At 35.7% G+C, this 72,089-nt stretch overlaps 1 long non-coding RNA gene and 1 other non-coding gene across 2 annotated transcripts; both read left to right on the plus strand.

Annotated features, from left to right (window-relative positions):
* Positions 1-31,259: 31,259 nt before the first annotated feature.
* Positions 31,260-31,336, plus strand: Trnaq-cug (transfer RNA glutamine (anticodon CUG)). The gene has a single exon. It is a non-coding gene; the product is annotated as a tRNA-Gln (tRNA).
* A 20,162-nt stretch (positions 31,337-51,498) lies between these two features.
* Positions 51,499-52,160, plus strand: LOC128209981 (uncharacterized). Its single transcript, XR_008257090.1, has 3 exons — positions 51,499-51,528; positions 51,630-51,745; positions 52,009-52,160. It is a non-coding gene; the product is annotated as an uncharacterized LOC128209981 (long non-coding RNA).
* The last annotated feature ends 19,929 nt before the right edge of the window (positions 52,161-72,089 follow it).

Here is a 72,089-nt window from a genome sequence, read left to right on the forward strand (position 1 = left end):
TGTAACATTCTGTCTCTGCATTATTCTCCACAACCTTTTATAAACGAGGTTGATTCCCTGGGACCGACGCCAATAGATAATCCGGTGTCGTAGTAAAATAAACGTACACTTCTCCGGTCAACATTTCTTTTTTGATCCTACAAAACGATGCATGATCTGTTTGATCATTCAGTATCTGCATATAGTAATGCAACACACTTGAAAAATATATCATGTTTGTAACTAACACACAATTATGCCACTCATTGAACAAAGTGTAAAGATTGATGTATATTTATATGTCAATTTTACAAATATAAAATCATATTAATCTGTAGGAGCTTAATGTGTGATGTTTGGGCTCGCCTTTTTGCATACTTATTTTGATTTGTTTTCTGGTATCGGATAAGATATAAGTTAATATGTAATCTCGTTCAATCATAACAATACAGAACAGTTATTTAAGCAAAATAAATTTAAAAAAAACACACGCGAATATTTTATTATTTTTTCAACATTTTCGGACTTATATCGTTGCCTCGTTGCGTCTCTTGTTAAGATTTAGATTGGGTACACATTCATTAGAAATAGAAACTTGAAGGTACAACAACATTGTTGGAGAGAACAAAAAATGTAAAATAAGTAATAACAATACAGTCATATCAGATTTTCATTTTTTTGCGCATTTGTCCTCTGTACACTGACCTTAGAGTTAAGTATAACCTGAATCCATATTTTAACACTATTAACAAATTTGTATCCATCTTGTCTAGTTCCAACAGTCGGATTATTAGAAATCTTTCAAATTTGTATTTAATGCTATGACAAACCGTACTGATGCTCTCGTTGTCCAATGTACTGCTTCATTTATTTGGTATATATGTAAGTTGTCAGATAATAATATGTTGTTTTGTTTTTCTTTTTTGTGGCCATCTGTGTATATATCGTGATGTTTGTGTTAGGCCAAAGGCATGGATTTGCCGATATTGCCATAAATTGAAACAAACTGTTATCCTTGATTTAATGCAACTGGGCCTGTCACTGTAGTTTCCATTATTTTAATAAACACGTAATATAATAGGATTTTAGACATTAAATGGTTTTAAAAACCCTCTCTTAGTTTTAAAAACCATTTCTTAGTTATTTTGATTTAATGTTTTCCCAACAATTATTTTGTTCTGTATACGATTTCTAATAATATGATTTCCATTTCTCGTCTACTGACAATAGCATAAAATAAGTTGCTTATGTTTGTTCGTGTTTTCATTAGCATCATATATGTAGATATATTCAGTCATCTTGAGATGATATTATTATTATTATTATATTGTCATTAAAGAGAGCAATATAATATAATATAATATAATATAAATATATATAATATAATATAATAATATATATAATATAAATATAAATATAAACATAATATAATATAAACATAATCTAATATAAATATAATATAATATACTCTTAGATCTATGTATACATGAATACATATATTTATGTATATGTTTTCCGAAGTAGAATGTAACACCCCCCCCCCCTCCACGCATATTTTAAAAAAAAGTAATAATATTAATAAAATAAAATAAAAATAGACTTTGTGATTATTTGTATGATATGGTATGTTTTATTTCACAAACGCCTTCAAAATTTTCTCATGCCAAAATAGTTTACTCAAGAGAAGTCCGGATCGAGGAATGATTACGGTTGTTCTCCTGCATTTAAAACAAGGAAGACAAACGTTTCCATTACATTAATAAACTTTCCAATATGGAGGAAACAGTCTAACTAGAAATATAAATATTTTTTTTAAATCATTTGTAATCTGTATTTGAACTTATGATGAGCAAAAAAAAAAAACTGTAAGAGACTCCAAGCATAATGAACTTCACTGAATAGTCATTTTCCTATAGACGTGTTTTTTTTTGTTTGCGACTGTCAACTCATTAAGGTTATATTAAGATGGTAATTAAATGGGAACACGTCGATGTATCACTCCATTCGCGGCAATTAAGTAAACTTGAAGTCGCTTGATTACCAATTTAATTCACAAAAACATTTTTGAGGAATCTTAATTACAGAGAAACAACGAGCTTATTTTTCTTGCTTTCTCGACCCTGAGTCGAAACACTGTAGCGTTAACGTACCGTAACGTAAGCGTAGCGTAAATATACCAACGTCTTTTGTTTTATATCGTTTTATTTCGCCTTTTCCTCATAAAACACAGGTAAAACCGCCGGAGGGAAATTTTATGCTCCTCATCAAAATCGTAGATTGAGGATTTAGGAGTGACAGATATATAAATTTTGTGGACGAAATGGACAGTACGTCAGCGGTTGATGGATTGTAATGACGGGACTTACGAAGCACACCTGTTAATTTGAGTGTACATTTGAAAACAGCTTTGTTTTCCTCACTTGAGCTTTGTAAAGAAATATGCTAGTTTTTTGAAGTAGACATTTGCCGTGATAGGGCCGAGAAAATCGAAGAAAATACAATTCAATGATTGGATAAATATGAACCGCTATTTTCAAAAAAAACACTTGAATGGTATTTCGGAGTAATAGAAGCGGAATAACTCCTACAAACATTTCGTGCCAATCCGTTTTTATATCAACACGCGAGTTTTACAAGTCGTCTATTTAAAAAAAAGTTAAATGAGACACTGTGTTGCGTTAGCATTAAAACTATATTTAATTTAATTCTGTCTTTATATGGAAAGTTATACTTCGCAAGTTTTGCAGTAGAAATCTACTGTATAATTATATTTAAATGTAACGAATAAATACTATGAATAAATGGCAAGAATACGTAAATTATTGTTACTTCCTTTTCTTCGATCAATTAAACAAGACTCTGAATTATCTTCACATGGTTTTAAAATTTTATGTTTCGTGTCTTTGTTTATAATGAATTTGTTTTTGATTAATAATTAAGTTACACATGTTGAAGTTTTCCGCGAATGTTTGTCAATGAATGAAATGCTTAGAAACGCATATATTCGTGATCTATTTTAAACATGCTTAACAATATTTGATTAATTGCGCTTTTTGTTTCAAGATTTGATTGTACGCTAAAGAATGTGTGCAGTTATCAAGCCTGTTCACTAATTGAGTTTCGCTTAGATCTTAAGAAATCCTTATCACATTCTAACAGTTTCAGGACGTCACGATGTTTACACGTATAGCCGCTTTAATAAACTCGTTTTTTAAAAGAATCGTTTTCTGCGATGGAAGAAATGTGGAATGCTATTTACGCGCGCTAAGTCCATACTGAAATGATAATTGAAAACAGAAAGCATATCCATTCTTTCGCGTTTTATGTTTGTATGATGTGTCGCCGCGTTTATTGAAATTTGTCTTGTTTGATGTGTCCGTGGTTCGACCTATCAGATGGGATAAATCAACGTTTATTACAGTTACCCATCCACCCGAGTGCGTCAAAGAAGACGTTGCGAAGACTACCACCAAGTAGAATTGTTATTCACTATGAATCCTTTTAGGAAGAGAAGACAAATTCGGTCCTTTCGGGACAGCTGACAACACGGATAAATGACTAACACCTTCGAATGTCCAAATCAATTTTGGCAATCGAAAACAAATGAGTGATCAGACGATAACCATCATATCCAATAAATCTAGGGCACATTGCTTATTGATATGAATAAGTTATGGCGAAAACTGTAAACCATTCATTAAGCAATCTGTTCTGAAATGTAGTGATTCATTTTGATCCAATCAGACGCACGATGTCGAGAAATAACTTACTCCATTACATAATCCCGTGATGAAATCGATGATTTTTTCTTAATAAGTGACAAATGTTAGTATTTATTTCAATTCAAACATATTGAAATGCACATACCTTGTATGGGAGAGACAGATGATCTCAGACAACAAAGATGGATGGACCTGCAAATATATCCGTATTGAAAGTCTCTGTAACGTACAAGTTAAAATTTAGCAATGTGTCAAAGAGCTGGATGACATTCCGCTAGAGAAGCTGTCACAGTAAACCTCAGCTAGTTTACGACATACACAAAGCTATCTGATGGATTCTGTCACAGTTTACCGTTCCTCTTCCACATAATGTATCTGTCTATACGAAGCTAACAGACGGGTGGGCGGGACTCCGCTCCGGGCAGCTTATCAATATTCATTAGCTCCGTTCTCTGTGTGGAAGTCCTATTTTTTGTTCAAGCTTTTATTGAGTCTTTTTGGAAAGGTACCGTCTTATTTCGGGAACAGTCGCAGTTCGGATCAAAATCGAAACGTCGGAGTACGTACAATTAGTGACGGTAAAATAGATCAAAATAAAACGGAAAGAACTAGAAATGTTTATTACAATGGGTTTGCGTTTTTCTCGTTTTCTAATGGCTTCAGACTGGGTGACGTGTCATTAGGACGCGGGGAAATTGTCTAGAATTTCAGAACCTGTTTTCTTATTAAGGTAAATAGACGACATACTTTGGGAGGCAAATATAATTATATTTTCTCGGGAAAAGTATTCTCGTCTGCTAACTGTAATTTCTCATTTGTCTGGGAATCAAAACGCGTCTGCTGTGAGTTTTATTTCTGGAAGGAGCTATTTTCTAAACTCTTAAGGCGGAGAATATAGCATTCAAAATTGGAAGAAATGCTATACATTTGCGTGATACTATTTAGTCATAACATCATAAGACACCGCCGATGATATAAATTCGCAAAAGTTCTGCTATAAAACTCATTTCAATCGATTCGAAGAGAACGTATTATATCATAACTGATTTCGGAAAATAGTTCCATTAGAATCTTTATTGATCTATGATATGAAATGCCATTTGATTCCCCTACCCATTTACTGTGGAAACTTCTGTAACGCTATTTCACCTTTCAGTAATAGAGAGTAATGTTTATGATTCGTTGTTTTTTTTCATAATTATATTTCATTGGTTAATTGCTGAATACTTCTCTACGATGATACAAGGGCATAGCGTATTATATGACATTTTTTCGAGATTATTTGTTTTCTTTTACCGAAACTAGCGCCAACTTCTGGAGTATGTACATTTCTATGAACATCGCCTAGTTTTTTGGACAAATGCATATTTTATCTCACTTGTTTAAATAATATCCGCAACAAGTCCATTTTAAGCAAGCCTTAAACGTTCGTCTTACAGACCATTTTAAAAGAATTTCCACAAGTATTTCTAATTAAATATCCTTTATCCATTAAAAAAGAATTGTAGTGTGATTCTATTTCTCAGAAAATGCCACGTGTTGCCTTTTTTATGGAATAACTATGATATTTTATTCAATTAAGGTAACTTTAGAGATGGATAATATATCGTATCACTACCGAGTAACGATCATTAGTGATGTGATTAAATATTAGTCTACCGTGAGGATACACCGCGATGCCATTATTAGCAGAGATCTTTCCCAAATGTAAAATTCATTAAATTCTAAAAATGGAAATAACTTTTTAATTAACGAAGGCTCAAGATCAAAACACTTATTAGTTTTGATTTATATCTACCTTCATTCTGGTTGATACTATGTATTTGAGTATGACTTTATGAAAGAAATTAAGATAAATGTCAGTAAAGGTCTAAAAGTGAAAATACAATTTAAGATTTATATTGCCTCGCAAAACCCCTTTTTCTCACTTGTAGCAACAGTTATGATGAATGTTAAATATTTTATTTTATTTATAATATGTTTGATTTAACATCTAATATGTGTTATTGCGCTGAGAAAAATTGGATTTCTTAAAAGTTACAGTGATAAATAATGTTTTAATGATATTAATTTTATCTTGTTTTAGGTATGAAAATATTGGAACATTTCATGAAATCATAGTTTGCATTGTAAGACGGAAACAAAATTCTATTAACATTTTTATAGTACATTATTTAATCAACATTCTTTTCAGTCATTTTTTATATATTAACTTATTTCATTTAAGGTATACATACATAATTATATATATATATATATATATATATATATATATATATATATATATATATATATATATATATATATATATATATATATATGTATATATATTTTTTTTCGCTTGATTTATTGCTCTGATTAATTAAGTTTGCTGCCATTTTTCTTTCTCGATGGAGCTTTTCGGGACATTTGTTATATGTTCAATTATGATAATGGTTTTGCTTTTCAAGAAATTCAATACAATTCAACGAGCATGTCATTTATTAGGGCCGTATATTTCGACGGCAATTAATAGATAAATATCACTTTTAGGTGCTTTTAAAAGCCCTAGGTGCGCTTTAATCTTTCTAATACGATTTTGCGTTTATGTCGAAGAAATTGGACACCTCATGTAGAGTGGTACGTATATGGACACTGCCATGAAGAATTCAAAAGGTCGAGTTTGTCGGAGCTCAAGTTTCAGGGACGGGAGGCGGGAGCCTACATCCCGGGGTGCTACAAGGATTAGTTGATCCGCTAATAGCTGCTTGGAATGCCGCGGAAAAGCCGAATGTGTCATTAAAAATATTTTGCCGACTAAGACGTTGGATTTAGGTCAAACGATGAATTTGATAAAATAATTCATATATAAAATATACTATTAAAGATATGTTGGAATATTGTTTTACTACTAATGCAAGAATTTCGAAAACAATATATTGGTACCACGATCATAATTATGAATGTTCATGTCTTATGCACCAGTCAATTGTAACAACGCCCTCCCCCCCCCCCCCCCCCCCCCCCCAGGTTCGGTGGTATACCGGGGATAGCCGGGGAAATGGGCCGTGTTTTTACCTTTCAGGTGGCCCCGGGTGAATGCGGTGGTTTTGTCGTCGCTTTAAATATAGCTGGGAATGGGCCTTACCTAGGGTCCCTGGGGTGCGGGGGCATTTGGCGGCGTTTTTACCATTTGTTCGTTCCCCGCAGGGTGGGGATTTTAGCTTGGGTTGGCTGGACCGAAAGTCAAAGTCCCCGCTTTTCCCCGGACCTGGGGGGTGGGGGGCCTAGGTTACAATTGACTTGTGCATTAACCAGTGACAAACGATTGTTTTGTGCAAAATCCAACGCATTCCACATAATGTAATTTTAATCTGATTAAAAGAACGTGCGTGTTAATTGAAAAAAAAACAGTGTCGCAATTATTTTGGATTATAACAATTAATAAAAAAGAAGACTAAAACTATTTTAGCAGTGTGTCCATCTTGGAAATAAATGTGTGTATCGTTAAGAAATGATATCACACACTATCATCGGCGATCTCATATGCAATCCTTTGTGTTCCTTTAATGTTGTATTTACCAAGACACAATTCTATGATTTGATTAAAAGTCTCCATTCAGTGCTCCCTTGGCCCAACTTTTGTTTGGATTTGTCAATTTGAACGAGGAAACGAGTCTAGATTTACTGTTCGCCCTCGTTCTCATATAACCTAATGCAATTTCGCTAAAGACCTAAGTGACCAAGTCTTTAGATATTAATATTTGTCTAGTCTCCATTTTTGTTTACTTTTTCGGCGCGTGTACAATATGAGGGAAGCTCATTTATCGCCCTTATATATTATGTATAGCCGAGGTTAAATGTCGGAAAGGAAGGGAAATATTCGAATTATCGACCATATCAGAAACGTAATCAATAGGATAATAATTTTTATACAGCCTCTTCTAAATATTGAAATTCAGGCAATGTGGCGGCAAAACCCAGCTTCAAAAGAAGTGGTAAAATGTTCATGCAGTTTTAAAAGACTTCTATACAACGTTCATGGTAAAATGATGTTCCAATGATCTCCATATAGCTATGAAATAGGTAATTGAACACCTAATTATTATCACGGATGCTGCCGCTGTTACCAACAACACCTTGTGATTGTAGTTTCTGAATATTATGGTCTATAAAGTGTTGCAGTAAAAGGACTATGGACAGAAGTTGCCCTACTTCTGACGTCAAATGTTTCCTATGCACAGTTATATTGCACTTTAATCAGATAGCCAATTATATATTCATGAAGACATCTTGAAAACATAACAAGGCGCCCTTATGTTCTATGGTACGAGTATATGTGTTTATTTCACTGCAAGGCCATTATAACTGTTATATTTCTATGTAAAGGCAGAATGTACTTTTTACATCTTATTAATATGTTGATGTTACTTGTAAATCTACCTTATTTAATCGTCAATGAATCGTTGTGGTTCGATTGAGTGTCGAGTCCAAGGCTAAAACTGTTTGTTTTATTGAATAGGTAGCTAAGCGTCGAACAATGGAGTTGACGATAGACATAACAATACAACGATGTGGCTTAATTACGCATGAAAGAGAGCGGTTTTGATCATTGTTTTGACTTATTTCACAGAAAGACCTCCAGTAAAAAATCTTTAAAAATATATCAAAATCTACATAACGGACAATTAATTAATAGCAACATAATATGAAAATGTTTCTCATTAAAACACATGTATTCTGTGTACAGAGACCAACGCTATAACCAAAATGAATCACTTCCACACATAGTTTGGTTTGTCTAATCACATCAAAGCGTCACAGAAAAACTAGAAATAGGAAAAGCATGAAACTTGGAACAAGTGTTGATGAAGCTGTAAGCGATACTTATTCTGATTATGTCAATGTGACCCAACATTAAGCCATATTTCAATTCTGAATTTTTAAAGTGTGTTATATAGTCTGCACTTACATACGTTAATATTCTTTTGCCAAGAAAAAGGTATCATCATAACATTGAATATATCGTGATGCTGTGCAAATCATTGAACATATAGTGATGATGTGCGAATCATTGAATATATCGTGATGCTGTGCGAAATATTGAATGCGAACCATTGAATATATCGTGATGCTGTGCAAAATATTGAATGCGAACCATTGAATATATCGTGATGCTGTGCGAACCATTGAATGCGAACCATTGAATATATCGTGATGCTGTGCGAACTATAGAATATATCGTGATGCTTTGCTAACCATTGAATATATCGTGATGCTGTGCAAACCATTGAATATATCGTGATGCTGTGCGAACCATTGAATATATCGTGATGCTGTACGAACCATTGAATATATCGTGATGCTATGCGAACCATTGAATATATCGTGATGCTATGCGAACCATTGAATATATCGTGATGTTGTGCGAACCATTGAATGTATCGTGATGCTGTACGAACCATTGAATATATCGTGATGCTATGCGAACCATTAAATATATCGTGATGCTATGCGAACCATTGAATATATCGTGATGCTATGCGAACCATTGAATATATCGTGATGCTATGCGAACCATTGAATATATCGTGATGCTGTGCGAACCATTGAATATATCGTGATGCTATGCGAATCATTGAATATATCGTGATGCTGTGCGAACCATTGAATGCGAACCATTGAATATATCGTGATGCTGTGCGAAATATTGAATGCGAACCATTGAATATATCGTGATGCTGTGCGAACCATTGAATGCGAACCATTGAATATATCGTGATGCTATGCGAACCATTGAATATATCGTGATGCTTTGCGAACCATTGAATATATTGTGATGCTATGCGAACCATTGAATTTATCGTGATGCTGTGCGAACCATTGAATATATCGTGATGCTGTGCGAACCATTGAATTTATCGTGATGCTGTGCGAACCATTGAATATATCGTGATGCTGTGCGAACCATTGAATATATCGTGATGCTGTGCGAACCATTGAATGCGAACCATTGAATATATCGTGATGCTGTGCGAACCATTGAATGCGAACCATTGAATATATCGTGATGCTGTGCAAACCATTGAATTTATCGTGATGCTGTGCGAACCATTGAATATATCGTGATGCTGTGCGAACCATTGAATATATCGTGATGCTGTGCGAACCATTGAATGCGAACCATTGAATATATCGTGATGCTGTGCGAACCATTGAATGCGAACCATTGAATATATCGTGATGCTATGCGAACCATTGAATATATCGTGATGCTGTGCGAACCATTGAATATATCGTGATGCTATGCGAACCATTGAATATATCGTGATGCTATGCGAACCATTGAATATATCGTGATGCTATGCGAACCATTGAATATATCGTGATGCTGTGCGAACCATTGAATGCGAAAAACATTGAATATATCGTGATGCTATGCGAACCATTGAATATATCGTGATGCTGTGCGAACCATTGAATATATCGTGATGCTGTGCGAACCATTGAATATATCGTGATGCTATGCGAACCATTGAATATATCGTGATGCTATGCGAACCATTGAATATATCGTGATGCTATGCGAACCATTTATATATAATTATAGAATGTTAACCATTTAGCCAAATTGAAAAGTGAGCCATAACATAACATGGACATAACATCAGTCATTCAAAATAAGGCTTATGATCATGGACACAACACCAGTCATTCAAAATAAGACTTGTGATCATGGACACAACACCAGTCATTCAAAATAAGACTTGTGATCATGGACACAACACCAGTCATTCAAAATAAGGCTTATGATCATGGACACAACACCAGTCATTCAAAATAAGGCTTGTGACCCTATCTTATCAACTACCGTACGATCGCCTTTTCGAATCGTTATTTCTATGTAGTGATAATATTTATTTCTAAAGTAATAGGTGTTTTTGACAGTTCAAACATAAGTTTATGCATTTCGCAAGTTCGACATTAATTTCGACATGATATCTAACGAAAATTCTTTATCTTGCGATACAGACATTGTTAAGATGGCTCCTGTGTGGCATTTTATGAGTGGATGTAAATGAATTTTGATTACATTACATGTTTATTATGAGGGTTCAAAATGGTCGGTAAACAATACAAAGAAAATGCATAAAACATTGGCATTGTTACTACATGAGTTATACCGGTAAAGCAACTAATCAGTTATCTGCAGCCACACATTCAAATATGGCCATATACTTATATCGGATCCAAACAAAATTTCATTGCGTTTTGTGACTGACTTCTTTTATTAATGTGTTAAACAAAAACAACATTAATTTGTTGCTGTACCCGTTTTAGGAAGTAGACTTTAAATAGGAATCCGGAAGTGGTGCCTTTTATAATAAAACATCTCAAGTCTGTCACTGGAATGGATAGTACTTAATTAAGAAACCATTCAACCATGACTTTGTTACGGCTTATTGTTACACGAAATGGAGGGTTCGATTTTACAGGACCCTTATGGCCGTTTACGATGATATAATGGAACCCTGTATCGCACCCTCTCAAAAATGTCCTTATAAACCAACCCCAAAACATTCCCAACAACAAAACCTGACACCGGCATGATGCCCGGCGTTTTACCCACTCTTTTACATTAATGAAAATATGCAAATGTGTTTTGTAATGCAGTAAAGACCATAATAGTTTTGATTGGTCATTTTGCAATGTAATTATAGTCATTTATCCCAATAGCCCGTCTCGGGGACAATTATTTCGATGTGTGTACAAGTTTCCTTGTCAAATTTAAGATGATGTATCTTTTAAAGGAACTTGATATTGCCTGTGAAAACCCATCTATGGAATGCTCATTATTCGCCCCAGTCTGCTATTTGTTCGTCTTGTTCTATGAACATTTAGACTCGCAGGTGAAAAAACACTGACATGACGTTTAACGCCGTGAGAATCGCGATTCTATTTCCTAATGTCACATTTTTAACAGAAGAGGGAGGAATTTTCATCAGTTCGCTTGCATACAAATGTCCCAAACTATAGAAAACAAAAAGCTGGCCTAAATGTTGATTGTCCCCAAAACTGTAATGAAGCCATCTCATGTTTCCTGTAAGTTCAGCTTCAAGACTTTTTCTCTTTTACAACCTCATCATTCAAACGCGGGGACGTCTGAAGAAAAAGGCGTCAACGACAAATGTTTTTATTCCAGACTCATTGTTTGACGGAGATTGATATTCTTGTCGCTTTTTATCAGGTTACAGCAAAGCCACACTTTTCAAGTAAGATGAGTTTTTTTTCAACTTCAAAAGAGTGTTCTTAACGAATGGATATGTTTACGTGTATGCATGCATGGTCATTGTGTAAACGTGTATTCCAGTGTTGGATGAATAGAAGATTCTGGGGCATTTCGATATACACGCATACAGAGGTTTGGTGTAAATTTGTCCTGGGAAAGTTATGCCAAGCTGTAGGTTCTCAGAGTCACTATCAGGAAGGTAATCACGGGGAGATCGGTTTCATATTTTGGCTCAATCGTCACGAATTCTCGCCAAGCTTCGTGATATTTTTCGAGATTTATTGTTTACGTTATCTGAAGCTTGGGTGCCGAAAAGGCCAGTCTCACCGAAACATTACCGTTCCATCTCATTTACTATCTTGTAAACACCAACATTTGTCGAGAAGGAAACATTAAAAAAGATTTAGGGCAAGGCTTTCGTTTCCCTGACTTGATAAGGTTGGAATCAAGTTGCCCATTACGTGTTATCAGGAATTTTATTGCTACGCTAAAATGACCTTTGTTGTATTCAAATAAACTTTCAAAACAATGTTTCTACGTAAATGTAGAACTTTGAAGGCTAATTCCATTATTTTTGTTTCTGTAGCTCTTTTGGCCAATTAAATCGCCCGTCCAGTGATCCTCTGTAAGTGCTTTTGATGTCAAAGGACAGCTCTGAAGAAGTAATGTCAAGTGTGTTCTTTTCGACAAGCATATCCAACTATCCTTGGAATGCCTTTGGAATAGTAGGAAACTTACATTAACCCTTCATCGATTTGACGTAGATTATAAATGCAGAGAACTGGTACATCCATTGCCCATTGTGACTGGAGAATCTCACAAATAGACCCTGTCCCCTTGCCAGTTCTATATTACCCGGTACTTGTTTACACATCACACAAAGTGCTCATGCATGTCACGCGCATATTGTCTGGGAAACACATTCACGGTAATTGGCGGTCACATTGCAACGCTTTAATGATTAGTGATGGCCATTACTTGAGGTTAAGTGTTTGAGTATTATAGTATTTATTATTTATCGGTGAATAAAAATATTTAGTCAGTACACGGTTAGTGAAGTGCACTGACCAAATAGTTTAAGTTTTATTTGAACACTCATTATTTGCAAACCTTTCTCCATAATAATCCAGCTTCAACGCTGAAAACGACGTCACTTGTTTCATGAACGTGGAATACATATTACCGCGATAAAACGTCGTTTGACCAATTACAAGCGTCGTTTTTGTATCATCAGAGGTACTCCAAACATGTTGCCTTGATCGGAATATGAATGTAATTAAAAGAATCTAATAATAAGAAAGCGCAATAGGAGTGTTAATATTATTTGGTTTAGAAAGACCTTCAGGCCTGTTTGAGATTAATACCGGTATAAAATAAATACGGAGTCAGATATTCGACGAAAATGAAATAACTAATTCAAACATAACGAAAAAAAACAAATACTTAATACAAATACTTTATGTTATTTTTTAACATTTAAAAAATGCATTGATTTATGTTGCTTTTTTTGTAAGGTACAAAAAACAAAAGCCACTTAGTTTTTTCCTACCGCAAAAAGTACAGTGTTCTAAATTTATTTGTACGATTCTGCTGTATAATGATGACTTGTTCCAGATGTTAATCCCCTATATCTCGTTTTGCATTTTACGCGAAATATTGACCATTCATTATGTATTTTGAAACTAGTGTCAAAACATTAATGTTTTGCTTCAACTTGCAGTCAACTACATTGTTTTACGTTTCCGCATTAGTGGCATTAATGTTATTTCCTAGTTATCAAAACAAAATTATATACTGTATATATTTAATGTTCTGATATTTTAGGCAATCATCATTTTTTTTATTTTGTGACCAAATGGAGTTTTTAATTTCAGCTAATTCTGTGTTTCTAATGGAAAAAAAGTTTTCATAAAAATAATGGATATCTCAAGGGTATAGTAAAAAAGTGTCCGAGATCCTCTCCCCTGCTTTTCAACTATAGGTCAGACGAAGGATTCCTATTTTGAAGTACTCATACGTATTAAATATAGTATCATTAAGATACCAAAGCATTAGTGATGTTTCAAAAAGGTATGCGTTTAATACACAGTATATTTCAAAACAATTCCTATATACAATTCACATATATTAACAGTAGCATCAAAGGCCAAATGAAATGCGGTATATTTATTGTACCAACAGTGATGTACGTGAAGTTAGCGGCCTAGCGGCGTGAAGTTAGCAGCCTAGAGGCCTAGCGGCGTGAAGTTAGCAGCCTAGAGGCCTAGCGGCGTGAAGTTAGCGGCCTAGCGGCGTGAAGTTAGCGGCCTAGAGGCCTAGAGGCGTGAAGTAAGCGGCCTAGCGGCGTGAACTTGGCGGCCTAATTTTTTCTCTATATCAAAGCAATTGTTCATGCATTTTCTTGGAAAACAATGGTATATCAACACTCTTTATCGTTGTTTTCCAAGAAAACGCATAAACAATTGCTTTGAAATATATATTTTAAAAGCAGCTTGATCGAGTTTTGGGGAAAATGCTAATTCGCTAAAGGATGTTAATTAGTGAATAGAAACCATAAATTTATCATTGTTTTAGAAGAAAACGCGTGTATAAATACTTTCAAAAAGAAACCAAGTTTAGGCCGCTAGGCCGGCAGGCCGCTAACTTCACGCCGCTAGGCCGCTGAACTGCTTGTTCGACTTTTTTGAAAACAATGTTAAAAAATAGCTTTAGATTGATAATGTGTGCATTAAGACAGTTAATTAATCATTGTTTTAGAAGAAAACGCATAATAAAATGCTCTGAAATAGAAAACAATTTAAGGCCGAAAGGCCACTGACTTCACGCCGCTATGGTCGCTAACTTCATGTACATGTTAAAGTGTCCTTAAATATATGCAAGTTTCCATAAAAAGAATGTCTGAAATTTATTGGCCCCAATTACGACTGCATATTATCAAAGAGCTCCTATCTTCCAAACCAAATATCATTAAGTTCTAAAAGATATTTCTGTTTGCAATGCTTTCAAACGAAATCATGTCGACCCAGCGATTAAACCATAATCAAACCTAAAACTCCTTTTTAGAGTTTCTAATTTCTACCTCTAAATCAATCTTGGCTTTGATTGTGATAAGCAGTCGGCAGGTATTTACATCAATGGGAGACACGATTGATGCGTACCTGTCATCGAAAGCGGGGAAGTTGTTTTATAATACCGCCGACCCTCCTTTTATCAATTTACAAAGACCGCTGGCGATGTAAGTTATACAGGTGGTCGTATAGGTCAACGCCGGGCGATGGGGCGAATTGTGGTCAAAATACTGACCAGTCCGTACAACTTTGATGAGGATCGTGGTAAGTTATGGGCACAGCACCTGTCAAATTCACACCTCAAGTTAACGGTTCCCGACCTTATCTTTAATTTTCATATCCAATAACTCAGTTAAGATTGGCAGATTTTTTTACGAGTACGATGAATATAATTATTGGAGATACGAATTGAACAGGGTACAGTCGTTGATTTTTTTCTTTTAAATTTCCGCTTAAAATGTGATACTTGTATGTATATAAGTTCTGATTAAAATATTTCTAATTTCAAATCTTACTTTATAGTTGATTGAATTCATATCAAGTACATCCATTTTAGTTTTGCCTTTGCTTTGTGGTTTCTATATCAGAGACGCTGTTTTTGACAATCGCTTATGAGAGAAAAAAACAATTTTTATCTAGTAGTTATTGTGCAATCATTTTCAAATGAAATTGATAAAAACGAAAAGGAAATGACATTATGTTGCAAAATGAAATTACTGATATTCCAAATATAAAGTAGGCCTTGTGCTCCTTCTATGTCCTGACATTTCGAACAAAATAAACTTTAAACACTACTGCTAGATATATATGACAATTATTAATACGAAATGAACATGAATCGTTTCACCCATTTCTTAGTTCTTTAAATTGTTCCCTTTTATAAAAGATTAAAAGAGTTATAAACTCTGTAATTTAAACACACATACACACGCACGCACGTACGCACGCACGCACGCACGCACGCACTCAAACACGCACGCACGCACGCACACGCACGCACACACACACACACACACACACACAAAACAGCACATTAAGTTGTCTGTTTTTGCAAAAAAAGATTTACACAAAAGATTTTGACAGCCCTGGTCATTCAAAACATTAGCCATACCTCAAAAACGGTTAATTTCAACTTAAAGACCGGGAATTATTTCAGTGAAATACCAAGTTCAAGTTCAAGTTCAAAGTTTATTGGCAAAGATCGGCAAACAAATGCCTATGGCCATTAAACACATAGTCATAGTGATAATATACACAAATAGAAACACACAAAGATTCAGTAGTACAGTACAGATCATAATACAAAAAAGACACAAAAACATAAAGCAAAAAAACAAACAAACAAACAAAAAATAGTGAAATACCGATCGATGGCCAACACAACTCAACACTACCGCTATATATATCTTAGTCTTATATATTTATTTATTATTTTATTTTATTATTATTATTGTATATATATTATATATATATAATATATATATATATACAATAATAATAATAATAAAATAAAATAATAAATAGTTTTATATATTTATTTATTATTTTATTTTATTATTATTATTGTATATATATTATACATATATAATATATATATATATATATATATACAATAATATTAATAAAATAAAATAATAAATATATAAAACTAAGATATATATGATAACTTTTAATACGAAATATATATATAAATATAAATCGTTACAACTTGTATCAGATCAAGTAAAGATAGCCACGTTGTTATTTTGAAACAAAAACAACGGCGCATTAAGTCGTCTGTTTTACAAACAAAAATGTACACGGTTTTGACAAATGACGTCGATGTCGTGCAAAACATCGGTCATACACGGTTAAACATAGTTAAAATCAACTAATGGCGGATACTCCCCTGCGAAAAAGGTTCATGAAGTTCATGAACTATTCCAAAAGTTCATGAACTATTCCAAAAGTTCATGAACTTTGAAATAATTTGTGTGATGTTCATGAACCAAGTATTGAAGTTCATGAATTATTTTTGTGACAATTTATTAGTTCATGAACTTTTGACCAGTTAACTGAAAGTTCATGAACCACAATTTAAGTTGATGAACTTTTGAATAAGTTCATGAACTTTGAAAGATTGTTTGTCAAGTTCCTGAACATTTCATTAAAGTTTAGCAGAACTGCAACATAAGATTCAAGTTTGCATTTAAACATATCTTTTCTAGTTGTTATGCACCATCCAATTTGAACCACGCCCCCCCCCCCAAGGCCCGAGGTAAACTGGGGAAAGCCGGGGAAATGGGCCGTGTTTTTACCTTTCAGGTGGCCCCGCACTGCCGGGTGAATGCGGTGGTATTGTCTTCGCTTTAAATATAGCTGGGAATGGGCCTAACTTAGGGTCCCTGGGGTGTGGGGGCATTTGGCGGGGATTTTACCATCTGTTCGTCCCCGCATGACGGTGATTTTAGCCGGGGTTAGCTGGACCGAAAGTCAAATGTTTTGCTTTTTCCCCGGACCCCCGGGCCGGATTGAGAGGGGAATGTGGCATGTTTTTACCTTTCTTGTTCATCAACTTTGTATACAGATGATCTGTGATTTGTGGCTGAAGGAATATTCTTAACAAGGTGTTGAAATACAAAAAGAAAATAAACCCAAACAACTGGTTCTGAAATATTTTTTGATTGGTTATCCATGCTAGATAGTAAGACCATGCTGTACATACTTAATTGATAGGCATTCATAGTCGTTTATATGATTTTTAAACTTCAAAATTGACTTACGTTTTGTTTAAGTATATGTCTGGAGTCTTTGGTTTGCGATGGCGTCAATGTGTCAAACAGTAGTTTTTAATCTCCAATATTAGACAGTGTGAAAATGCAACACATTGGCTGATAGCCGGTGATATAATTTATAGCTACGGTTTCTATCCCCTAGAGTAATTCAAAGTCCATTAGTTGTCAAAATTTGCAAACACAGCGGAATGAAAACAATAAGCCGCCATTTTTAATTGAACCGGAAGTACAGTTCTGCAGACGATAATGGATGAAGCTTTCACTGTGAGGTCATTAAAATGACCACGATGGTAAACTGGTGAGTTTATACCTATTATTTGTAAATTATTGTTGAACTAAATTGGTTTTGACTCCTTACTAAATGTACAACGTTATTCAATGACAATATCTCAAGTGACTCTAAATTGTAATTTCTGAAAAGAGCATGCCAATCTTCAATTTGATTTTTATTATTATGAATTATATGTTTTTAATACCAAAAAATCATTAGAACTTTCGCGTCATTTCGCTTCATCACTTTGAAATGTGTTTACTTAAGTGTAATGCTTTCATATGATCGGAAAAGAGACAATTTAAAGAAGTCGCGAAAATATGTGACAGTTAAGAAATGTGATATGTGACTGCATTCCTTAAATTTGACTGGAGACAACGCAAAAAACAGACATCGAAGGGAAAGACAGGCCTTCGGGGTCTTATAGTTTCCCTCAAGAACCAGGTAGGTAAATGTTCTTGAGTGATTGGGTGAAGAAAACATGTCATACACATAATACTAATAGTTTATGATATTCACTAAAGAAAATTGTCCTTTTCAGACTCAATGGAGACGAGTAATACACAATCAGTTATGCAGTTACTCAGCTATAGATGTAGCCAAAGTGAGGATGTCAACTTTTCCTGTTACCAGTACGCCTGAACCCTGATCATGTTGCCACCATACAGAGCCCCAACCCACCAACATGACCTGTACAATTTCTGCAGGTGCTCACGTGTTCATGACACTACTGACTAGAGTGACTGGTAAGGGTTTTAGCTAAGATCATTTTAAAAGTTATGAAGTTTTTTCTTGTCATAAACGCGTCAAAGTGTATTTCAATGGAAGCAAATACATATTTGACAGAAGTGAGTGTTAATACAAAGTCATACATTTATTGTTTTTCTCGGGAGGACCCATTTCTCTCAAACATAGCAATTCTACTTCGAGAGCAATGCCACTTAACTGTCATATGACTCAAGAACTTGACAGTAGATCACAATTGGTACCACTCTTTACTTTGAGGCTTAAATGTGAATCGTCCTGTACCTACAAATAATACTTGCTAATTTTGTTTCAACTGCAAAGTGAAACTTCAATATGAACAGCTTAAAATCTCATCAATTCTTTAATCTTCTAAAGTTAAAATAATTTAAAATAATTTAAAGATAGAAGACTTTAATCATGTATTTTAAACTTGCTTCTTATCATCAAAAGCTAAATTCAATTTCATATATTTTTCAGGGAAAGCAGACTTAAAATAGAGATGACAACTGCCGGTTGAGAAAGAAAAGGAGGACATGGGCGATACATATTAATGCACTGCAGTATAGAATCAAATCGCCTACCAACTCCATGTTAGTTGCTGTGGGCATCAATATTGATACAGACGTAATTTTGGAAACTGTTCAAACATATGAGTTACACTATCTTTACTAAAGAAGAAGTGAAAAACTGTTCCTGTATTGTGAGGGACTGCTTTACAAAAACTAGATCAAGTCAGAAGAAGTTTGGCAAGTCGCAATGATTAAATAAATTTGAAACTTACACACAATCTACCCTAAAGAAGAAGAACCACCATCATCTACAATGATTACATCATTTGGCAAGGTCGTAGGTGTATATACTCACAACAGTGTTATGTGTCATAAAAAGTGGAAGTGTTATAAATGGACGACTTCTTGACAAAACCATAGAACTGTCATATTTTATAATGATTAGTCTTGTTTCATTATAACTTCTTAAACCATTTTGAAAAACAATGAATTAGTATTATAAATTAATGTGTTTTCAATTGTATAACTATTGAAATTACTTCCATTAGAATATTTATGCGAAGGTCAAGTTCAATCTGCTTACAATCCACTACTAGTTTATTACAGTTGTGATCATCACATTTCTAGATGTTTATTTTATAACATTCATAGTTTCCAATTATTGAGTAAATTGTTGTGATCAAAGTGAAATTTTGTTGATGAATATTCATAAAATTCATAATATTAATTTGCTGCAAAAAGTTCATGAAAGAAAAATGAAATATGATGAACACTTAGTTCAGTTACTTTTAGTTCTTGAAGTTCTTGAATTCTTGAAGTTCTTGAAATTTGGTTCAAGAACTCGTAAGTTGAATGACTTTTAGTTCATGAACTTCATGAATAAATTGGCCATTTTTCCTTCATGAACTATTTCATGAATTATTCATGAACTTCATGAATAAATTGGCCATTTTTCCTTCATGAACTTTTCATTAAAAAGCATGAACTTCATGAACCTTTTTCGCCGGGGCTGTTTTCAGTGAAATGCCGTTGACCAAGTAATAAGGCTTGTTGGGTAAAGAGGCCGGGCTTTAACTGCTTTCAAGAGTGTACAGATCATCGTTACCTGATCTGATGTGAACACAACGATCGTCAGCTTGTTTTTTAATAAATCTCACAGTGTTTTTATGACTCATACAACAGCTACACCGTTATAAGCTCTCAGCCAATCAAGTGCTTGTCAATCGTCTAGGAGGTCAATTCAAATTTAAGCTGACATCAAAAACCCTTTTCGAACAGACTGGACAAAAATTGAAGCTTAATAAATGAAGACTTAAGAAGAAAATTTAATGACTCACTTGAGATAAATCTGTTCAGTAATTATATTGTAAATTGTGCTTCACCTATGATATTGCCAGTTTAAAGGACACAATAGTAGTGGCCATTTCTCTGCTTCTCTATCTTGTATATTTTGAAGACTGATGTACACGTTAAAACTCCGATGTACACCCTCCAAATTGTAAAGCTAGTTGTACCGTGTTGATGAGGCAAAACCTCATATGACCCCTGCCCTCGGAAAGGTTTAAAGCAATCGTGCACGAATCGATTTAAGTACACCAGATTGTAAACCAAATTGTAAACCAGACCGTCGTGTATGGAAGGGTATTGAAGCAAAAATTGCGTTCTGACTTGTACATTTTGCTTTCAGACATTTACATCTTGCTTTTTGACTTGTACACATTGCCTTATTGTATCCCTAATTCGCCATCTATGCATCTTTAGGGTTAAAAGTTATATTGATCATGTTGATTGATGCCATATTCTGTTCAGTTTATTTTCAAAGTTAATACCTAATTTTTAATATCTGTTAACTTAAGTTGCATGGTGCTTTTTTAGGAGTATACGAATCATTAAGAAACTTCACATGCTCCTAATGACTGAAGAGCACATGTAAGCAAGCACTTTGAAACATGCCTCAAAGCAGAATGTAAAACAGCTCCGTTTTTTGACATCAGACGGCGCAAGTTCGGAAAGGTATACGGAACCGCACGGAAACTCTCGGACGTAACTCTTGAACTTTGTATAAAGCAGCCGGTCGCCGTCCCCGTTTTATATTTTTTTTAGAAACGTACGGAAATAACCGACATTATTAGCACAGAGCCACCTGGTGTAATAATATGAAACACTCGTTTTATGACGTATCTTATCATGAGTGTTATATTGCTATGCAGAATTTGTCCTGGTGCTTGCTGATATTCGTCATTCATGTTGAGTATTGGAAAACAAAGCAAGGGAAAAAAGTAATTCAGGAAGTAAGCTATAAAGCTAGCAAGAGTAAAAAGATAGCTAAAATAAGAATATTTAACTGACATTAATGAATAAATTAATAAATGACTGACAAGAAATTCAGAAAACATGCATGCACATTTATGCATAGGCAAACGTTGAATGTCACTTTACACCAACCAAGATACAAGAAAGAACTTTCACGAAGCTAGCATAACAGTTGCCCAAATAACAAATTAAAGATGCAATAACGCAAGATTAAAAGTAACAAGGCTTGGTGTACAAGTCAGAAAGCATGATGTAATTTTTGCTTTAATTCCCTTCCATAGTCGTGTGCCATCGTTTTATGACGGTGCCAGTCAAATTACACTTTTAGTTCGATATTAAATGTTTTCAATAAAAAGATGGATTCTATTGCAGCTGCAGAATTTTAATGATATGTTAATAAAAGTAAAAGGAAGTAGTCAACTAAGAAACATGTTGACACTATGCAGCTTGAAATGCATATCAATAGTGATATATCAATTAGCAAAGACCGCCCTCGTGTTTCACCAATACAATCAAAATTACCTCACAGGAAATAAATCCATGCACCAGACGCCGATGTTCTTAATACAATTATTTTCAAATGAGTACTGAAGTACGTATTCCCGAAATATTATTATTATTATTATTATTTGTGTAAACTATCTTACATTAAAGAATGTCTATGTAGAAACAATAGCATACGATGTGTTAACGGCGCGACCCTAAATGACTCAGATTTGGGGAAATATTCAAATGGCGGACGAATCGACAAATGACCGACCGTAAAATTTCCGAAGTGGGCTTGAAGGCATCAACCTGTTTTATAACAATGTATCAAGTATAACCTTGTGGTAAGACATGATAAATTCAACGCAATATCATGATGGCTGACGAGAAATGTATCTGATGAAAGGTCCAAAACTATACTGTACTGTTTGTATCAAATATACCCACGATGTAAACACGGAACTAAAAAAAAAATCAACCTTCCACACAAGAATGAATTCGTTATGCTGTTTCGTTGGTGGCGCTTCATCATATTCAAGCCATTTTGGTTCGCTAAAAGCGTTGCCAACACGGGCGGGGCTAGTTTTTACTATATGACTATATGGAAAACTTAAAAATCTCCTCCTCAGAAAGTGCTGGCCAGTTTTCAAAATAATTTCACAGCAATGTTCCTTATGAGACCTGATCTCAAATTCGTTCAAGCCAGGTAGGATCATAAAAAACTTGGCCTACAGGGGACGTGCTGGTTTTCATTATATTACTATATGGGAAACATTGAATATCGCTGGCTATATTTCAAAATAAGTTCACAGTTCTTCAAGCCATGTTCGTAAGTTAAAAACTTCGCTGACTGGGAGCGGTGCTTGTTTTCACTATATGACTTTATCGAAAACTGTTCTTAAGAAACCAATGGCCAGATTTCAAAATAATTAAAAGGTTACCCTAAAGTTCCTTCAAGCCATGTTGTTTCATAAACAATAGGGTCATGATGGCACTGAATAACACTGCTATGTTATTTTCTGCTTCTACACGTTTGAAAATTTTAGATTTGTTTGTTTTTTAATGATGCAATCCTTGCTCAAAATTTCAACTTGACAGAATTTTGTAGAACGACTAAAAATTCATTCAAATTATAGGAAATTATTCCGTTTTGAAAAAAAACATCTTTTAGTGAGATTGGTTGTTTTAAATATCCACTATTTTCCAAAACATAAATACTTTTGTTCGGGACATGCTTCCAAACATGTTATGTGCAAACATTGCAATCTCTACTGATATTAACGATCATCATCTGTCCGATAATAAACATTTGAAATTACATCCCTTGTTCAGTGTTGCCTAATCTTACAACTGTTTCTTACCTTTAAAATGTTTTAACAAACACTGTATCTGAAAAACATTATCACTTTCTATATTTGACCTTGTTAAATAAGAAAACACTTTCCATTTCCTTTGTAATGTACAACGAAATCAGTTCTAGTTTTGCAGCAGACCAAAAGATGGCTAGGTCCATCAGCACTTTCAGTGCTTTGATTCAGTTTGGGCTGATTTTCAGGGTAATATGTAAGTGATCTGATAAGAATGACACCATTTTTATTTCAATAGTCTGAATTAACCAAGATTTAATATGTTTACCCTGATGTGAAACTGTGAAATATCTTACATGATTTATCTTATGTTACGCATCATAATTATATCATTGTTTTCATTTATAAAATTGGGAGAGGAAAATAAATACATTTGTTTGAGATTGTTGTGTTTTTTCTAGTTGTTAATACAGTTTTTAAATGCAATATGTTTATGTGTTGCATTTATTGTACCTTATAAGTTTACGTATTGATCAAAGATTATGTTTTAGGAAATAACTTATTGCCATAAATAACTTTAGTTTTTCTAGTTGTTAATACAGTTTTTAAATGCAATATGTTTATGTGTTGCATTAATTGTACCATATAATTTTACGTATTGATCAAAGATTATGTTTAAGGAAAAAACTTATTCCCATAAATGACTTTCTCAATAAATGCCTGATTTTTTATGTCGGATAAAATGTTTATGAATGTGAAGAAAAACAATGGTATCGGAGTTTATTTTTAAATGGTAATCATAATCACTAACATACTTTTTAGTTTTGTCTACAAGAGTTAACGTTATAGGTACGATTTGGTTCTTGTAAATCTAACACATGGAAAGATTTTGACTGAAACAGACATTGTCACGTTTTTATACACAAAGCTATGCTTTTAGTATGATCTTTGAAAACTATTCATGTGAAATTGCATTTTTCTGTTCTATTGTCAGCTATAATTCAACACTAAGACTCAGTGGACAATGTTTCTCTCTTTATACATTTTATAGTACATGGTTTTGCACTTCTGTTTGCACCTGACGTCTTTCACTGGATATGTGTTATGATCCTTTATATTCAGCCGAATCTCATCGGGGACCTGTTTGTCCAGTCCAAGTGGTCTTCTTGGATGAGCCTGTCCTCGTCCACAAGCAAGGAGTAAATTTACTAAAGACCTTCGTAGAAAGTAGAAACTCTAGACTGTCATTAGAATGCCTTAGACTTGCCTGCATACACTGCATGTACTTTAGTATGAATTAAATACGCAACACGTACTTTGTGTCGTATGTCACGCCTTTCGTCCTCGCTTCCACTATCTTCATCAATAAGTTACAGGTGGTGGCTGAATATGTACATATCTGCTTTCTTGAAACTTGTATCATCCTCTAACATCGATATGAATTCATTTACAGTGACTTTCTGTACTAATTTTGAAGAGAAACTATTAAGTTTACTGTTTATAGAAATAGACATGTACCCTCTTTGTCCTAGCGTCTACTGTTGTAAACACGCATATAAAAAATCAGAATCGATAAACAGAGCCAAAATTTATTTTACGACTATACCCCCAGCAGAGCTATTGAAAAGGTGTCTTCTTACGGTTGTAAGCGGACCGTGCACGAGAATTTCTAGTAATCCCACTACAGCCGATACATTGTGTTTAGAAAGGCCATGATAATAATCTTATGTTTATCTTTCGGAAAAATATTTTTATTTTACTATCTATAAATCTGTATTTATTTATTTATTTATACATTTATTTGCTCACTAATATATGCAATACACTTATGGTCGTATAAGTCGGATACAGTTACTCGTTTTTTCTTCAAAAAACAAAACAAAAAATACGCGTAGTTTAAAAAAATAATCCATCCTACCTTCGGCGTATCCCCTAATACGCAATAATGAACAAATTATAAGCACAACCAACGGATTGCAACCAGATTCAGCACTTTAAATTTTAACCTATAAACAAATAAATATCTACTGAAGTGGACACCAGGCATTTATGGGTTAATAAGACAACACTGATGTCAACAATGCCTCAGATGCTGGTTTACGTCCAAGTCTCATCGTGTAAATTATAAGCAGACGAACACCTGCACAGGGAACCTGACAAATGCGTAGATGTGGGAAATCTTGCTAAATTTTGTTTTTCGAGGTATGCTCTTAAAAAAAAACAGACTAGCTTTGTCGCATCACTTGTGTGTTTTGGTTTTAATATTGCGGGGAAAACAGCCAAGTAAAGCTCACACGAAAATCAAACACAAGGACAATACCCTCTAACACTGTCTTTATCAGTAATATAAAGTTATTTCTTTTCCATATCGAATTTCCCTCACATCTTCTGCTCTCTGGATCTTTAATTTAGATTTTTTTCATAATGGAAACATTGAATATTGTAAATAAATCATGAGATCGAAAATTAAAAACCGCGGTTCATCAAAGCCTTGAGAACATTTGGTGTTAAATTTTATGACGCTGGAATTGAGATACTCTGAATAATTTAAGATCATTATTTTCCGAGAATCACTTGGTCTATTTTATGATAGAGTTTTATGAAGTCATTGATTTTATACTGTAGTGTGTGTCTGTGTGAAAATCCTGAAATAGAAATTTACTATCGTCAGTCTGAAAAACTGTTTTTGTTGGTTGAATTATACATACTGTAGTCTTATTTGCATGTGAACAGAACAGCCTCATGTTAAAATACTAGTATAACTTTTCTTCACAAGAGATTGAAACATCTAAATTGGCACCCTGCATCAAGCCATATATGAAACGTGAAAGAACTTTGAAATATTTCTAGAACTAGTTGCGTTTTCATATATAATATTTTGATTAAGTATTCGCTTAATTGTTTTAAACTAATAGAGATAGTTTCGTGTAGCTGATGTTGATTTAACCCAGGCTATTGATCTCTTATATCAACTTCATGTATAATGCCAGCTGTTTTGTTGAGACTTTTACAGATTTCCTAGAATCTCCAGCAAATTGCAAGTTTAAAACTTTTTTCTCAGGTGACTTATTTAAGGGCCATCTGGCCTTCTTGTTGGTTTAATATGATCTATGTAATGCATCCGAACGTTTGTATACTGCCTTATTAACAGTATTTTAGTCACTATACAATTCGATGCAAACGGTACTCACATCGATACATAAATATATGACATGTTATGTACCGTATCATTTGGCTTTGTTATGAAATAGTGTCCTCGTATTTCTTCAGATGTCTAAAAAATAAAAATAAAAACATCAAGCGATTGTGTCCGATAGTCGTGGTGCCAGAGATTGGTGTTTGCATTTATATGAAACAGAGTTTTAGGAATGGACTTACATTTGTTCATCCATTTGAAATGAGTATTCAAAGCAATTCGCCTGGAAAATGGCGTCCATTTGATGTGTATCTGATTTATGTCGTCACGCCTGTCACACTACACACTTTGCTCTTTTATGTTGGATCACATCGTGTAATCATATTGCGGAAACCTTTTGTCCTTGTCGTGGAAAACGTGCAGTCAATAGCGGGTGGTTTAACAAAATCACTGGAGCAGAGTGTCAGGATGAATTTAAACATGAAAAATGATAAAGTATAAAATTTATATGCAAGTTTGCTTGGCATCGTATTGGAAACACACAAAGCTCAGTCAATGAAATGAAACTTGTCAATTATGTATCGTACGTTCAGATTTATAATTTGTACAGTAAACTATTCAAAAGTTTAAAATTAGATTAATGTTTTTATGCTGACATGTATATATTTTTGTTTTGTTTTCTTCTATGATCACAATAGTCTAGTGGCATTATTAAGAAACTCTAGACTGACTTTAGACTGCCTTTGACTTGCCCACATACATAACATGTACTTTAATATGAATTAGAAAAGCAACATGAACACATTAGTGCCATATGTAAAGAATCAAGACAACATCTTTTTTTTTATACTCCCACAAATTAAAGATTGTTTGTTTTGTTGTGTTTGGTTGTTTTTGTTGCTGTTGTTGTTGGTTTCTTTTTTCCTTTTTTACGGGGGGGGGGTGTGTGTGGGGGTGGGGGGGGGGGGGGGGTTGGCGGATTAGTATAAAGCAGTGAGCTTGTCGGTCGGTTGGTCGGCCGGTCGGTTGGTTGGTTTTATCCGGACGATAACTATTGAAAGGGTTGACGGTATTAAATATTATTTGGTAATATGTTTAAATCAATAAAATACAGGTCAGGTTCGTTTTTTTGTATCAAACTACCATTCTATACGGAGTTATGTCCCCCTATCAGCTTTGATTTTGCAAAAAAAGGTGTCCGGACGAAAATTTTGGACAGGTACAGTGGATTTAAATAATTCTTGATACACGTGTTAAACAGTAAACACTATAAACTACAGGTCAAGTTCGACTGGTTACAATCCATCAATGTTCGACAAATTAATGCCGGGACCCTTTTCAAAAACATAGTTTACCATCCTGTGCCCAGACGGCGTGTTGGGTAATTATTCACTCCTGTGACAGCTATAGTTATGTATGTTTAAATAAAATTAAATCAAACATCTTGAACATATCAGATTTCCATTAGGAAAGTGTATGGCGTTAATCGACTGCTAATTCGCCAGTACAAACGTCACATTTCCTGGTCATCCATATAGGTCAGACACTACTAAATACATTTCCAATATATTCTATAGTCAATTGACCAATTTTCACGCACTGATGTTAAGTTCTTCGCGGCCCCCAATACCATATATGGGGGAAAAGTTCAACTTGTTTACTAAACATTTAACAACGTTAGAAAAAATAACGTTTCTCATAAAAAACACACTAAAATTGGTTTTACGTAACCACCGTGTATTCGGTAAAATGTCCATATCCGGTGTACGAGTTCAATCAATGCGGTGAAAATGAAAACAAAAAAGTAGATCGAACAGACCAAGTATTTTCAGTTTGTTTTTGAATTCACAAACCATTTATCTTCAAAACATATTAATATGGAAAGAAGCCAATGTTCTGAGATGGTATAACCATGCTTTGATTTACTGTCATTTGTTAATTAAAAGAAATAATGCATGTAACAATGGGTAGGCACTATTTTGCACTATATACGAAGATCATTGAAGCAATACATTCATTTTCGATATAAATGAATTGTATTTTTTACATATGTATTGCCTATAGACTAATTTCGAAGATTGACTGCCTTCACCTGAATATGGTCCATGTTTAATCCACCTAGTCACCGGAACTTTAATCATCACCGACAGCGCCAGCCGCCGAAGCTTGTTGCAAACGAAAGAGCTCATGTTTCCCGGCAAACCGGGCCAATTATCGTGTACCTGGCTTCAACGAACGCAAACTGAACAACGGCTTCTGACATCGCGCGTTATGATATGCTGTACAATTATTTCCATTTTAATGACCCACTGTTACAACATATAATTTCACAATAAAATAGCAGTTGTCATACATCTTGGGTGGCAAGCTGAGTATTTGTAACTGAAATGGACATGTGTTTGCCTTTTTGTTGCTGCCGTGTTGGAGGGACACTCGATTTGGAAACATAAACGATTGTGTGTCATATCCAACGGTTGTTAAAGTTCTCAGGACTGAGTGAAATAGATGTATCGGGCTGTTGTGCTATTGTTCCTAGTGAAATAGTGAAAGGTAGACATTTACATTTCTGTCTGTGTAGTTTATTATCAGCCGGACATGACAATGCGGTCAATGCATTTATTCGTTTAGAAATTGACTACATGTCGAATAAAATAAGGTGTCAACCCTTAATGCGATTGGTCTGGAAACATTTTTAATGACCATCAATATAGATATGTATTTAAGAGCCGCATCACTTCACATTGAATAGTACAATATTCGCATTAATCAATATGGCGTATACAAGAGTAAGCCAATTGACCAAATAAAAATTTAAAAATAAAGATTTAATAAAGAACAATTATAGAATATATAAGCCACTGTATATCTCCAAAATGCATCTGACACATCTGAATGCATTTGGCGAATTGGTAACGTATGATTTTAAGTATCAAAAAAGGCCACACAAATTTATCTAGTTCAATTTGACATATCTCTATGGAACCATTTGCACCAGTTGTCATAGACGTTATCAAAGAACGTTTCATTGTCTACAAAAAAATGATATTCTGTGGCCAGGATCAAACAAACAACCGAGATGATCAATGAGTGGGTCTGTTTGACTATTCAGAGCAATGTTAGCACAACCTGCTCCGACATTATTAACGGTCAACACAATATTACTACAGTGCAACTCCTTCGGTCAGAACTCGTGTTTGCTCTCTTAGAATCGTGATTTGTTCGGTCGCATTGAGCCAAGATTGTTGTCCGACAGAAATCAGTTTTGGCGTTCACATTTGATTGATTCGCCATCCTTATTGATAAGGGCAGTAATTAATTTAAAACTTTTCTCAATACAATTATGTTAGTAATGTTGACGATTAATCACTTGATCGCACTTCTGTATATCAAAGAAATTGAACTTAGGATAGGAGACCAATTGCGAGAGGGTGTCATTTTGAAGATCTCTTTGAAGAATAAATATTCTACTTCCAGGAATGTTTTGTTGATTATAAGAGGCATAAATGGGTTTGAACGATATTTTTTTTTTTCATTTACCACGTACAACAAAAAAGCTCGTAAGATGATAAAAATTAAGCCTTCTAATAAAAACGCTGGCTTTAGTTTACAAACTTATGACTGAAATTCAATAAACAAAGCTAGGGCTAATATATCTTATTCCAGACCTCGAACTACAAGCTAAACATGGCTATTTTCCAGCCATTTTTCAAAATAAGCCAGAGATGTCTGTGGCTTCAATTTTCTTCCATAATATCTGGTGTAATAGGCACTGGCATTTTATCTCCCAAATCGGCCTTTTACAGATGTAATCTTCTTTGATAGACACCTAATTTTGCTCGGACTAATACAGCGTTAACTAATCTAAATGGTTAATGCCCTGCGTTCGTGTTTAACATTCGGATTATTTGCGATGCCATTTGGTAAAAAGCAGCATCATAGCTGTACATCAGGGAAATAATGTTTGCAAAAATACAAAGAAAACTACAGTACAGGAACAAGTTGTACTAATGTACCATATAACTGTATATATGATATTATACAATTATTTGCTTACAAGATGTCAAATATGATGTCATATTAACCAAAAAATCATTTTTTGACCAAGGCGACAGCCGAGGTTAATTATGATTTGGGGTCAATATAAACTTCATATTTCACAGCTATTAAGTAAATATCTGTTTAATTATATGACCGTTTAATCTTTTATGACGTCATATGATAAATGGTTTCCGGTCTCTAAACAGGTCAGTTTGGCGATTATGAAGTTATTTTCCATGCGATAATATGATATCATGATAAACTGTTTCCGGTCTATATGAAGACTTGTCAATATGGCGTTTTATTCTGACTACGGAAATTGCTCTTCGTCCAATCGTGGACGGTTTGTTTATAGATATTGTAATAAATGGTGTTGTAGAAACTCCTGGAGCCGCCCCTGTAAAGTGATACATATAGGTGTATTGTTTATGTTTTTCTGCAAGAGTATCAAAAGCAAATCTTTTTTTCACGCTGTTCGTCATCTTTGATACAGTAATTTTAGGAGTTTCAGTTTGGCATAAATTACGGGAACATGTATGAATTATCAATGAAAATGTTGTATTTGTATTTAAATTCGGCACGTTTTCATTGTTTAATGTTATTCAGTGATTTGGTCAAGGAAGCGATAAATGCCGCAAACGGTCCGCCCGGTTAGCTCAATCGGTAGAGCGTTGGACTCTGAATCGGACAACCCGGGTTCGATTCCCGGGCGGGCCAGGTCACTTCTGTTGTGATTGGTTATGAAATCCTTTCTACAACCATTCGCACTGTACCACTGCCCATGGCATGTACAGAAGTTGTCAGTTCCTTGCAGAGGTGAAGGCACCTAGTACTGGTTCTGCCCAGGATAGGTGTGCGGTGGTCGAACTGTCACTCTGGGACCCTTCAATGTGCTCACGCCGGGACCCGGAGTATAAACTACTAACACCCCAAATGCCGCAACGGCCGACAGTGAAATCTCTATAAGTTCTTTACATGACGACTAATACATTGTGTAATTGCCGAATAGTGTACTGCAGTCACAGTAGAGATTATTCTGGGTTGTCTACATTCCTCTCTTATCTACACGAATCTCTGGCATTGTTTTCTCACGGCGGGTTCGGTTTACCGGTTGAGAGGGAGGGAGAGGGTGTGGGGGCTGCTCGCCGTATGAAGTGCCCGGTTGTTGATGGTTATCATCCATCACGGGTAACAAGATCTGACGTCCCCGGCCCCCAGCCGGATATGTCTTGTACAATCATGGGTGTATGCGTGTTTACATGTATGTAAAGAACTTCTTGCCTTCAACTCGGTTAGTGTTGTTGATAGCGTTTATCTTCCGTACCCATGTCACGCTGCTATACACGCTCGTGTAAGGGTTACAAAACATTTCCCATAATGATATCAGTATTCTTCTGTATTTTTCTATCTTATCATACGTATACATTTGGTCACACACATTATATTTCTTTTCTAAGCGTATACAAAATACCATACATCTTTATTAATCACAAAGCTTTCTCTGTCATATGTTTATAATGATTAAATTTTGATTTCTCTCTTGAAATAATCCAAATATACCATTGTCATTGTTTTTACTAAAAATATTATTGTTTGTCCTTTGTGACGTGGGATATCAAAAGCTATTCGACCTTGGACATATATGAGATATTTTTTGAAATGACAATGGTACAAGAATATATATTTAATACCATGAGTACCATAACTCAAATGGTGATGAACATTATGTCAGAGCGGAGATATGTACATGTTGTTCAGTCCTTAGTTTGACATTATCCAGAATTCACGGTTAATACCGATACAATCGCGTTGAATGGGGAAACCTTCATGAACTAATGCGATATGTCAAAATAGTTGTCAGATTGTTAATAACCCAAAAAGGCTAATTTCGTGGTCAAATAAGGCAACATTGTATTAGGCTTTTACAAAATGGCATTTGTGAATTATGTATTGGTGCATATGTGTACCTTTCTATTTAATTAACTTCTCCGTTTAATGTTCACCGAATCGGGTCTGATTCACTTCCAGATCGCTGGTGAATCATGTGAACCATTTCATATTCCTTCAAGTATGCAACAGTGTTTGTCTGATTAGTGAATAATTAAATCAAAATACAATATATCTCCATCAGGTGCACGTTTCATATTTAGCTCGCATATCTTATCTATAATTATATACTTATCAGCCACAGGCTCGCAACCGCATGCCCCATCTCAAGTTTTATTGCAAGCACTCGGTCCATGAGCATCACAAAACATTGCCCTTGATGTCTGGCCTATGTTAAAAGCATTGTAAAGGATGTATATCCTTAACCCGGTCCATATCGTGGAGAAATTCGTGAACTTAGTTTAAATACCATTTCACAAATTAATATCAATTACGTTTAACTGAGAATGAGGGTTTGATTGCGAGCAGGATCACATACATTATTTACCAACCGTATGATATCATATTGCATTTTTGGTAGTTAGTGAGTACTTAAAGTGTTACATTTAATGGTAAAATATCGTGCCAGTTAGTGAGTACTTAAAGTGTTACATTTAATGGTAAAATATCGTGCCACTGATGATAATGTTAGCAACGGATTGAGCATTCTTGTAATAATTGTTTATATTTTGAAATGAGTTTTTAAAAAAAGTTTTCGTGTTGAAATACTGTAAACAATGATCATGGCTTTTGTGGACAGCCAGAGCTGAGCATGCGAGGAGTGAAACCTTATTTGTACGGAGATGAGCTGCCAGGCGAATACATCACTCTTGCTTCAAGCACGGGAAACATGTCTGTAAATCACAACACCTCGTCCATGCATGAACGCAACGGACACAAGCTGTGTGCCTGTATTTGCATAAACATATTTGTTAAACAATGGAGTTATGAATTATGTGCTAATTTGTCAGAGGTCGAATTCACCTTGAGCCTTTTTTCCAACTGTCATAATTAATATGCAATTAAGAAAGGGACGTTAATGTTTTGCTTTGTTGGGTTTTTATGCAAATACGAACGGATAGAGCTTTACAGTTTACATACCTTCGGGCAGTTTTCAATTTCTGTATAATATTTCTGATATTTTTGCAGCTGAATTTGGAAACACCAAACAATCGCCATTGTTTTCTTACCGTATTTTATTCAACGGGGCCGTTTCATGCTGTCAAATCGTCGTGATGTCTTCAACGCATTCAAAACCCCGGGTGATAAATAATGGTCCGTTTATATGTCTTCTCCCTGTTTTTCTACTGAACATTTCGACATGAGATCCGTGTATCTTTCAGTTGCCCTACTAACTACAAGACAGAATGAAATATTTCTGTATTAAATAAGGCTGATCAATAAATAAACTGCGCAAGTGTTTCCCGTTTGTCAAGAGCAAACGTCAGTGTAAGATGAAAGACTTGGTTCTCAACCTTGTATTTTTTGTTTATGTCCCTCGTCTTCTCATGAACATGAGTTGAATTGTATGATCAGTACTAACTTGGCGAACTGACCTCACCACTTCGATTTACCCGTCGTCCTGGTAGAGATCTATCTTTCAATTAGGACTCAAATGCGCCTATCTGTTTTCTAGACAAATTTATTGCTTAATGAGGAAAGGGCAAAGATCGTGTTCAGTCTTGATGTGTAGGAAAACTTCAATTTTGACACCTAGCTCTCCCTCAACATTTTATTAATTCGCTCGTTTTCAATCTATTGCGGTGGCATAAATGTCGGTACTCCTGACATATTTCGTCAGAGCTACATTCGCATTTCGATACGAGGTAATATGTCAACTTGTCTCTTTCGTCTTTCTTCACAAATGGTAACTGGCAACTTGTATGCAAAGAAACATATATAACTCGGAATAACTGGCAATATGAACACCCCGGCTATGACAGCCTTGACAGTCAGGGCTTGCTGGAAGACTCGGGGAAAGTCGGTGTCGCTCAGTCCAGGAGGCAACGGCAGCAAGGAAAGGACGGGAATTAAGTCATTTAAGGAGGAATTTTTAAAAGTTCGAAGTGTTTATGGTGTTTTTAATGCAGTTGTTAAGCGTTACATAATGTTATTATACATGTTAATTTTCGAGGAGATCATTAACTATTGAAGTATGAAAAGAAAATGACAAAAGTATTTTTTGTCAACGTAGTAAATGGATATGGTGAAACTGTGTTAGTGGGGAATATTACCAGCCAGGCGAAGTTTGTCACGTGACGTAGACACTGACGTTAAGCGCGTGAGGCGAGCCTCTTACATATATTCGCATTTCCCGCCTTTTGTTTCTGACATTTGTATTTGATATGTAAAAAGTTGTTGTTGATGTTTTAATTCTAAATAGTATGTTGGAATAAATAACCATGCTTCAATGTAATGGCAACACAATTAAATATCATAACGACTTATGTGCTGGATCTTCTTCAAAAAGTTGAAGTTTGAATAGTTTGACGATAGAAATAAATGTATTAATAACAGGTATTAAACGTCAATAATTTTATCTTCACTTTAAACTAAAACCTTAAAACGCATAATATTTAATTAACTGAAAACAATATTTAACATCTTGGGGAATATGAACATTTTATACATAGATAAAAAAGAAACAAGCAACATCAACAACAACAACAACAACAACAGCAACAACAACCTACACCGATTATGCAAGGAAATGTTTGAATAATTAAACTAAAAATATTGCTCCAGAACGGTTTCAATAATAAACTTCTATACGATAATACAGTCGCATATTTGTCATTATATACTATGTATGCCTATGACTATGTTTTTATTACACAATATCTAATAGTCTTTGTATCACTTGTGGTCTTTTTATACTTTTATGTTTATATGTACTTGTCAATATTATATTTCTGTTCATATCAACGTAATTTTATTCTGCCGCTAAACGACGTGCCGTTATTAAACAGTGTATGACGTTTACGTCACTTCATTTCTATGATTGTTTTTTAACTACTGATGAAGGCGTAACGCCGAAACGTTTAACTTTAAAACAAAAAACGTGTTTATGTGTTTATATATTATTTTTTATATATTATTTATATTATTATTAAAACATAGATAAGAAATACATTTGAAATAGTTTCATAATTTCGTGTTGACAACTAAAAATTGTTAGTATTTAAGAAGTAAATGCGTATTCTCGCAAAATGAGCTGTTTGTTTTAAAACAGGCATACCCTTAATTGTTTAATATGATTTTAATATTCCATTCAATTATATGATGATTAATAAACATACATAATTTAATGAGAGTATGAGTAAACTAAGCTTTAAGCGGGAAAATGGAACGAAGTTGTATAAAAGAATATTTCAAACAATAAAGCAGTGGATCTTTGTAATAAGTTCACAGATGTGTTCGTTTTTATCGGTATCTTTTAATTTACTCGACAAGATAAATTGGATTAAAATGAATTTTAGGGGCTTAAATGTTCGGTATAATACGCATCCCATGAGGTAAAGTTTGATTGATCTTTGTTGACAATGTTGTAAAGAGTATCCCTTAATCTGTCTTTAGTTTTTCTTGAACGTTTTGCGTATGCCTTATCTTGCTTTGGTTAAATGGGTAGACCAATGCCTTTTGTTATTAAACAACGTTTTGGATTTGGAAATGAATTTCGCAATTGCCCATGAATTCCATGAAACAGACGTTGAAGTCCTGCATTTGTTATCAATGAATGGCATCCTTTTATGTTCAATATTGCACGTTTTCTGACCATTCTATGAATTAGTACGTTGCTACGCAGGTGTGATTTCTTTTCTTATTTTCCAAAAAACTAAGATATATGAAAAAAATATGTTCATTTTATGATTTTATTTATGTTAGTAGCTTTTGAACAAAATTGATTTCGCTTAAAAAAAATTAATGTTTATATAAATTATAAAAAAAAAACGATTGCAATATAAATTATTATTACTATTATACCTAGTATAACGTTGATTATTATTTTGATTATTATTATTATTATTATTATTATTATTATTATTATTATTGTTGTTGTTGTTGTTGTTGTTATTATTATTATTATTATTATTATTATTATTATTATTATTATTATTATTTTTATTATTATTATTATTATTATTATTATTATTGTTATTGTTGTTGTTGTTGTTGTTGTTGTTGTAATTATTATTATTATTATTATTCTTATTATTATTATTATTATTATTATTATTATTTTCTTCTTATTATTATTATTAATAAAAGTGATAACAAAATAGTGATGATAATGATAATGATAATAATAATTATGATAAGCCAAAACAGTAAGAAACAGTTGAAAAAAGTAATTATGATAATGGTATAAGTAATAATTATTTCAAAATAATTTTGTTAATTTCAACATTGCTATAACAACTGTTGTTTTATAAGTTCATACTTTGTTGCTGGTACTGAGTAATACACACTTTTATTTATTTTTTATTCCAAAACACTTATATATTCGTCTTATATGTTTGTTTCTTATATATTTATATCGATATACGTACCTGTTAAACATTTCTTGACACACCGGTGATCTCATCAAACAGTCACATAGTGCGTTTTTGAATATGATTGACACATGTTAAAGCATTAAAGTAAATAGATAGAAACTTTCTATTCCTCGAGTGATTCGGGATGAGAGATGAGAATACAGCATATTTGATTTTTGCGTTAGCAATTTCCATTCATTTCTTGTATTTTAATAAATTTGATGTTGTTATCCTATGTTTTAAACATTTTCATTAATATTGAAGTTTTGGTTTTTGCTGTGTTTCTATTTTATAATTTCGTCTGAAAACGTACTTAATACTGATCGCTCCTTTTATCAAATAGTGTTTGTTATCTGTGTAAATGACCCTCATTCTAAATTAACTTAATGTCAACACAAAATAAAAATTATTTGAAAGCGTGTTTATTTGGATTATTTTAAAAAAGTATTCCTCCCCCCCCCCCCCCCAAAAAAAAAATGCAATACAAAAGTGTGTATGCTTTATATTTTGGGAAATATTTTGTTTTACAAACACATGTATTTGTATGTATTTCGTAACTCGAATATCAGTAATTTTGTAATATCATGTTTGGATGTTATTAGTGAACTCCGACATATGTGTGTGTGTGTGTGAACGGTTTTGATTTGAAAATTACTGCCATTTTACCGCAGTTTTTTTGCTAATAGAAAGTGCACACCTTCTTGCGACAACTAATTTATTTCGTCGTCAAGGCATTATTTAGAAAACATATTAAGAAAACACCAAATAACAGACTTGAAATGATTGTGGCCGCATTTTTGGTCGAATAATGGCATCTTAATAAAGGAATTGTCAGCCTACCAAATAGTAACATTTGGTTGTCGGAAAAAAATTTATACTTTCTGCAAGGATTTTTCTTAAAACATAGAAAATCAATCGGCTAAAAACATGGGGACGTAAAATTATATGTTGTCTCGAAACCCCGCCATCAAAGCACCATTTCAACTGTTTTAGGATTACTAGGTATATAAAAAGGCGATATAATAAGACTCTGGACTAAACGAAGTGTTTGCAGTTAATATGTTTTATGCCAAACTGAGTTTTATGGGTGTAATTATTTTCGCTTTAGCCTTTTCTTTTTGAACAAAAATCCATGTAGTTATAATGATACTACATACACTTTTTAATTTCATAATTGCATAAAACATAGTGTGCTAGTATGTTTGAATCTATGTCGAACTTTGCACAATGTTACACTATCAATACGTTTTATCTTTACTTAAGCTAATTCTTGCGACTTTATGAACGTATCTCATAAGGTTTGGTACACATGTATCATTATGAAATCCTTATAAATCATTGCACACATTTCTTCGGAAATGTGCGATAAATCTCACTTTCAAATTTTGGTATTTGCCTGGGCCTGTCCCCAGAGACACGGGAAATGCAGGGCATCCTTCTACATATGCCCCGGGGTGGTCCGACTGAACACAAGCCTTGTCACACCGCCTATTATATCTAAATTTGATCGGACGGTGCCCCGTAAACAATACCCAAGAGTAGACCCACACCAAAGAGAAACGTAGTACGTCTTATAATTTACAGGGGGCCACGTTCTTGGAAAAGCCTGGATTGGGATCTATTTGACAGTCTTGTTTAAAATGTGAAGTGACGCGTGTTTGCAACGGCGCTGATCGCTTGTTAGTCTGGAATAATTGTTTTAGCCTGTATCATATGCAGGCATTATTGGAATGTATATTAATAAAGCAAGAAGAAGGAAATCGTCTTCTTGCAAATTGACAAGTGAAACAGAAAAAATACCGCTTGCTGTTCATTTTGTGTGATTGCGTTTGTACGAATTGGGTGAAATTACGGGTCAGTAGCAGGAACTGTCGCAGAAAATTGCTATGCCATGTTAGATTTTTGATGGCCATTATTTGATCGTGATCCAATTATTGCATTGGCGTTCTTCGTTTGATTCCGGAAAGTTATTTTTGGTACTTCAGTAATCGTTTTAGAGCGTTCGATCAATTTGTTCATGAGCATTATTAGTAAGTTTGTTTTTGGAATTTGAATCTTGTGCTTTTGATTTATATATATATATATATATATATATATATATATATATATATATATATATATATATATATATATATATATATATATATATATTAGACGTAAGATGATTAAGACGACTTTGATTGAAAGGTAACAATAAGGGAAAACGCTTACAAAATAAACTGATTCTAAATTTCTTGGAACATGAAAGAAACACAACCCTCTGACAGACAATTGTTTCCCATAGGTCGTTCATAGTAAGTGACCTATCTATCAAGTATGATGATGGGCTTGTGTAGCCGAGAACCCTCATTTTCCGGCGCTTCACAACGGGGGTTTCCATCCTCTTACCACTCATTAGGCATAAAAACCTGTCTCGCAACGCCAGCCCGAAGTCCGTAGTGCTTGGTCGTGAAATCCGGTAAATAATTAATGACGGTTATTTTCTAACCCACACATTTCGAGAATCGGTAATATTTGACGACTCTAATGATGATCGATATCCCCGAATCCTGCTGGAATGGTGGAAGAGTTTTATCCATTTCTTGTACATTTCCGGTGAGTGTTTGCTGGAGGCAAACTATTTTTTATAGTCTACGACAGGTTTCTAATAACGGAATTTCAGATGGCATTTAAATTTAGCCGACAAATTTAAACTCGTAAACCAGTTTAAACTATCTTTACTTGCACATAATGGAGTCTTTAAGATAAACGTTTCTTAAGTAAAATACAGGATGGAATAATGATTCTTCTGAATCCAAACTGAACCTAAGTATGAACACAGATATCTCGGTATGCTTCAAACTGTTCAAGTAGTGGTATGTGGTACCCTGACAACGCCCCTTAGCACCGCCTGTTGCGACATTCTATTTTCATTAACACATATGCAGTGCATTCGGAACTCCTCGGCCATTTTATCGAAAACAACCTCGGATGTATTTGGACGGTTTACATACTCAAAAAATGGTACGTTTAAGTCCGCTGCAAATAGATCACGTAGTAATCTTATTTAGAAGTTAAACTTCATGACTTAACCCTTGAGAATCTTAATTAATTTAAACTTAGATCAATAAATACAACTCTTAAATACTACATTTAATTAATGATATAATTCAAAAATTTACGAACTACTTCAACTGATGTACCGGCATACATCCGAGGTTGTTTCTGAAAAAAATGGCCGAGGAGCTCCGAATGATATGCAGTGATGCCGATCGTCCAGAAACTATATGGCAAGGTTTACTTTATTTTTGTTGGTAATAGGATTTCTCGGGAAGAGGGGGACGGTGCGGGATTGAAGAACATAAGGATGTTAAATTATACAATGTCAAGTTTCTTTACAGGGAATACATTAAGTCTTAGTAAATGATTATTTTTCGAGCTTTGTACACATTCCCTTAGAGCATGGTTGCTGTATATTCTTTTATCAAAACGACGGTTTGTTTATATCCATTTTTAAGTACGCAACAGCCTACGTATGTATTTAATTTTAAGATCTTGAGGCTTTCAATTTACTTTATATCCCATCTATCACGTTTTTCTTGAAAATACTCCCCTGAAATTAGAGTATTATTCCACAGATGCAAAACACGATCATTTTATCATCGGTGTTAAAACAGAAATGGAATTAGAGAAAAAATATCAGTTTCATTTTACCATCTGATGTATAGCATCCTGAAGAAATGGATATATACATGAACAACTAATGAAAAAGGAAGTTTTATGTTGATTTTACAAAATTTTAGTAGACGGTAAAATATTGAATAACCGAGGCAGGTGTAAATCCAAGTAGTTCTAATTTTCTGCGCGCTATCAAATACTGCTCAAGATTGCTTAACATAACATGATGCATTCATTATTTTATTTTATATTCCAAATAGCGTGTAACTAGCGTAACTTCAGCAGACTTATTTTTGGACAGATTTCCATCGTAACAGAAATGAACAAAAAATGTGGCGACTCAAATTATTTGCATGGTCCAAAAAATGTTTAGATATGTGCACAAATCATTATAAAAGAAAACAACAACTTTGTAACATAATTGTAAGAAAGTAAAAATGAAACAAACGTTTCAATCCAGTGCAATGCAAAGTTTCTGAAAAGGGGTGTACAAAAATGTGAAGTTTTCACAGTAACGTGGCTGCAATAATTCACTAAAATAAAATAAAAAATAAAAATGCATATCAAAATTCACAAGCAAATTAAATACATACATAAATCTATAATACATACATATATAAATCATTTCACACACACACGCACGCACGCACGATCGCATCGCACGCACACACACACACACACACACACACGGCGTACATATGACATATCTATATTATATATATATATATATATATATATATATATATGCGTGCGTGTGTGTGTGTGTGCGCGCGCGTGTGTGTGTGTGTGAAATGTACGAATAAATTAAGAAAGGAAACAGTACGTCTCTAAAAGCCATATTTTAACTAGTATTTTATGACGGATGTCGATCAATACGTTATCAAACTATTTCCGTTTGTCCTTAATGCTCACACATTTATTTCATTTAAATTGTTCAGCTTTGTTAAACCTTTACGGGATATACACAAATAAAAGAAATTTACGTTTCTCTTTCTTCGCTTTGACCTCACACTATTCTTACTATTAATTTAAAAAACGATTGTTAGAGACTCTCTTTTCTTTTATGTTATCTTTTATAGTGAAATGAATTCCGTTTGTGACACTCCATTATTCATTCCGATAATATTCTCAAGTGACTTATTCAGTCATGATTTATTATATTTTATATATCATTTGATTTTTTAACTGTTTTTCTTTAAAATGTGTTTAATCTGTCATATTGTTTTATTTTCTAAACTTTAGTGAATTTTATAAAAAAAAAATTTTTTGCTTGTACGCAGACTTGTTTTGTTTCATTCATAATGGTGATATATATATTCAGAAAACAAATGATCAGCCAACTAACCTTGTGTGTTTGTAAAATTAAATATATCTTTTTTTTTATCAAAACTGTGCATTCCAGTGAGATGTAGCTAATCATTTGCAGCGTTCTATATTACATTGTTACTTATCAATTCTGCTTAATATTGATAATATAACGAGCCTATCTATTTCATTGAAGTTGGACTTACTAACAGATATATTTAATACACATATTTTGTCAATGTCTCGGAAACAAAATGGCAAACTGTAAATACAACAGAAAGAAAATGTACTAAAATTTCATCATTTAAAATGTTATCATTGAAGATTGAAACCATAACTAATTGAGTATAGCGGAAAAATAATTATTCATTTTAAGCGATAGCAAAGTCACCTTCTATGAGCAATCATAACAATATTGCACACATAAATCAGCGCAAATTGCAGGTACAGCGAGATACCCAGAACCAAAACCTTTGAACATGAAGCCCTTTTTTCTGCGGTGAGAAAATCTCGTGTGGTTAATTAAAGATAAACTGTTATATTGTTTAATATTCGATCATTTTCCGTATTATTAATGCCGCGTACAAAGAAATAAAATACAAAAGCAGTCTCACTAAATTGCCAATTTTGTCTTTACTTCACGTTTCTCAAAGAAAGAACCATTTTCACAGCTGCACGATAGGCTTGAAATAGAAATATGCTTTTATTTCTGAAAACCATACATTACTATTTGATATTAATATTAAAGGTATTGCATTGAATGACTTTTCATAGGTAAGGGAACGCAAACATTTATTTTTCCTAATTAAAACTTTTATATCATTTAAAAAATAAATACATTTGTCTTTTCATTTCACCTGCTCACAGAGATCACTTGATTCCTTCTGCAATACGGTTTTTGTAGAACCTTTTTTGTTCAAATTGATGAATCATGATAATATGGTCTTTTCTGGAACAAATCGCTTGTATATTGAATGTATCGACAGCTCGTGTACTCTCTCAGTATATTAGAAGTACAAAGGTATATTTGCAAAGTATTAAAATAGGCAATCTTGTTTCCGTTTGAAAATAATAACAATAATAATGGTACTATTTCCGTTTCTAACATACACTTATGTGCAAAAGGGCGTATAGAAAATATTTATCTCCAAATTTGCATTTTGCTTATAAAACAATTCAATTTGCGCCTAAACAAATTCAAAAGACAGTCGGACTTGGTTTAAACAGTATTTATTTTAATACATTGTACAAACGAGAATATACACGAAAACGCAAATAGAATAAAGACATATATATACAAACTATGCATAATTTTGATACAATGCCTCGCTGTTATTTTGAATGTATTGTGGTGTGAGTAAACAAAAATAAAAATAAAAATGCTATATCTTCTTCTTTATTGAACGCACAATGAAAAATATTAGAAGCGGTTTGGTGCTAGCGGAAGAGAGAAAAGTTGGTTAAGTGAAAGTAGAGACGACGGAAGAGAAGTGCGAATATATTTGAAAGTTGAATGTAGGTTTGTACATGTTCGAAGACGTGTCAACTGAAACTTGCATGCACTATACTATATAAGATGCATGTAATATACAACACTTATTTTGCATTTCAAATGGCATACAGATTATAGTTCGTATTTTTTTATGTTAAGGGTTCAACAAAACATCAACCTAAAGTTTCAAACGTCCGATTTTGAACCGTCCAAGAACGCAAAAAAAAAACATCAGGCGCACAATGATATCGCTCTTACTTAATACAAGGGACGGGATGTTTACAAAATGCGAGCAAGATGGACTCCATTTCTTCACGCCCTGGTCATTTGAGTTTCCATCAAGCTGGTTGACAAGTGTGGGCCATAACTTCCCAGAGAAGAATTAGTTTGTGTCATAAACCTCTCCCAACCATTATCCATAGCGGGTTTTACAAATGTAGTTTCGCGCCCGCTCTAATGACTCCATACCCAGTCAGCACTGTCCCTGTCAAAAAAGATAAGTTTATAATATTCATTAATGGCATCGTCATCAAACTTTCATCTTAACGGTCTCCCTAGGGGAGGCTGGATTGGTTTTCAAGAAGTAGTTAAAATTGAAAATTGCTACTTGGAAACATTATGAAATGGACTTCTACGTCCTAGGAATTCTCCATCAGCATAAATTCTGACGTTAACACACATATGACGACGAAGGAAAATAGAACAATTCATGCCGAACTGGGGGATGTTAGTTTCAATCAGTTTGTGTTTGTGTGCTTTTACATCAAGTTATAAGAGTGTGTTTGTTCCACTTTTGTCAGCTGTTTTAATACTGAGATATTTTCAGTAAATAATATATTTTTTGAATATTTAGAAACACAGCATTCTTTGCTTGTTGCTCGCCCATCAGTGCTTTTACAAGCTCTTGTTTGGCTTTACATACTTGTTGCTCGCCCATCAGTGCTTTTACAAGCTCTTGTTTGGCTTTCCATGCTTGTTGCTCGCCCATCAGTGCTTTTACAAGCTCTTGTTTGGCTTTCCATGCTTGTTGCTCGCCCATCAGTTCTTTTACAAGCTCTTGTTTGGCTTTCCATGCTTGTTGCTCGCCCATCAGTTCTTTTACAAGCTCTTGTTTGGCTTTATATGCTTGTTGCTCGCCCATCAGTGCTTTTACACGCTCTTGTTTGGCTTTCCATGCTTGTTGCTCGCCCATCAGTTCTTTTACAAGCTCTTGTTTGGCTTTCCATGCTTGTTGCTCGCCCATCAGTTTTTTTACAAGTCCTTGTTTGGCTTTCCATGCTTGTTGTTCGCCCATCAGTTCTTTTACAAGTCCTTGTTTGGCTTTCCATGCTTGTTGCTCGCCCATCAGTGCTTTTACAAGTCCTTGTTTGGCTTTCCATGCTTGTTGCTCGCCCATCAGTGCTTTTACAAGCTCTTGTTTGGCTTTCCATGCTTGTTGCTCGCCCATCAGTTCTTTTACAAGTCCTTGTTTGGCTTTCTATGCTTGTTGTTTGCCCATCAGTTTTTTTACAAGTCCTTGTTTGGCTTTCCATGCTTGTTGCTCGCCCATCAGTGCTTTTACAAGCTCTTGTTTGGCTTTCCATGCTTGTTGCTCGCCCATCAGTTCTTTTACAAGTCCTTGTTTGGCTTTCTATGCTTGTTGTTCGCCCATCAGTTCTTTTACAAGTCCTTGTTTGACCTTTTTTTCTTGTTGCTCGCCCATCAGTTCTTTTACAAGCTATTGTTTGGCATTCTATGCTTGTTGCACGCCCATCAGTTATTTTACAAGTCATTGTTTGGGTTTCTATACTTGTTGCACGCCCATCTGTTCTTTTACAAGCCCTTGTTTGGCCTTCTTTGCTTGTTGCTCGCCCATCAGTTCTTTGACAAGTCATTGTTTGGTCTTCTATGCTTGTTGCACGCCCACCAGTTCTTTAACTAGTCCTCGTTTGGCCTTCTTTGCACGTTGCTCGCCCATCGGCTCATTTACAAGACCTTGTTTGGCCTTCTTTTTTGCGCGTTGCTAGCCCATCAGTTATTTTACTAGTCTGTGTTTGGTCTTCTTTGCACGTTGCTCGTCCATCTTTGCGCGTTGCTCGCCCATCGGTTCATTAACGCCCATCAGTTCTTTAACAAGTCCTTGTTTGGCATTCTTTGCGCGTTGCTAGCCCATCAGTTATTTGACTAGCCCGTGTTGGCCTTCTTTGCACGTTGCTCGCCCATCTCTGCGCGTTGCTAGCCCATCGGTTCTTTAACTAGTCCTTATTTTGCCTTCTATGCACGTTGCTCGCCCATCGGCTCTTTTACAAGTCCTTGTTTGGCCTTCTTTGCGCGTTGCTAGCCCATCGGTTATTTTACTAGTCCGTGTTTGGCCTTCTTTGCACGTTGCTCGCCCATCTTTGCGCGTTGCTCGCCCATCGGTTCTTTTACGCCCATCAGTTCTTTTGCAAGTCCTCGTTTGACCTTCTTTGCACGTAACTCGCCCATCAGTTCTTTAACAAGTCCTTGTTTGGCCTTCTTTCGCGTTGCTCGCCCATCGGTTCTTTAACAAGTCCTCGTTGGCCTTCTTTGCGCGTTTCTAGCCCATCAGTTATTTTACTAGTCTGTGTTTGGTCTTCTTTGCACGTTGCTCGTCCATCTTTGCGCGTTGCTCGCCCATCGGTTCATTTACGCCCATCAGTTCTTTAACAAGTCCTTGTTTGGCCTTCTTTGCGCGTTGCTAGCCCATCAGTTATTTGACTAGTCCGTGTTGGCCTTCTTTGCACGTTGCTCGCCCATCTTTGCGCGTTGCTAACCCATCGGTTCTTTAACAAGTCCTTATTTTGCCTTCTATGCACGTTGCTCGCCCATCGGCTCTTTTACAAGTCCTTGTTTGGCCTTCTTTGCGCGTTGCTAGCCCATCGGTTATTTTATTAGTCCGTGTTTGGCCTTCTTTGCACGTTGCTCGCCCATCTTTGCGCGTTGCTCGCCCATCGGTTCTTTTACGCCCATCAGTTCTTTTGCAAGTCCTCGTTTGACCTTCTTTGCACGTAACTCGCCCATCAGTTCTTTAACAAGTCCTTGTTTGGCCTTCTTTTCGCGTTGCTCGCCCATCGGTTCTTTAACAAGTCCTCGTTGGCCTTCTATGCTTGTTGCTCGCCCATCAGTTCTTTTACAAGTCCTTGTTGGCCTTCTATGCTTGTTGCTCGCCCATAAGTTTTTTACAAGTCCTTGTTTGACCTTCTTTGCGCGTTGCTCGCCCATCAGCTCTGTTACTACCAGTCCTCGTTTGACCTTCGTTGCGCTTGCTCGCCTATCAGTGCTGTTACTAGTCGTCGTTTGACCATCTTTGTGCGTTATTATCCCCCGCCGAATCGAAGATTTCGGGAGGGGGATATTGTTTTGGCGTTGTCCGTCCGTCCTTCCGTCTGTCCGTCCTTCCGGGACCATATCTTGGTAGGCATTGATCAGAAAATGTTCAAACTTGGTCAGAATGTTCCCCTTGATCAAATCTCGATCACTTTTAAAAGTGGGTCACTTGGGGTAAAAAACTAGGTCACTAGGTCAAATCTTAGAAAAATCTTTGGAACATACTAGAGGCATTATACATGGTCAAATATTCATTAAACTTAATCAGAATGTTTTCCTTGATGAACTCTTTTGGTTGTCAATAAAACTGGGTCACATATGATCGAAAATTAGGTCATTAGGTCAAATCTTATCTTGTTCAGAACCATAGCATGGTAATTATTGGTCAAGTTATGTTCAAAATTGGTCATGATGTACCCCTTGAAGAAAAATGGATCACTTAAAAAAGTGGGTCATATGGGGTCAAAAACTAGGTCAGTAGGTCAAATCTTAGAAAAAACTTTGGAACATACCAGAGGCATTATACATGGTCAAATATTCATAAAACTTAATCAGAATGTTTGCCTTGTTGCACTAGTCCTCGTTTGGCCTATCCCTATAAAGCTTCTTTTAAAATATCGCCTAACCTTTGTGAAATAATCTTTATATGTTAAGAAAATGATTATAACGCTTTAAACGTTCAATTAACTGTTATACCAAACTGTTATATGGCATTTTTTTTACAGAAACCAATTATAACAAAGAAAACCAACATTATTTCTTCTTCTTTTTTAGATATCACACTTTGCACAAATGCAAAGGATCAGGGCATTTAAAAATGTGAAAAAAGAATCTCAACTCATACAGATTTTATACAGAATCTGAACGTTCATTTATCACAGCTTCGGCTAATTTATGTATGATTATTCCTTAACTCTCAAAAATAAGACCGTATAGTTTGGTATTTTTCTCTTAAATTGTGCTATTTTGTAACATTCGTCTGCAGAAACAAAAGTTTCCGTCTGTTAAAGATCAGTTGGCAAATTTATGAGTACTGTTAGTGGTATATAAATGTGTTTAGTGACGGTATCATGTATAATTAATTGGACTAGGTCTGTTTTTGTAGGACATAAATCTGTGAAATTATCATAATGGAAATCAAAGGAGGTAAATAAATTGTTATAACTTCACGTTTTGACGTTGTTTATACTGGCTCCAGTAAGTAATTGTCGCCACTCTGACCTCATGTTCCCTCTGTCCTCGCCGCCCTGCGTTCTCCGTTTCACCGCCACCGCGCGGGCTGGATAATTAATGTGTGTGCATATAAGTATTCGGTGTAAATTTGGCATACTGAATTTCGCAAGAGCTCAAAAAAACCCGAACCTAACTCTTCTTTCCATTTGACCTTTTTTTAACAGAATATGTTTAGTAGGATACTGCGTTATTAGATTGAATGCAATATTATTTATCTGTAGATGTATATTTCGAGAAACTTGGCCGACAATGCTGTGGCTTGATAAGCTAGGCCCGGGCATATACCTAATTGTGCATTTTCAATCTTCGATGTGCATGAAAACACCCGCCCCCGGATCCCATTGTAGGTGGGCATGCATATATAATTTAGTCTAATCACGCCCTTTGTAAGCCAGCCAGAAATAGAAATGTACACAATACCCATTATACATTCCGAAATCTTTACATCCGCATCTATGTGCACGTTGAAGCCAGGTTATTATTTACAAAAAGCTTGAATATGATTTTATTTGTCAATCATCGACTTACTTGCAAAAACCTGATTATTGCCTCTGATAGAGAACACAATTTTGATAAAGACAGATGTAATTGTTTTTATCTGCCACTGTAAATCACCAAACCAGGACAGATCAAACAGGCAGCTTGTCTTGATACAGACAATATACGGGCATCAAACATCAAAAATATACACAACTGCATTTAGCGAACGTCAACACTCAAGTGGGTACCCTTGAGGTAAAAATAGGACTTGCTCTTTTTGATCTGTGGTGACAATTTATAGGTTCTGGTGCAGACCCGGCCATATATAAAACCCAAACTGCCCTTATCATAGCCTAAGATAAACAGTGGTAAAACGAAATTACTTTTATTACTTCTACTTAAATGTTAGGGTACAAAGTGTTCTTTAAAAGATACATTTTGTTCTTTGACGGCTCCTTACAAATATGTTAGGTATTCATTTCACAATATGTGACGCGTCACGGGATTTTTGGCCCAGTAGAAGGTGTCTGGGCGAATATAAATTCATTTTTGACCAAGATATGACAAATTTATTGTCTGATATATATGTAAAATCACTAAATCAATCCTTTTCCCGCAGTTTCATTCGATAAAACTGCGACATTTTGTACACAAATAACAAAAGTCATAAATTGAAAATTTATATACGATAATATTCAGCAAGAAAAATACTATAAAGAAACAAAAACACGGTTGCCATGGTAACCAATTGAAAAAACAACAACTTCATATACTTTTCTGCTTTTAAATACATTAAAGTAATAATGTCAAACTATGTTCTTATATAAAATAAACTGATCGTTAAAACGATTGTATGAATTTGATTTCATTGTTCCTCACTACTTGGATTGGAAAATTGAAAGGGCTTGAACATTCAAGCAGCTACACGAAAGCCTTCTAAATATTAGGCTAGGTCTAGAATTACAGGAGAGACTAATTAGAGAGACTGATTACGACTGATTTCTATGTCCGATTGTATTTTTATTTCACGAGTCGCATAAACTGTTATTATTTTGAACATACGAGGAAATTAAAATACTATATTTACTGAAAGAAAAACATCTTTTTTATGCTTATTTTCGGAGTTTTATTGGTATTTTTATATTTTTTCTAAATACCCCCTTCTTTGAAAAGACATTTGCTTCGCTGTTACCCGAGGGACGTCCCTCACTGATCTCTGATGACGTAGCTGTCATTTCTACGCCGGCTCGTGAACAATTTGTTCTCCATGAGTTTTTTTTTATAGTTTATTATTTACTCGTGTTTCAATACAAACATTTTTATAAACTTTTGTTAATTCATTTATGTTCCAAATAATGACAGTAAATATTTTTTAATGCACGATTGAACAGGGCATAAATACATTACCAAATTACACTGGTCGCCATTTACTGAATGAACATTTGAAAGGTTGAACGTGTAAGCAAAACAAATGTGAATTAACATTAGATTAAAAACACTTTTCCAAGTGTAAGAGTTTGTTTCATGATACATGGGATATTCAATCACCCTGTCAGAGATCATTCAGATGCGCTTGAATGAAGACCACGCTTCGTTGTTCATTTGTTCACAAATTTTGAGGCGAGGTGGGGCATCGGTTTATTGTTGTGTGAACTTTCTTGTGCGCATTACAAAGTCATACAACATTTTAGATATAAGATATTAGATAGGTGATATAACATCCAATTAATGTTCGAACAGATGTTGTTTTTTTCTGTAATGTTTTGCACAAAGCAAATATTCATTCAGCTTCAAGAAAACGTTTGCAAAACAGAATTACTATTTTTCTAATAAACGTTATTAATATCATTTATATATGTTTATTTGAAAAGATATCTTAAAGTTAACATAATCAATCTTTTTTAATATCAAAAGCATTATTTTTGGCAAAATGTACTTGTTCCAAGGTGAGGTACTTAGTTTTTATCAAGTGGAAGTAACAACAATTGATTTCAAAAGTAGTTCTTAAAGTTGATATTTTCACTCCTACTAAAATATTCAATCTTTTTATCTGATAAAACTCCATATGTCATCGAAAAACATGAAAGAAAAGTTATTTTATATATATATACATCTTCTCATATATTTACATTGATAATTGTGTTACATAACAAGTACATATGCTATTGTTGTTTATGTATCACATTGTATTTTTTCCTGTGTTTTACAATGGCAACAGAAGTAACATTAATAATAAACAAGACAATATCTTAACCACGGTGACCAATTATAATACAGTACTTCTTTGATTAATTGTAATTATTGTTATTCAGTGTGAAAATACCACGTGGTTTGTGACGTCACATTTTGTTATAGCGAGAAGCAAGTTACGTTTCTGGTCCAAAAAGTTGTTTATATATATATTCACAATGTTTGCCTTAAAACGGAAGTCTCGGAATGCATATTTTATCCCCATGATATTTCCATACCTACAAATGAGGCACACACTACATAGAAATATTATATGTTTTTATTTTGTTATGACGAAAAGAAAAAAAAACTATTTGGTTATAACGAAAATCAGTTTCTGGAGGATCAATTGCCGACCTCCCTCCTTCTTGCCATGAGCCCAATTAAAACCCGTTTTGCAATATTAGTTTACATAGCCAGTAGGTATGAGCATCTGTAATGTTTTACAACAATTAAAAGACATATATATGACAACTGAATGTCACCATCATACTGCATAGTATGTCACTCAATCAGGAAACTTCATGATTCAAACAAGACGTTGCATGTTCTTCATAACCTTGTCTGGTATTTTTTGACAAAGATGGTGTTGCTGAAGCAGCTTTGTTTGTTATCATTACTTGTCTTAATTAAGCGAATTCTTTTCATTGATTAATACGGGGTACGAATCATATTTTAATCATTATGAGTTACGTCCCCTTGTTATAATTTTGTCATTTGCATTGGTAAAAACTTTTTCAATCGTTAACAGTTGAATATTTCGTACATTCTTGCATGCATTTATTATTTGTTTTGCAATTAATTATGTACATTTATTTCATTACAGTTTCGACGTGCATGTATTTGCGACATATTACGAATACATGGATAGTCTGAGCTATGGGCTTCTGTTTTCTTTGCACCTTGTGACATTGCGGTTATAATGGAGTTTATGCGTCGTCGGTAGGTTTGAAGTGCACCTAGTTCGCCTTAATTGTGTTTCAGTTTAAACCCTTAAAACAACTAAATGTAACTTAAACATACGTTCATGAAGTAAACGTTGCCATTTTGTCTTTTTTTTCATTATCAAACTTGATAAAATGCATATTGACGCACATATGTTAAAGTGGTTACTTCAGGGATAAACCTTGATGTCGAACAACTGAAGCAAAACCATGTTTATCGGCACAATAATTTAATAAAAAAAAATGTTTTCTTTTTTTCAGAATGATGTGGCCTCCCCTTGCCGTGGGGAAGTGCAGCAGGCGGGCAAAGAAAACAAGGGAGAAGACGTAATTGTTCCTCCAGAAACTGCTTTTCGTTATAAACAAATAGTTTTTGCTTTTCGTCATAACAAAATAAAAACATATAATATTTCTATGTTGTGTGTGCCTCATTTGTAGGTATGAATATATCCTGGGGATAAAATATGGATTCCGAGACTTTCGTTTTAAGGCAAACATGTTGAATATATATATAAACAACTTTTTGGACCAGAAACGTAACTTGCTTCTCGCTATAACAAACAATATTTTGTACATTATCAGCATTTGCCCACGAATTTTGAAAAAAAATAGAAATTGCTTAATATATCGCTAAGTAACCGAGTATAGTGTACATTTTTCCGCTTAGCCTCCGCTAGGTTTTATAAAAATTGATATGAAAATAACAAACTTACAGCGATAATCATTTCAATCGAGCGGTATTTTGCTTCACGTTATAACAAAATGTGACGTCACAAAGCACGTGGTATGTCCACACTGGTTATTGATGAAAGAAGAGTTCATTGCATCAAGATATGTAGTTCTGTCAGCTTTTAAATAGTATATATATGTGAGATTACTAGCTTCGGTAACATTACTAATTCAGTATTCTTTATCAACAAAACACACGGCTAATGCTGGCCAAAATAAATTTCCATTGTGTAATGATGAATTAATGTAATAATGAAGTAAAGTAATGGTGACCTTGTACCCCATGGCTTACCAAGACAGTTTTAGCGCGTCTCTTTTTCGAAGAAAAATAGTCGTCGGCGTCGTCATATTGCAAAATCTTGGCCATAACTAAAAATGGTAATAGATATTCACATACAACTTTTACACATCATATAGCTAGTGGTAATGTGCACATATGTAGCAAGGTGATTAACTCTGGCTTTACTGAATGATAATTCTTAACTCGTGCGCCCATTGATAATTTAAAAAAACCCATTCAAAATCCTTAATTTGGCCACCGTTCACATGAATCTTTGCTCAGATATTACTCATGACAATATGCACATGCTATATTTATTGTCAAGTTATTCCCCTTAATAGTTTGAAAAAGTCATTTGAAAACTTCAACTTGGCCATAACTTAATAACTGTTTAAGATATTCACACGAAACTTTGAACATGTATTACCAGTGACAATGTGTATATGTTTAGAATGGCCCATAACTCTGAAAGTAGTTGTCGAGTTATTTCCGTATTTAACTGATAACAATTACAACAGACGAGCGTTGCTGTTTGCTCTGCGACACTCTTGTTTTTTATGAAAGCAGCTCTATCAATGGCCTTTATCTATATTCTAGTAAAGCCAAATACTTAAACTAAAAGTTTGAGTGGAAATAGTTCCGTAAATATTCATACACGAACTATAGTAAAAACGCGTCATGTGTCAATTATTTGATGACCATGAAAGACAAACGGCCGATCCTTGATTTACGACGTGTATGGTTGGTAAGGCAGAACCCCTTCATGGCGACTGAACGACCTTCTTCACGCACATTTATGGCTGCAATTCCAAGAATCCTCTTCCGGGCTTAATGGAAACTTTAATAGCTGCTCCTTGCGAGGCTTCGCCAGCCCGCGACATTTAATCCTAACACAGGAAAGCTATTGACAGGTCTTCCTATACTTTCTAAATAACGCACACGGATCGGTTACCGTTGACTATGCCTATCCCTTACCGTCACCCGGTAACAAGTTCTACTCGTAAAAATGTGTCAGAGTGCTGATTTTCACAGCTACTTGACCAGAAGCAGTATTTCCGGTTCCGGAAGTTGCGCAGACTTGCGACTATTTGCATTGGAATACGTCTCAAGATTAATGATAACTTGCATGATATCTCAGAGAAAACAGTTGTGAATGGGTAAAAAAAGATATCATTTTGACTTCCCAACTTGATCAAATATCTACTTTGAGTCTCAATAACGACAAAAAGACCAGAACGAAGTTTATGTAACGTTAACCATCACTTTTATCATTTGTTTCAATTAAAACATAAACTACCCTATTATAAACTATCCGTTAAATCAACCAATTTATCTAGAATGTTTTCTCCATCGCTTATTCAACAGATAATGTTGTTATCTGCATTAATATATAAATGACAATATTATATATCATTAGACGGTTAAAAAATTGCTGAATTTGTTCAAATACAAGAACCAGTTTATCTACATGTACAATTTAGGACATAGCTCTTAGCAATATGTTCCAACCCAGCAAAATAACCGTGTAATCACGTTTTATACATACTAATGACTACGAAACATTGTCTTTTTGACAAAATACAAAATAGATCACCATTGGTCAACTGTGACTAGTCTGCAGCGGTAGGGTCCAGCAGGCGGTGACACGTCTCCAGTCAAAACGTGACAGTCATAAAAGGCGACAGTTCCCCTCATAAAACACCGCCAGAACCCTCCCCGGACGCCTCTTTACTTGATGGTGGCTATTATCACGTGTTAGGGAATTGTAAATCGTCACGAACCCGTCCCCGCCTGCCGTCCACCGCTGTAACGTAATACTCAATCAGTAAAACGCTTTATTTCTCTGGTGATTGATCTTTGAGACGCTTCCTGGCTTAAAGCGAAGTTGGCGCCGGAAACAGAGTGTTGGTACAATAGTAACTGTCTCTCAGAACAAAAGTGCCTCTTGTACTAGAAAGGAAACAAAAGCACGCAGTTTAAGTTGACTGACCAGTCCATTTGACAGTTTGGTTTAAATGCATGTATTGCAAACATTTAATTCACTATTTATAATCACTTAATCTGAATGTGCTTTTTCTTAATTGTTAAATTCTCATACATCCTTTTGATTTCAAACATTTGGCTTTCTCTGGTACTCTTGAATGCAGATCGTCTACCATGGCTTTCTACATCGTTTATACTGTAAAACTGAATAGAACAGCAAGAACCAGCAAGCCTTTTTAAGCCTTCTCAAACAATATTAATACTATAGATGCAGTTCACCATTTGGTCTTAGATGACTGACACGTGCTCTGACAGCGTTGACAAATGACCAGCACGGTACATCCGCGCAGGAGTGGGTTTACACTGGGTGAGTGTAATGTAACCCTACATCAAACATTGCGCCGGAATAGTCATAAGCCGTGTAACAAAAGGGCTATATAGTTTAATAGGATTTGCCTTTTCGATGCAAGATGCATCTGATTGGTTACTTGTTATTTGATGGTCGATTCTATCTGGTGTTTTATTTTAATCTTTCAGAGATACTTTTGTTTTGATCTGAAAACACCAAAGAAAACATTATATCCCAATAAACTACGAGTTACGAATAGCCCAGTTACCATTTGCTCTTGTTTTTCTTTAACTGGCAAGATTCCATACTTGTGTCATCACCTAAACAGGAACTCTTCCGTTCTTGAACATGTATGCAAACAAGTTAGCCCACTCTACTAGCAGATGGAACACGGCTATGCAATATTCTGTAACTGGGTGTGAACGCACCGCCTGTCTGGGTTCGATGCCCGTAGCAGCCATTAGCGCCGTCTTGCCGAGTGATTCCAGTCTCTTCCAGACGTGCAAGCCTCAGTGTGAAACTGATGGCAATCTTATGCAGTTAATGTGCCTGCGTTTGCATTAAAATTCTTCACGTATCATCGGTTTCATCAAACTTTCCGCGTAACTGTTGAACTATTTGGAACGATTCCTTCCTGACTGCTAAAAAGATTTTTTTTGGTAAAAACTTGGTTACAACACAATCAATACATTGGTACGTTTTTGTTTGTACAGATATATCATGTATTTACGTTGCAAAGAGGTGACTTACTTGTTGCTGTTTTTAATTCGTTAAAACGACTTACTTATCACCTTAAAACGACTATGTAGCATGTAAAAGGGACTAACTAACTCATTTAACTCGTTAAAACGACTTAGTAGCTCATTTAAACGACTTACGTATCTTGTAAAGACGACTTAGTAACTTGTTTAAACGGCTTACCTATCTCGTTTAACGAATTACGTATCTCGTAAACGACTTAGTAACTCCTTAAAACGACATAGGTATCTCGTTAAAACGACTAAATATCTAAATGTCTAAAAATTGAATTGAATTGAATTGAATTGACTTACTTATCTTGTTAAGACGATATATGTCATAATTGGCCCGTACAAAAGGTGTCGCAAACTTAATCAAATATCCTGTATTGAGTAAAACGACCTCTGATAGTTGATTTTTTTATTTCCCCGCAAAAGATTTGTTCAGAAAAGTAAGACAGATCATCCTTTAAGGGTAAACACAACGAGTTAAACGCTAAAAATAGTATCCACATTTATATCGGACTTGATTGCTTTTGGTGTTATACGCTAACGGTCCTGCTTTGTTTTCCTTCCTTGCGTTGAGACCTTCTTAACAAAAACGTTATTTCGGGTCGTGTATAGAAATACAGGGATACTGCTGACCAAGTGCTTACCATAATGATAAAGAAAGAAATTATTACTAGTGAAATGAAAGTAGTATGAAGGGTTAGTTTATGTTTCATTTTGTACTATCAGTTTATGGAATATTAATTTTATAATAATATTTATTAAAGTTGATATTTTTTTTGGTTTTAGGTCGATCATTATAGTCTACACGAACGTTCTCAAGATCTCAGTTCCTATTGGTATTAACGCCCTACAATTAATCCTTTTATACAGCACATGGCGTTTCGTTACCTTTTTAGAGATGAAAACATTTCTCTATTGAAAAATAACACGTGTTTAGTCAAACATTTGTAGAAGTCTTTGTAAAACTGTGCATAGAAATGATACTCCTTTCAAAAAGCTGCACTTGACTCAGGAATTACCCAACATCAATTGAACCAAAAACAATCCCCATTTCATGTCAAACATTCAAACCATTTTTTAAAGATCCTTCTTGTTTTTATTAACTTCTTAAAAAGAAAAGAGTAATGAGTTCACTTCATTAGCATTTTGAACCTTTGAATGACCTTTGATGTTTTAAATGTCGTCATGGTGATTGAGCTCTGATTGGTTATTTACCCACACCCATGATTCTGTTTCGCCTCGTTATCATTTATCGTCTGCTGACAAGTTACGTACTCTGAGTCCGCTAGGTTTCTGTTAAATTTATCTATTTTAAAGCTCATTTTTCCAGAACACGAACCCCAAACTTCAAAACTTACTAATTGGTAGAAGCATGCGTACTAATGAACACATGTAACCATAACTGTAGTAACCTATTTTGAGCGCCTGTTTTCTGATGACCTGTTTTGAAACGAAAGAAATCATCAGGGGACTATCTTCTCGCATTTTAGTAATTCAAATCTTCTTCTGACACTTGCATCTTATCTGTTCAAAAATGTGTTCAAACTAATAACATTAGTGGGTACCATTGGGAGCACTTTTAACGCCAAAACCGGAAAACCAAGTCGACGCCGAGGGACTGGAACTACTATATCGCAGTCGTCATGGCTTACCGTAAAATATCAACTAGCCTAATTCGATGTAAGGTTTCCAAGATAGCCACATCTGCGCCCCATAAAATCCCTGCTGTAAATATAGTCCCCATTAAAATCCGAAATTAATGTCAAAGCGCATTACTGTATATGCCAATCGGACGCGCTAACGGCCCAGTTAGGTATGCTTATCTGTTCGTGCATCGGGCTGCTCAGTTTCCGAGATCTCAAGTATCATTTTCTCGTGCTCATATCATTATTTCGCTATCTGTTTAATTTTTTGACGCTTGTCATAAGAAAATCTGATGTTCGAGATTATTTTCTCGCGTATTTAGAATGTACTCAGCAGTGACAATGCGTTTTGGAATTTTCCCTCCCTCGTTATATTTTTTATTTCGCGTAATAGTAATACATTATAGCTAGTTTTATTTTTTTCTATTAAAAGAAATTTTCAATGGGAATTATGGTTGTGCAGTTGCAAAGATTAGTTTTTTCTCATGTGAACGAGCCCATCGGAAGTGAATTACAATGCACTGTACAAAAGTATTCAAGACGTCAAGAATATACTGGTTAATCAAGGAGCTGTCATAATAGCGAGATTGCGTTGAAAACTTACAATCAAATCTGCAAACGAGATGAATTTTTGTAATAACTTATAGGAAAACAATCCCGTATACTTAGAATATGCGCTTCCTTTAGAGAAAAACACTACATCTGCAAAAGTCATTAAGACTTTTTTCGGTAGTCAATCTCGTTCGAAGTGTCAGACTTAGACAGTTCGAGATACTATCGAAACTATAACTTGTTGCATGATTTAGAAAATAATTACGAAAATACTCAAAACTTCGTATCGTATAACAGTTTGTAGGAGTCAAATTGCTGATTTTCTAGCAAAGGCATTGAAATGTTGGTAAAATCTTTGAGTAGATGGAACATGTTTAGCTTCACTTGGTGGTAATTTGACGTATACTGCTAGAAAACACAGATTAGAAAAAAAATATCTTGGGTAAAAAAAACCCCGCAAGTATCATTAACAAGGTGTTATGTAGGTATTTGAATGTTGATAAAGGTCCGTGTCAATTCATGGAACTTCTTTGGCGGGCGTCGGGATGTCTGGGAGCCGCCTGTAACCATAGTTAAGCACGTGCCAAAAACCGGGGGCATACCCCGTGCAAAACTAGTCGGGTGAAAATTACAAAACATAATAATTCCGCGGAAACTTTGCCATTTATCTTCTCGTTTTTTACAATAAAATATGCCCTCTTTACATTGCGGAACAAATCATGCATTCTCTATTACCTAATTCAACGTCAGAAAAAAACACTGCCCCGGTTCATTGCAAATCGGACTACGTTTAGCGTCAGAGGACCGATGGGGTTGTAAAAATATAAGCCCAAATCACATAAACATCAGAACTATCCAAAGAAATATCAAATTTTACTGAAAATAGTGAACGAGTCACTCAAAATATTCAAAAAGTGTCATTCGATAAAAACATAAAACATATCAAAATCTTATTTCATACTTAATATTTTCAAGCATTACGCTAAGGTTCATATAGCCAGACAGGTACAAAGAAAACACATACGGCACGTGCGAAATCGATTACAGTACAGTTTTCTGCTATTGTATATTATTGAATGTTTAAGAATAATAGTGTGTATGTAATTCTATAAAACTCTAAACGTTATACTATATTATGCTCCATATTTCTTCATCAAGTGATGTGTGTGTCGAGGGTTTACCAGATGTGTACGGGGCCTCGTGCTCAGCAATTCTGAGAAGCCGCTGGCCAATCAGGACAAGGTTGATACTGCAAACTCCATAATCTAATCTTATTCCATCCATTATTAATTACCATAAAAAGAATGAAGAGCCTAGCAGCGCACTGTCCGACTAAGGCCCGTCATAAATAATGCAGGAAGAAATACGTTACTATTGATATTTATAAGATAATCCTATTTGCATACTAGACATAAAAATGCATTTCTTGAGCTTACGTGTGCATAAAGATTCAAATCAATCGCACATTTTATTCGTTCCATTATTATATTTCAAAGACGTTAATATTCTTCGAAAAAACAACAACAGTGAAATCGCTGAGTGACATTTCATATTTGTTGTCATAGGAAACAGAGATGCGTATAATACAGATTATGTTTCAACATTTTGAAAAAGTTTACAACGATGCAATACCCATGGACTGAAGTTTATATTTCAATAAGTTTTCTATTTACAAATCAAACTAGTTCCATGCGAGCCTTATGACCCGAAGCCTTGTTAGAACTATTGCTCTTTTACAAGGGCAACAATGTCAGGTGCGTCAAGGTTTCCTGGTTCATTGTTTGGGGTGAAAAACTCGATTCCGCGAACCATTGTTTTCTTTATGTTAAAATGAGATTTTTTAGAAACGACCTTGTGCACCGAATGAAGAGCAAGTGCTAATTTACGATGATGATTGTTTTAGATGAAACGCATGTCTGTATTAAAATATCTCGTGAAAACAATGCACGTTCTTACTAGGCTTACTAGGCTTACCGACTCATCCAATGCACTTTATTCTTCAAAACAATGATTTTTACTGTTCTCTTTCGTGTAATTCTGATCCGATACCTTGATTTTGTCAATCAAAGGTATTGTTATTGTTTTCCGAGTGCAGATCGCCACTTAAGAAAATGCTTACTGGTTCAATCTTGTAATTTTAAGAACTCAGGTTCATTCCAAATTTGGTTAATCTATGGTACACTTTAATAATGATGAAAAGGCGTCGATTGTTTTTCCTTATCCATGTATGTGTACTATAACACGTGGAAGAAGGGTCCTTCTTTAGCGTGGAAGCCGTGATTCACATATAATAACGCGTAAGCCTCGATTTACCTAAGATAACGCGGAAGACGTGATTCACCTAAGATAACGCAGAAGACTTGATTCATCTACGATGACGAATAAGCCGTGACTCACCTACGATTACGCGGAAGCCGTGAACCACCAATGATAGCACAGAAGACGTGATTCACCTACGATAACGAGGAAGCCGAGGACGCCGTGATTCATCTATGATAACACAGAAGCCGTGATTCACCTCTGATAACAAGTAAGCCGTGATTCGCCTGCGGTAACGAGAAAGCCGTGCTTTTCCAGGGTTACCACCGCCAGATCATCACGAAAAGCTTCCGATTCAGGCTTAGCGACCCTGGTAACCTATTTTCATGGTAGGATTGTATACAGGAATGGCCGGTGTTTAACACAACAAGTCTACGTTATCAAGCCTGCTAGATATTAATTGAAATAAAATTCACAATTTTGGCTTCAAATTTCGAATCATAATGAACTTAGGACATTTCTTTACAAATATCATTTCCGTTTTCCTTTAATCATGCCTTTTTCTTCATTAGGCTAAGCAAATTTATTGTTTAGTTTCTCGACCACTATATTTTATATTATTTTCTTGTTTGTATCAATTATTTGCCCAAAACAGTCAATAATAAAAAACGAATATTATCATACTGGTTCTCGAGCCTGGCTCTCAGAGCCACCGCTCATACGTGTGGTCGGGCATGGTACGAGGTCAGTCCCTACCGTCTTTCCTTCTTCCCACAATTCTTCTTCCCTTTACATACCCTCCCCTCTTTTCCTCTTAAATCTCAAAAACCTTCTGATGTACTTTCAACCTCTCAACTTCCGCATTTTATCTCCTTCCTCTCTCTTCTTCCCCTGACACTTTACACTTTCGCCTGTATCTCTCCCATACCTCTAACTATTTATTTACCCCCCTCTCTAGTTCTCCTGTCTCTCAAATCCCTCCCAACTCATATCACCCCCTCCTATCTTTCTGTCCTCGTCTTTCTCTCCCCTCTTTCGTCGTTTAACCCCCATCTTTCTCCCTTCCCCTTTCTCTCCTCTCTTTGTCCCCTCCTCTTTCTCCCCTCTTTATCTTCAACTCTTTATCCCCTTACCCCTTTCTATCCAATCTTTCTCCCCTCCTCTTTCTCTCCCTTTTCTTTATCCCCTCTCTTTCTCCTCCGTCCCCTCTCCTTCTAATAATCTTTAATCATATAGATTCAATAATATATAGAGAGAGAGAGGCGCGGAAAATCATTTTATTTCATAAATATTGTAAAGGGTGCTTTAATACACGCATAACTAATGAACTCCAGACGAATATATGGTGTAAAAAGACACTTCGAATATGGACAAAATCAAGCGTGCCAGATAAAGAGTTTAGACAGTCAACAATTTAACGTCTTAAATGCAGTTCCTCAAAACTTTAGTAAACACTATTTCAATTAAAGATTAACCGTGCCTCCCTTATATTTAACAGCCAAAATGTAATGACAATTTTCCTTTTAGCAGGGAGTTTTGAGGTTGTTATCAAAATGACTCTTCTTATACATGTTATAGTACACTAACATGGAGTAGGAAAAAACAATCGACGCATTTTAATTGTTATTTTAGTGTGCCATAGATATACAAGATTTTGGATGAACCGGGGTTCTAAAAATGTACAGAATGAACCAGTAAGCATTTTCATAAATGTGATGATCTTTCTCCAAAACTGGAGATCTGCACTCGTAATTCGAAGATTATACCCTTCGTTGACCAAAACAAGGTATCGGATGAGATTTACACTAAAAGAACGGTATGAAATCGTAGTTGAGAAAGAATTTAGTGAAAGAAAAAATGTGCATTGAGTTAGTCGGGAAGCCTAATAAGAACGTGCATTGTTTTCACGAGATATTTTAATACAGACATGATTTTTATCTAAAACAAGCGTCATCGTAAACAACCAATTGCTCTTCATTCGGTGCACAAGGTCGTTTCAATTATAATCGTTTTAACATATTGAAAACAATGTTTAAATTCATCGAATTGATGACGTCTTATACCCCAAAAAATGAAACGGGGAACCTGGACGCACCTGACATTACTGCCCTTGTTTTACAAAATGGAATTTCTTTATCGCCTAACAATAATTATGCGCTCGTAAATTTCAGCTCCTTTCTAACATCGTGCGTACCAGTTATCTACGTCTCGTACTTCTCAATTTCAAATAGCACAGCGGTTTCTTAATGAATCTAATGGTATGACAAAGCATTTGTCTTTGGCAATTCTTGATTTAGTAATTAGGAGAAAGATTAGTGGAAATGCCTAGAACCGGTTAATTAATTATTTATTTCCAGTTCCGTCTGCTCCGCCATGTCTTGCATGTTTCTGCAAGGACTAATAACACTGATCAAGAAGGATGGCGACAGGTATTTCGGTTATGTCTTGTTTATGTGTTGAACACAGATGATACAATGTTAGTTAGTGGACATACTTCCTCGTGTGTTGGCCACAGTTGGTACAATGTCGGTAAGTGTATATACTTACAGCAGGGTTGGCCACAGTTGGTACAATGTCGGTGAGCGTATGTACTTCCACGTGTGTTGGACATATTTGGTACAATGTCAGTAAGTGTATATGCTTCCATGATGGACACCGTTGGTACAATGTCTCTAAGCGAATATACTTCCAGGTGTGATCGAAATAGTTGGTACAATGTCAGTAAGTGAACATACTTCCACGTGTGTTGGATATAGTTGGTACACTGTCAGAAAGTGTATATACTTCCAGGTGTGATCGACACAGTTTAAACAATGTCACTAAGCGTATATACTTCCACATGAGTTGGTACAATGTCAGTAAGTGTATATACTTCCAGGTGGGCTGGACATAGTTGATACAATGTCAGTATGTGTATATACTTCCAGGTGGGCTGGACATAGTTGATACAATGTCAGTATGTGTATATACTTCCAGCAGGGTTGGCCACAGTTGGTACAATGTCAGTAAGTGTATTTACTTCCAGTTGGGCTGGACACAGTTGATACAATGTCAGTATGTGTATATACTTCCAGCAGGGTTGACCACAGTTGGTACAATGTCAGTAAGTGTATATACTTCCAGGTGGGCTGGACACAGTTGATACAATGTCAGTATGTGTATATACTTCCAGCAGGGTTGGCCACAGTTGGTACAATGTCAGTAAGTGTATTTACTTCCAGGTGGGCTGGACACAGTTGATACAATGTCAGTATGTGTATATACTTCCAGCAGGGTTGGCCACAGTTGGTACAATGTCAGTAAGTGTATTTACTTCCAGGTGGGCTGGACACAGTTGATACAATGTCAGTAAGTGTATATACTTCCAGCAGGGTTGGCCACAGTTGGTACAATGTCAGTAAGTGTATTTACTTCCAGGTGGGCTGGACACAGTTGATACAATGTCAGTATGTGTATATACTTCCAGCAGGGTTGGCCACAGTTGGTACAATGTCAGTAAGTGTATTTACTTCCAGGTGGGCTGGACACAGTTGATACAATGTCAGTATGTGTATATACTTCCAGGTGGGCTGGACATAGTTGATACAATGTCAGTATGTGTATATACTTCCAGGTGGGCTGGACATAGTTGATACAATGTCAGTATGTGTATATACTTCCAGCAGGGTTGGCCACAGTTGGTACAATGTCAGTAAGTGTATTTACTTCCAGGTGGGCTGGACACAGTTGATACAATGTCAGTAAGTGTATATACTTCCAGCAGGGTTGGCCACAGTTGGTACAATGTCAGTAAGTGTATATACTTCCAGGTGGGCTGGACATAGTTGATACAATGTCAGTATGTGTATATACTTCCAGCAGGGTTGGCCACAGTTGGTACAATGTCAGTAAGTGTATTTACTTCCAGGTGGGCTGGACACAGTTGATACAATGTCAGTAAGTGTATATACTTCCAGCAGGGTTGGCCACAGTTGGTACAATGTCAGTAAGTGTATATACTTCCAGGTGGGCTGGACACAGTTGATACAATGTCAGTATGTGTATATACTTCCAGCAGGGTTGGCCACAGTTGGTACAATGTCAGTAAGTGTATTTACTTCCAGGTGGGCTGGACACAGTTGATACAATGTCAGTATGTGTATATACTTCCAGCAGGGTTGGCCACAGTTGGTACAATTTCAGTATGTGTATATACTTCCAGGAGGGCTGGACACAGTTGATACAATGTCAGTATGTGTATAAACTTCAAAGTTGGCTGGACATAGTTGATACAATGTCAGTATGTGTACATATTTGCAGGTGGGTTGGTACAAGGTCAGCAAGTGTGTATACTTCCAATGTGTTCGCCACAGGTGATATAATATCAGTAAGTGAGCATACTTTCAGGTTGGTTGGTTCAATGCAGTAAGTATAGGTGTATATACTTCAAGGTGGATTGAACACAGTTGGTACAGTGTCAGTTAGTGTATATACTTTCAGGTGAGTTGGTACAATGTCAGGTGGTGTATATATGTCCAGGTGGGTTGGTACAATGTCAGTAAGTGTATATTCGTCCAGGTGGGTTGGTACAATGTCAGTAAGTGTATATACGTCCAGGTGGGTTGGTACAATGTCAGTGTATATACTTCCAGGTGGTATAGACAATCGGTACAATGTTACTACGTCTACATAATGCCAGTTGGTTTTGTTCAATGTCAGTTAGTGTATATACGTTTAGGTGTGTTGGACACAGTTGGTACAGTGCCAGTAAGTGTATATACTTCCAGCATGGTTGGTACAATGTCAGTAAGTGTATATACTTCTACCTGTGTTTGTACAAGTACAGTAAGTGTATAAACTTCAAGGTGGGTTGGACACACTTAGTACAAAATCAGTAAGCGTATATACTTTAAGTTGTTTTAGACACAGTTGGTACACTGACAGTAAGTGTAAATTCTTCCTGGTGGGTTGGACAAAGACTTTGTCAGTAATTGTATATACTTTCAGGTGGAATAGACTGTCGGTACAATGTCAGTATGTCTATTCCAGGTGTTTTGGTACAATTTCAGTAAGTGTACATACATCCTAGTTGGTTTGACACAGTTAGTTCAATGTCAGTAGGTGTATATACTTCCAGGTAGGTTTGGTAAAATGTCAGTAAGTGTACATACTTTCATCTAGTTTGGACACAGTTGGTTCATTGTCAGCAATTGTATATTCTTCCATATTGGACAAATTTGGTACAATGTCAGTAAGTGTACATACTTTCAGGTGGGTTGGTACTATGTCTCTAAGTGTTTATTATTCCAGGTGGGTTGGTAACAGTTGGTTCAATGTCAGTAAGAGTATATTCTTCCAGTTGTGTTGGATACAGTTGGTACAATGTCAGATAGAGTATATACTTCCAGTTGTGTTGGATACAGTTGGTACAATGTCAGTAAGAGTATATACTTCCAGTTGTGTTGGATACAGTTGGTACAATGTCAGTAAGAGTATATACTTCCAGTTGTGTTGGATACAGTTGGTTCAATGTCAGTAAGAGTTTATACTTCCAGTTGTGTTGGACACAGTTGGTACAATGTCAGTTAGTGTATATTCTTCCAGGTGGGTTGGTACATTATCAGTAATTGTATATTCTTCCAGGTGGGTTGGACAAAGTAGGTACAATGTCAGTAAGTGTACATACTGCCAGTTTGGTTGGTACAACGTCTCTAAGTGTATATCCTTCACGTGGGTTGGTACTATGTCTCTAAGTGTATATCCTTCACGTGGGTTGGTACTATGTCTCTAAGTGTACATACTTCCAGGTTGGTTGGTACTATGTCCCTAAGTGTATATCCTTCAAATGAGTTGGTACTATGTCTCTAGGTGTATATACGTTTATGTGTGTTGGTACTATGTATCTAAGTGTATAAACTTTCAAGTGGGTTGGTACAATGTCTCTAACTCTTGAGACTTTCAGGTGGGTTGGTACCATGTCTCTAAGTGTATATACTTTCAGGTGGGTTGGTACTATGTCTCTAAGTGTATATACTTCCGGGTAAGTTTGTTCTATGTCTCTAAGTGTATATACTTCCAGGTGGGTTGGTACTATGTCTCTAAGTGTATATACTTCCGGGTAAGTTTGTTCTATGTCTCTAAGTGTATACACTTCCAGGTGGGTTGGTACTATGTCTCTAAGTGTATATACTTCCGGGTAAGTTTGGTCTATGTCTCTAAGTGTATACACTTCCAGGTGGGTTGGTACTATGTCTCTTAGTGTATACACTTCCAGGTGGGTTGGTTCTATGTCTCTTAGTGTATATACTTACAGGTGGGCTGGTGCAATGTCAGTCAGTGGACATACTTCCAGATGTGTTGGTACAATGCCAGTAAGAGTAAATACTTCCAGGTTGGTTGGTACATTGTCAGTAATTGAACATACTTCCAGATTGGCTGGACACAGTTGATACAATGTCAGTAATTGTACATAATTCCAGGTGGGCTGGACACAGTTGATACATTGTCAGTAATTGTACATAATTCCAGGTGGGCTGGACACAGTTGATACAATGTCAGTAATTGTACATACGTCCAGGTGGGCTGGACACAGTTGATACAATGTCAGTGTTGTTTGTCCTCATGGGCCGTATGGCTTATTGGATGTGAATAAATCGTCTTCTCTTATATAAATGTTGGTTGGACACAGTTGCTCTTTGGAACCTATTTGCCAGTACACTACCCATATATGCGTATCGTGTGAAAAATGGGTGACTTTGCTGTATTCAAAATTGTTGCATAAACAAATAATAAATATTTATCGTTTTAAAACAGGGATTGACACTATGCGCACTTCCGAAACTGATAAAATAACAAGGTGATTTGCACCTATGGACAGACATTGATTTGTTGGCTGCATGTCTGTTACGTTCTTTATGTTTAGTCTAAGGATCTATATTTTTCGAAAAATTCATGTACAAACCAATGTACATTATATCTCTAGCAGTTTTTGCACGATGACCTCGAAAAAACAACTCATACTTCCAGTATATGTGTAATAGTGTACAAATGCGACATGCATTTGCAAGAGTATAACAAAAAATGAAAATATGAAAACTAAACGTGATGGCTTTAATCACTAAGCATAGCGAAATCGCTACGTAGGCATCTTTGCTGTAGCTATATGTAAGCTTAGTACCAACAACTGTTCTAACAATAGCTGACGTAGGACAGCGCGCTCGACTATACGCCACTTTGTCTTAGAAATGAATACAATAATGGTGTAATATGTGCGTCTGAAAATCAATAAATAAAGGCAAATTAAAAAGTAAACAAAAACGCGACAAAACCAGGTGTTCAATGATTGTCAGAAGAACTTCAGCCTCTTGTGTGAGATTCAGTTTCAACTGGTTTATTTTCTCTAATTTTAGTATCCGTGACCTTAACCCTAGGGGCCACTAAGCGCAATCCCATGGAGGTCCTTAATAAACTATTCCTACATACCAAGTTTGGTCTCAATATGTCAACCGTAACTTAAGTTATTCAGTATAAAACGTTTTTTTTTTTTTTTTTATGAACAGTAACCTTGACTCTACGGGTTCCATACACAATCCCGTGAAAGGTCTCCATTAGCTCTTCCTTTATACCAACTCTGGTCACAATATTTCAACCCTAATATAATTTATTCAAAACTTACCGTTTTTCTATTTTTGGTAACAGTGACCTTGACCATGACTCTTGGGGCCCCAAACACAATCCAATGAAACGTCTCTATAAACTCTTCTTATATGCTAAGTTTCGTTGCAATATGTCAACCCTAACTAAAGTTATTCAATTTTTAACCATTTTTCTAGTTACATTGACCTTGACCTTGCTCCTTGGGGCTCGAATCTCAATCCTATTAAAGGTGTCCATTAACTCCTCATATATACCAAGCTTGGTCACTATATGTCAAACCTAACTAAAAAATTTCGATACCATAGGTGAGTTTGACGCCGCTCTCTCGCCGGCTCGCCCGGACAACGATCCACGTCATTCTAATAACCAGGTTTGACTGTTAAAAATATGAAAATGTGCATGACAAAAGCAATAAATAATAAAATAACAAAAACAGTAAAACAAATCAATCAAAGGCCATGATTTATATTTAGGGTTTATATGGATTATGTAACCTTCTTGCAAGACGGCAAAATGTGCCCTAAAACTTTAACCAAAGTTCCTTAGTCAATCAGGGACCATAATTTGTAATTAGGATAATATGGAGTTATGTCACCTCATCGTACGATGGTCCTGAACATATTTGTAAAGTATTGAGTGAATTTTGTACATGTATTAAACCGTATCTTTCTTACTCAACTTATATAAAAGAAATACACTACTATTTTGTTAATTTACTTGCTCTATACAGTACAGTACAATATGCCATGCACATGACATGCCATTGCTGTTTCGCTTATTTTGTGCATTCACAAACAATGTACAAGAAGGGAATCGTTGGAAACTATGTGGTTACAAAGTCGGTAAACGCGAACTGGAAAATATGGCATTCAAGTTCTTTTTTTTACAAACAGTAAAAGTCATGCATATGGCAAAGGAGTTTAAGGTAAAAAGAAACATCAACACTAGAGCGGAATCCGTTTTTTTTTCGAGGTCATCGTGCAAAAACTGCTAGAGATATAATGTACATTGGTTTAAAAATAAATATGAGTAGTTTTAGAATATCCCAATTGGTCAAAAAAAGAGTAAACTAAAAAACGAATAAACATTTAATATAAACGTTTATTTAGCATTTGAATGTAGGTTACTGGGAATGTTCACTTCCATTTGTAAATGCACACAACAAAGTCGAACTGCATTTATGCAACAACAACGTCACTAGAGACACCCATACAACAACAATGTAACTAGATGTACCAATGCAGCAACAAAGTCACCAGAGTCATTAGATGCACAAATATAACAACAAAGTAACTAAGAAAATTCATAAAACAATAAAGTCGCAAGAGGCACCCATGCAACAATAAAGTCCCTACATGCATCCATGCAACAACAAAATCATCAGAGGCATCCGTGCAACAACAAGGTTACCCGAGGCGCACATGCAACAACAAAGTCACCAGAGGCACCCATGCAGCAACAACCTCACCAGAGGCACACATGCAGCAACAAAGTCACCAGAGGCACACATGCAGCAACAAAGTCACCAGAGGCACACATGCAACAACAAAGTCACCAGAGGCACACATGCAGCAACAAAGTCACCAGAATAACCCATGCAACAACAAATTCATCAGAGGCATCCGTGCAACAAAAAAAGGTTACCCGAGGCACACATACAACAACAAAGTCACCAGAGGCGCACATGCAACAACAAAGTCACCAGAGGCACCCATGCAGCAACAAAGTCACCAGAATAACCCATGCAGCAACAAAGTCACCAGAATAACCCATGCAACAATAAATTCATCAGAGGCATCCGTGCAACAACAAGGTTACCCGAGGCACACATGCAACAACAAAGTCACCAGAGGCACACATGCAACAACAAAGTCACCAGAGTCACCCATGCAACAACAAAGTCACCAGAGGAACACATGCAACAACAAAGTCACCAGAGGCATCCTTGCAACAACAAAGTCACCAGAGGCATCCTTGCAACAACAAAGTCACCAGAGTCACCCATGCAACAACAAAGTCACCAGAGGAACTAATGCAACAACAAAGTCACCAGAGGCACACATACAACAACAAAGTCACCAGAGGCATCCTTGCAACAACAAAGTCACCAGAGGCACACATGCATCAACAAAGTCACCAGAGGCACCCATGCAACAACAAAGTCACCAAAGGCGCACATGCAACAACAAAGTCACTAGAGGAACTAATGCAACAACAAAGTCACCAGAGGCACACATACAACAACAAAGTCACCAGAGACATCCTTGCAACAACAAAGTCACCAGAGTCACCCTTGCAACAACAAAGTCACCAGAGTCACCCATGCAACAACAAAGTCACCAAAGGCGCACATGCAACAACAAAGTCACCAAAGGAACTAATGCAACAACAAAGTCACCAGAGGCACACATACAACAACAAAGTCATCAGAGACACACATGCAACAACAAAGACACCAGAGGCACACCTGCAACAACAAAGTCACCAGAGGAACTAATGCAACAACAAAGTCACCAGAGGCACACATACAACAACAAAGTCACCAGAGACATACATGCAACAACAAAGTCACCAGAGGCACCCGTGCAACAACTAAGTCACCAGAGGCACACATGCATCAACAAAAGTCACCAGAATCACATATGCAACAACAAAGTCACCAGAGGCACCCATGCAACAACAAAATCACCAGAGGCATCCATGCAACAACAAAGTCACCAGAGGCATCTATGCAACAACAAAATCACCAGAGGCACACATGCAACAACAAAATCACCAGTGGCACCAATGCAACAACAAAGTCACCAGAGGCACCCATGCAACAACAAAGTCACCCGAGGCACCCATGCATCAACAAAGTCACCAGAGGCACCAATGCAACAACAATGTCACCAGAGGCACCCTTGCAACAACAAAATCACCGGAGGCACCCATGCAACAACAACGTCACCAGAGGCATCTATGCCACAACAAAATCACCAGAGGCACACATGCATCAACAAAGTCACCAGATGCACCAATGCAACAACAATGTCACCAGAGGCACCCTTGCAACAACAAAATCACCAGAGGCACCCATGCAACAACAACGTCACCAGAGGCATCTATGCCACAACAAAATCACCAGAGGCACACATGCAACAACAAAATCACCAGAGGCGCACATGCAACAACAAAGTCACCCGAGGCACCAATGCATCATCAAAGTCACCAGAGGCACCAATGCAACAACAATGTCAACAGAGGCACACCTGCAACAATTAAGTCACCCGAGGCACACATGCAACAACAAAGTCATCAGAGACGCACATGCAACAACAAAGTCACCAGAGGAACTAATGCAACAACAAAGTCACCAGAGGCACACATACAACAACAAAGTCACCAGAGGCATCCTTGCAACAATTAAGTCACCCGAGGCACACATGCAACAACAAAGTCACCAGAGGCACACCTGCAACAATTAAGTCACCCGAGGCACACATGCAACAACAAAGTCACCAGAGGTGACATGCAACAACAAAGTCACCAGAGGAACTAATGCAACAACAAAGTCACCAGAGGCACACATACAACAACAAAGTCACCAGAGGCATCCTTGCAACAACAAAGTCACCAGAGGCACACATGCAACAACAAAGTCACCAGAGGCATCCATGCAACAACAAAGTCACCAGAGGCACCCATGCAACAACAAAGTTACCCGAGTCACACCTGCAACAACTAAGTCACCCGAGGCACATATGCAACAACAAAGTCATCAGAGGCACACATGCAACAACAAAGTCACCAGAGGCGCACATGCAACAACTAAGTCACCAGAGGCACACATGCAACAACTAAGTCACCCGAGGCACACATGCAACAACAAAGTCACCAGAGGCACACATACTACAACAAAGTCACCAGAGACACACATGCAACAACAAAGTCACCAGAGGCACTTATGCAACAACAAGGTCAACAGAGGCGCACATGCAACAACAAAGTCACCAGAGGCACACATGCATCAACAAAGTAACCAGAATCACATATGCAACAACAAAGTCACCAGAGGCATCCATGCAACAACAAAGTCACCAGAGGCATCGGTACAACAACAAAGTCACCAGAGGCATCCATGCAACAACAAAGTCACAAGAGGCACTTATGCAACAACAAAG

This window comes from Mya arenaria, chromosome 11, assembly GCF_026914265.1.
Source record: "Mya arenaria isolate MELC-2E11 chromosome 11, ASM2691426v1".
Classification (NCBI taxonomy): Eukaryota; Metazoa; Mollusca; class Bivalvia; order Myida; family Myidae; genus Mya; species Mya arenaria.